The sequence below is a fragment of the Podarcis cretensis genome (genome assembly GCF_951804945.1).
Source record: "Podarcis cretensis genome assembly, chromosome: 3".
Taxonomy (NCBI): domain Eukaryota; kingdom Metazoa; phylum Chordata; class Lepidosauria; order Squamata; family Lacertidae; genus Podarcis; species Podarcis cretensis.
Window position 1 is genome coordinate 110380315 of NC_137172.1, and position 55118 is coordinate 110435432.

General features: G+C 43.9%; 1 protein-coding gene across 1 annotated transcript; it reads right to left on the minus strand.

Annotated features, from left to right (window-relative positions):
• Nucleotides 1–15416: 15416 nt before the first annotated feature.
• Nucleotides 15417–44500, minus strand: ISM1 (isthmin 1). The gene is made up of 6 exons (XM_079969931.1): nucleotides 44363–44500; nucleotides 26561–26800; nucleotides 23897–24170; nucleotides 22921–23064; nucleotides 20157–20246; nucleotides 15417–18366 (listed from the first exon to the last, which is right to left on the minus strand). Exons 1-6 carry the CDS (start codon nucleotides 44483–44485, stop codon nucleotides 17849–17851), a joined length of 1389 nt encoding a protein of 462 aa, XP_079826057.1. The 5' UTR covers nucleotides 44486–44500; the 3' UTR covers nucleotides 15417–17848.
• Between the last annotated feature and the right edge of the window lie 10618 nt (nucleotides 44501–55118).

Here is a 55118-nt window from a genome sequence, read left to right on the forward strand (position 1 = left end):
ACAGACTGATATGGGAGGAGGCAATCCTTCAAGTAATCTGGTGCTTTAAAGGTAAGTACCAGCACTTTGAATTGGACCCAGAAGCAAGTAGACGGCCAGTGAAGTTCTGTCAAAACAGGTGAGATACACAAGGAGAGAGAGCAGAGACTTTGGCTGCTGCATTGCGGGCTATCTAAAGCCTCTGAACCCCTTTTCAAAGGCGGCTCTATGTATAACACGTTGCATTAAGCCAGACAGGATGTTACCAGAGCATGGATAACTGTGGCCAGATGGAGAAAAGAAGACAGTGGAATTGTGGCAGAGCTTGGATTTGAGCACCATGTGTCTCTCCTCATTATGCCACATGGCCAATGGCTTGCAGGATCAAAGAACAGTTAATGAAATATATTTCTTGAGGTGATGGCAGTCATCTGCAGAGGGCAGATGACTGCCATCACCTAAAGTTCTTAATAATTTCTGACTGGGGAGGGACAGTGTACATACTTGGCAGATCCTTCTGGCTGGATTAAAGAATCCTGATCTGTGGCTCCATGTGCTTTTACTCATTAAATCACACTTTGATGCTCTTTATATACACAAGTAAGATGAATCAATGCAGGTGGCTTCTTCTGCTGCCGCCCTGAAACCTTTTGCAGCATTTTGAAGGTGGCATTTGGGTTTTGTACAAGGCATGCTTATCCATCCTGTGCCTTGAACAGGAGATCAGGGTGCACGTTTGCTCCACTGTAAAGTGGCAGCTGGGGGGGCGTCAGCTGATTGGACAAAAGAAGGCCATGCGAATTCTCCCATCTTCAATCTGTTCACCAAAACCATTTTGAAGTCTGATGCATCCCAGTCTGTGCCTGCTCTTTTATATAGCATGCTAATACCTCTGTTTACTGACTTTAAAGAAACAGTTTAGATCATTTGGCAACCGTTCATGATGGCCAGAAGCCAGCCTCTTAGTACAAGTTCAGTGCTGTAAAAATGTAAACAGTTCCAAATGGGTAACAGCTGGAAGACTGGGGATGTAAGAAGTAGATCTCTATTAGCTCACGGAAATGGGGTGAGGGTTGTATGGATGATGACTTTGTTCCACACAGGTTGGCCACATGTCCCGCTTTACATGCTTTTCATATGTCCTCCGCACTTGCCCAACTGAAGTTTGGTTTAAAGATAAGCAAACATAAGAGTGGGGAGGCCTAGGAGTTGCCCATCAACAATGAGCACCCAGAGAGCAGGCTGAGGAGACACACAGGTCTCTTGCTGATAGTCTTGCCCACTAGGTACCCTGTTTCTATTTAAACCCCACTCTCTATTTCTAAATATGCACGTATTAACTTTGTTGTTTAGTCATTTAGTCGTGTCCGACTCTTCGTGAATTAGCATGCCCAAAATTTATACAAATCCATGCCCTCTTTTTCATTGATGCTTTTCCTCTTTCTTGGCAATGCAAAAGCGGCCACCCTAGTTCCACATCTGGAGTTTTCAAATATTTGTCATCCCCCATTGCCATACTGGACAGAAGTGCTGTGTGTAATAAACCATATGCTAGATTTTGGTGGGCAATTATGGTAGTAGAAAATCGCTTATGCTTTACTTGTGTGATGGACTACATATGAGTCAAACCAACATGTCCTGCTTACAGAATGCCTTTCAGTTGTCCATAATAGGTATACTTCGGAAGTAGCTAGATATTGCCCAAAATGCCAAAAAACGGACTTCCAATACAGTGAAGGGAATGAAGCCCAAATTTTTATCACTTATGTATTACTTTGTAACCAGATCCTTGAATCCAGGTTTGATTGACCCATCACAACCATTCCACCACCTTCTGTTCCCAGAATCTAGCTGCCTTACTGGGCTCTTTCCTCCACACTGAGGAGTCCGCTGAGCCTGACTCCTCTCAGCATTCAGATGTCCCGTCTCATGCTGCTGATTTAACAGATGCCTGGCTGTTCCATGTCAGTTACCCTAGAGCAGAATCGGGGAGGCTGTAGTCTTCCAGATGTTGGACTACAACTCTCATACTATTGGGCCATTGGCTATGTTGGAGTCCAACATCATCTGGAAAGCCACTGGCTGCTCATCCATGCTCAGTCTACAGCATGACTGGGGAACCTTTGGGATGATGGGAGCTGCAGTTCAGCAACAAGCAGAGAGCCAAAGCTTCCCTACACCTGCTCTACACCCATAGATCTTACTCTCTTTGTTTATCCCTTATTGGTCTTACAAAGCAGGTGCTTTGAAGCACCATCTCCCTGTACATTCATTCTGTCATAGTGCTGTGCCTTCCCTCAACCAAGTGCTCTTATAAAGATGCTTGTCAATAAGATCTGTCCTCATCTTAAAGCAATTATTTCACCCTAAAGGTTTTGTATAGACATCAGACTTCCACTCTAAATACGCAGTGCATTTAGGAAAATAAGAATGGAAGCAGTCGTTCTCTCCATTTAACTTCTCTGGCACGGATTTTTTTTTGGGGGGGGGGCATTGCATTAAAAAAACACCCTGAATGAGGCTGTTCATTCATACGCAATAAGGAGAGCTGGAGACTGTATTTATTTTGTCCATTTAGATTTTAATCTTCGGCAAGCCACATGAGATGGCGCTCATCCAAGGCTCTAGTTCCCCTTGGAGCACATTTGTAGAAGCCGTTTGCAGAAGGATGGCTCATAAAACACAAAACAGCATCATATATCTGATAAAAGAAACCACCACCCCTGCCACTATTTCCTAGTGGGAAGAAATATTAAACCTCCCTCCTCCTGCCCTCAAGCACTTCCCATCCTACCTTCAGCCATTGCGGCGCTGGTCGTTTGCAATGGTTGCATTGCACTGAAGAGGAGACAGATAGGCTGGTGCTCGTGTGGACATTTCTAGAATGGGTACCACAGCATCGGAATGGTATTTATTGAGCAATGTCACATACCTGTGCCAAAATGTTGGACAAGGAGCGCAACAAGAATCTCTACCAAAGGATCCACTATGTGAGATCAAGTTGCTGGCGGGACCAACGTTTATAATAACAGTTTTGATCTTAGAGCCAAATGTGACTGGGGAAACCAGAGCAGGAGGAAACAAGCTTGCTCCATCTTCCATGTGACAGCCATTGAGATATTTGAAGGTGGCTATCATATCTCCTCTCAATCTCCTCTTTTCCGGGCTAATTTACCCAGTTCCTTCAACCATTCCTCATAAGGCTTGGTTTCCAGACCCTTAATCATCTTGGTTGCCTTCCTCTGTACACGTTCCAGCTTGTCAATATCTTTCTTGAATTGTGAAGTTGTAAGTTAAAGGAGATGTCCCTAACTGCTATGAAAAACTGTGCAAAAATGTTTTGAAGGTACCGTGTGGCTGAGAGATCATGATGCAGATATGTTGGTATTTCCAAATGGCAGGGATGGGGAATCTGGGTCTTGCCAGATGATGATGGACAGAAACTCCCATCAGTTCAACAACATCTGGAGGGCCACAGGCTCTCCATCCCTGCCATTGGACATGTGGATGTTATCGCAGGGCAACAGATGTGAAATAACTGTGTGACTGAAGGATGAGTTGTATGAATCTCTTCTCTTTTTGATAGAGACTTTTTTAAAAAAGACACCCTTGATGAAACATCCTAGTCTGGATCCAAAGGGCTGATGCCCTTGTAAAGGAATTAAGAAAGTCATTCTCCAATGGGATGTTCATTCTTGAATGTTTTTTTTTTTAGCTGATGTGTGATTTTCTTTGAAGACCGGGCAGCTGTAATGGAAATGCTAGGACCTTTAAAGAACATGGAGTTCTCTGCAGCACAAGCTGTGTCCTGGCTTTTTCTGATAGCTCAGAGAAAATCCAAAACTATTTATGCCTCTTTTTCTTTTTCTTGCACCAACTCAAATATAGCAACAAGAAAATGCCACATAACTCATGAAGTAAAGGCTGGCCTGTGCCAAGGGTAATATTTGCATTTGGGAAACATGACCCAGATTGTATGAAGCAGTAGCCTCCGCACGGCCTCCGAGGTTTCTTTTGGCTGGATGTTTATGCGGACAGTCTTTGCTGTTCATTCATTTAATGGCTGAGAGGCAGCTGAGTGTTTTTACATGAAGAAACTGGAATACCTCAGCTTTTACTATTTTGAACCACGCTGAATGCTGTCTTCACTGCGGCACTGGGGGAAATGTGGCAAAGTGAACACAGGGCTCCCAAGGTCCAGAAACAGTGAAACTGATGTGCTGGGCTCTGGGCAAACAAATGCCCCTTGTGTTCTGTGGTTCTCAGCTTGGTTTTCCAGTGGGCTGAGCTCCACTGACAACTCTGTTCTGAGGCCTTACTCTGATGCATTTGTTTCCCTTGAGGGCTGCCAGGACTCAGTTGAAGAAGAAGAAAAAAAAGTGGCATGATATGGCCTCTGACATTTAAATGATGCAATGCCCTTTAATAAGAAACTGATGTGTATCTTAAGAAGGCGGCCATGCATGAGGCAAAATCCTTGTTGGCACATGCATGTCTGGCGGGGGTGGGGTGGGGTGGAGGAGAGTGCCAGCAGGAAGAGACAAGAGGTGTCTATTCCCCAAATTGTAAAACAAAATGGAGAGTTTTGGTGGGTTTTGATTCTGGGTTCCCTAACTTCCAGACTCAGCTCAGCCATAGAAGCACACCTGGGACCTTTTGCATGGAAAGCATGTTCTCCACCAATAACTGTAACAATTGCAACTGTGCTTCTCCAGACCAAACCAAGCTAAGTTCTGTCTCTAAAACTGTTCACCTCTTGTGTAACAATTTGGCAACTTGCCTAAACGCCTTAGTATTGAGAATAGGGCTTTTATCTTCTTGATTTTAACTATCGTTATTGAGATCCCTACTTTTTGGGAGAAAAGCAATGTCAAACCTAAACAGCATCTTAAAAAGCAAAGACATCACCTTGCCAACAAAGGTCCGTATAGTTAAAGCTATGGTTTTCCCAGTAGTGGTGTATGGAAGTGAGAGCTGGACCATAAAGAAGGCTGATCGCCGAAGAATGGATGCTTTTGAATTATGGTGCTGGAGGAGACTCTTGAGAGTCCCATGGACTGCAAGAAGATCAAACCTATCCATTCTTAAGGAAATCAGCCCTGAGTGCTCACTGGAAGGACAGATCCTGAAGCTGAGGCTCCAATACTTTGGCCACCTCATGAGAAGAGAAGACTCCCTGGAAAAGACCCTGATGCTGGGAAAGATGGAGGGCACAAGGTGAAGGGGACGACAGAGGACAAGATGGTTGGACAGTGTTCTCGAAGCTACCAGCATGAGTTTGACCAAACTGTGGGAGGCAGGGGAAGACAGGAGTGCCTGGCATGCTCTGGTCCATGGAGTCACAAAGAGTCGGACACGACTAAATGACTAAACAACAACAAAATTGAGAACCCTTACTAGGAGTGGGGTGGGGGTGAGGCTGGTGAGGAAGGGAGCTGGACTTCCAGTTGTCACCCCATCAGCTGAGTGTTTGTTTCAGATTTGTACTGCTTTTTAGTGCCGGTCTTTCTGCATTGTACAGGAGTACAGAGAACTGCATTCTGAAGAAGACCCACAATAAGAGTGCACATGAATTCTGACATGAATATTACATTGTCTGAAGGTTTTTAGTGGTTTTTAGTAATGTTGCAATGTTCCTTGGGCTTTATTGTTTTTGCTGGTGCTCTCGCCAGGGCCATGAATGGAGAAGTTATTTTGCTTCCTTAAATGAAATTCCATGTGGCTTCTGTGCCAGCTTTGTTCTCCTCACGTTCGTGTATGTTTACTTGGCTCCTTTGTTCCAGATGGGTTTCTCCGCACTGGTGTAAACTTGCCAAAAAATCATCAGAGGACACTGATCCTCAAAATGCCCAAATTCTCAAGAATGCAGCCCCTGGGGCCAGGAATGATTTCATCAAAAGTGACTTTCCAGCCACTCTGAAACCTTTCATGTCTCTTGTGAAATCTGCCATCTTCAGGCAAACAAATCAAGAGCCAGATGATTGTCATAAATGCTCAGATACTTCAGCAACTTAAAGCCCCTCCGATTTTATCAAAGCAGACAGAGTGCTGTTACTACACTTATTAGGTATGAATCTGGTAGAAAGACACGCGTGAGTTTGACTGGCTGTCAGCAGCAACCACTTTTCATTGTCTCAAAGTTATAATCAAAATAAGTATTTGGGAGTTTTGGGGGACCAAATGCACTTTGTGACCCTTCTAAGCTTCGGACAAATTTTTACTGCAGTTTGTATTTGTGCCTAAAAGCACAGTAGGTGCCACGAGAATTTATTTTTGCCAAACTACAAGAGGGAAATTGGATTTTACTAGGGAGGCATTAATATTATTGGACTTTGCTTTCTGTGACTTAAGGTAGGAATTTGGCCTTGTAAGGAACAACTGGGCATAAAAAAAAAGAAGCAATGAATCTTCTCAGTTATGGATTTTCTCAATTTTTCACCCTCTTGGCTTGGCATCCTGTGAAGGGGAACTGCCTACTCTGCCCTAAATCCGGCGCTGGAAAAGGAAGCCACACAGCAGCACAGAAAACTGGCATATCAGGGAGAAGATTTGAGAACTGATCTACTTGACATCGACTAGCCTCTCTGGTATAAAGTAGGACAACCCAGACACAGGTTAACCACCTCTGAGAGAACTAGGTCAGTTTTCCCCAATGTGGCCCTCCAGATATTTCTGTACTATAGTTCCCATCATCCTTGACCATTGGCTGTACTGGCTGGGGCTGCTGGGAGTTCTAGATCAACTGATTCAAACAATTGTGGCGCAATGAGCACATCTGGGGTAAGAAGGGCCCACTGAACCTAGAAAAACCAAGGGCAATTTTGGGACAGCTAAACACACCACCGTCATGAGTATGGCATTTGCAGGCTGACACAGAGATACTACAGAATGTAGAACTGCAGCAATTTTGTGGCAGAATAAAACATCTGCTGCTAGAAGGTTGCACATGTTAAGAAAGCAAAGGTGTAAATCCCATTCTTCAGACAGTGGCAGATTTTGGTTTTGTGCTAGACTTAGTGGGATTTCAGTCAAGTCCTCTTGGAACTGTCAAGCCCAATTCCAAGGTTGCTGCTACTGCAAATTTCCCTATATTGCTGTTTTTCTTTATCTCTTCCATTTACAATTTCTCTTTGGACCAGCATTTTCCAATATTTTCCAGTTCAGACAAAGCAAAAAGCAGCAAGAAAATTGTTGCCTTGTCTTGTATAAGCTACATTATAATAGTTGGTACCTTCCACATATACTTAGGTGGAATCTACACACCCGAAAATGCTTTTTAAAAAAAGTTTTGAAAAAGACATTGGATTTGGCATAGCTCACTGTTGCCATCTAGTGTCACATTTCTATATTGCACTTTACAACACATTTAAATGTTTTGTTTGCAGCTGTATAGCTGAGTCCCTAGTTGCTTCTCAGTAATCTTTTCACCTCAGAGGTGGCCCACCAGAAGCTGTTGAACTGCGACTCCCACCATCCCTGATAATTGCCCATGCTGGCTGGGGCTGATGGGAGTGGGAGTCCAACAACATTTGGAGAACTGCAGGTCCTTTGGTGGCCCTGATGTTAAAGAAGGGCTTGAGCCACTTGTCTGCATTCCTAGAATGGTTGGAATGTGTGACAATAGAGTTTATAATTTAGAGTTATTCCTTTAGTATCAAGATTGTGAGGTAATGTGAGAGCTTGTCCTAAAGTCACATGTCCCAGGCAGGTTCAAAGGCAGAGAGCAGAATTTCCCAGACTTAGTCTTCAGCTGTTTTGGGACTACAATTCCCATAACCCCTGACCACTGGTCCTGCTAGCTAGGGATGATGGGAGTTGTAGTCCAAAAACAGCTGAAGACACAAGTTTGAGAAACACTGCTCTAGTCTGTCTGTGGACCCAGAATCACTCACTCAAGGTGCCCAGGGTGCCAGAAGTGCAGAAAAAGGAGTTGACTGAATCATTACAGCAGGTAACATAGCAGTTGAGCTTTTTCTTATCCAGACATGCATTTTCCTCTGCTTCAGAGGAGAGCTTGTACAGATGAAACGGGCTATCTAGCCATGCCAACTAATAAAGGCAAGGAGAGGAACTGAGCTGTTCTGACTTTCCAGATGTGACTTGTTGAGTGCTCAGGGGTTTCGCTATCACTGGCCCTGCTTCTATGTTTCAAGAGTAGAGCCAGGGCTTTGTTTTGGGCTTCTCCAGCAGGTAACAGGACATTCTCCAGTAGGTAGTTACAACAAGGGGGAGCCCACAGTGTAAGGCACAAACACAACCAACCAAACTCTTTGCTGTTCATCCTTTTTGATGATATTTCCCCCCCCCCCCTTTGCAAACATCTTCCACAAACAGAAACAAGGCGCACAATGCAGAACACACTTAAAATAATGCCACGTGGAAGAATTTAGTGCCCGGCAGTCTCCTTTTCATGACCCTCCTCATTCTCCCACCTCCATTCATGTCTCCCATGATTCTGGAGGGTAGGCCCAGCCCAATGTTTCAGGATATGGCACTTTCCAAAAAAGAAACGAGCAAACATTTTCCATTCTTTCCTTTTTCTTTTTGGCACCAGTAGTTGTAAATTATTTCCAGGGACAACAAATCTGCTTCAGGAAAACAAGGGAACAAAAACAAGTGTCACCATCCTCATGAAAATAGTCATGAGATCAACCACATAATGCAGATGGGAAGCAAGGGAAGGTGGAAACCAATTGCCTTTTCAGAGTTTTACGGTGTTCTGTTCTTTAAAAAAAACAAAAACAAACCATCCTATTGGAGTAAACCCATTAAAATCAATGGATCTCATGCGTTGTACTTTACCTGAGTATAATTAATGATGGATTATTGCCCGGTATCCTGCAGAAAAGTGTGCTCCTTTCCTGCTACTAATGTTTGCAATAGCCCTTTCCACCCAGACCAGTGGCCTAGCGTGGGGGGTGCAGGGGGGGCCGGCCGCACTGGCCGCAACATCTGGGGGTTAGGAAAATCCACAGGTTAGGGGGCGCAAATCCACGGGTTAGGGGGTGCAAATCCATGGGTTAGGGGGCGCAAATTACTAGCCTTGCCCCGGGTGCTGATAACCCACGCTATGCCACTGACCCAGACATATCCCTTTCAAGCATAGTGGAGCAAAGCAAAGACTTTTGGTAAACTTGGCAAAGAGTTCTGCCTTGTCACAGAGTCCTTTGCAGTGTAGCTTTCTTTGCTGTAAACATATTTCAACAAAGCAGAGTGTTTTGTTCTGTGCTAGCAAACAGCTCTAGGGCAATGTATCTCCAGACTGTCACTACTTTGCTTGAGGAATTCAAGAGTGTACTTCATTGGAAATTTAGGTTTGTGCCATTAAAGTTCTCTGTTGCCCTAGCACAACAAATTCACTTACAGAACAAAACAAAACAAAACTTTTTGTAGTCAGGAAAGTGACAGGGAAGTGCTCTGAAAAGTGCGAGGTGAAATAATGATGATTGGGAAGATCTATAAACACTCCACAAGCGAATCATGATGAATGCTCCTTGTTGTATAATCTCCCCACAAAACAAAGGCTCAGTAAAGACCACACATAGTCAAATTTCTGTATAAGTTTTGCCCCATCAAATCAGAATTAATGCTTAATACATAGGTTGGCAGGAGGTGCCCTATGAGAAATTCTCAGCAATCGTAGCTGGAATGAGCAGCCTTTATGGTGATGATTTTGCTTATCACTTTGAAAAATTCAAATGCAGCTTAACAGCCTCAGGGCTTGAAAGGCTGGTTGACTATAAAGCATTTCATAACTGACCCTATGAAATCAAACTCTAGGCTTTATCCCTGCCAGCTGCCACCTTCTCCTTTCTGCTCTGAAGCTCCCTTGTTGGTTTGAGTAAAGAACTCAGCTTGCTCTGCCGGTTAGAGCAGGGTTCAGTAAACTTTTTGAGCAGGGGGCCGGTCCACTGTCCCTCAGACCTTGTGGGGGGCCGGACTATATTTTGGAAGAAAAAAAATGAACAAATTCCTACGCCCAAATAACCCAGAGATGCATTTTAAATAAAAGCACACATTCTACTCATGTGAAAACATGCTGATTCCCGGACCATCCGTGGGCCGGATTTAGAAGGTGATTTGGCTGGATCCGGCCCCCGGGTCTTATTTTGCCTACCCACGGGTTAGAGTGTGGTGCTGATAATGCCAAGGTTTGCGGACAGAAAAATAGGCTTCCAGAAAGAGAGGTCAAAACTAGAAACAGAATTGTTAGAACCCAATACTAAGAATTTATCAAGAATGTACAACTTGCTGTTGAAATGGAATACACAGGATGAAACGGTGAAATCAGCTATGATTAAATGGGCACAAGATATCGGTCATGATATTATGTTTGCTGACTGGGAACAGTTATGGACTACCGGTATTAAATTTACTGCATGTAATGCTTTAAAAGAAAACATTATGAAGATGATCTATCGGTGGTACATGACCCCAGTCAAGCTTGCAAAAATTTATCATCGGCCTAACAATAAGTGTTGGAAATGCAATGAGACTGAAGGCACTTTTTACCACCTTTGGTGGACCTGCCCAAAGATTAAAGCCTTCTGGGAAATGATCTATAATGAAATTAAGAAGGTCCTTAAGTGGACTTTTCCTAAGAAACCAGAGGCTTTTCTCTTGGGCATGGTTGGCCAATTGGTGTTAAAGAAGGATAGGATTTTCTTTATGTATGCCACCACAGCAGCAAGAATTCTACTGGCGAAGTATTGGAAGATGCAAGAACTACCTACTCTGGAAGAATGGCAAACAAAGGTAATGGACTTTATGGGACTGGCTGAGATGACGGGCAGAATCCGCGACCAGGGGAAGGAGACAGTGGAGGAGGACTGGAAGAAATTTAAAATATACCTTAAAAACTATTGTAAAATTGAGGAATGCTAAGATGTCATGGGGTAAGAAGCAGAGAATTGCAGCTGTAACCAAAAAGCTAAAGGAAATTTAATGAAAGGGAATCAGGATAATTGACTAAAGGGTTGCTAAAGAATCACTAAACAAGGATGCAGGGATGGGGAGGTATGGGGAAGTCAAAAGAAAGAAGGGTATGAAAATATAATTTTGAAGTTATATTGGTTTAAATGTTTTGTATGTTTTTGTTTGTGTTTTGAATTTTTTGTTTTTCTGTTTTGTTCTGTTTTTACTATGTGTTTGAAAAACGAATAAAAATTATTCTAAAAAAAAAAAAAAAGATAATGCCAAGGTTTGCAAATTCAATTCCCAAATGGGACAGCTACATCTTCCTGCACTGCAGTGAGTTGGTCCTCATGGTCCCTTCCAACGCTACAATTCTATGAAGATGAGGTGCCCATTTATGCTGGTGTGCCAAAGTCTCTTTGCTTCTTCTAGGCAGGTTTCTCCTCCTTAGGGAAGGGCTGTAGTTCAATGGTGAAGCATCTGCATTTCCAGGCAGAGCCAGGAATGTCACATGGTACCTTAAGGAGCCCTTCATTGCAACTGGCTGGCTTGGTCTGGAATATGATGCTCTCACAAGGGCTCCAAAGTGTAAGGGATGGACAGTGTCCAATTTCCCCAAGAAAAGTGGCTTTTCCTTGCTGTCTCCTCCTCCTCCTAAATATCAAAAATGTTTAAATAGCTCCCAAAGGCCATCTTTTCTATGCATTTCCAAATGCAGGATGTATGAAGAAGCAGGTCTGGAAAATACGCTGCAATATTGGATACAAATTCACTACATACTGACTGCTGGAACACACACTTAGAAATGAGGCATAGGCTATTCAAGTAACTGATTTTTTTATTTTAAAAAAAGATTTAGGAGCCTTTGTCTTTTCTTAAAATAAAGGACACCTGGTATCTGAACCTGTCAAAGGTATATAATAAAGCATAAGCAATCACTATGGCCGGGGAGCTGTTGGTGTTTGTGTCAAGCTCTGCCCGATTTAGCTACCTGTACTTACAGCCTGCATAGAGAAGATGTCAAGGAAAGATGTCAATCCTTTTCAGCCCTGGCCATCTTGAAAGTTCAAAGCAGACCATAGTTCTGTCCCGCTCTTGCCTGGCAGAAGGTGGCAAAAAGGCAATGAGGAGCAATTGGTTAAGTCCTGCTCAGATTGGACCCATCACTCCATTGATCTCAGTGGGTTTGCTCAGAGGCATCCTATCCCGTTTTGCCACCTGAGGAGAAACAGGAAATGGCTGCCCTTCATGTCCATCTGGTACCCGACCCACCAAAACCTCATTTCCCAGGGTCACAGGACTTCAGAGAGATTTCGCAGCCCCATGAAGCTCTTGTGAGATCTCGCTGGAACCCACAAACCGCCGCTGCCACTTCTCCAGCAGAGGCAGCAGTGCCCCTTGGATTCAGCCGCCTGAGGTGGCTGCCTCAGTCCGCCTCATGGATGGGCCAGCCCTGGGCCTAACTCCAAGTAGGGCTTGGTTGGAGACACCGCATTGTGGCACATTGATTGTGTTCAGAGGAATCGCGTAAACCCTTTTAAGGGAGAAAATAGCATTCTGTGGGGCTGGCTAGAAAGCTACGAACCTGTTGTATGCGTGATGTTGTTGTTTTAAAAAGGCTGTTTAAGAGTCAAAGCTGGGTCTCTTCATCCCTGGCTTGTCATTTGAAGCGCTGCCGTGGAATCCGAGTTTTGTTGAAACTGTGACTAAATACCAGTCTTCTGTGAAGTACAAAGAACATCATCTCACCTACCCGGTGGATTTTCCATGTGTTCCTAACAATCGTACTGTCTGGGAGTGAGCTGAAGAGTGAAAGACTGGGGGATTTCCTGCCTTTATTTACAGATCTGTGGGCATGCACATGCACTAGTAATTACCTAGTCAGTCCCTTAATTTGCCTTGTGGGTGCAGTCTAACGGAAACTGCCTGAGCAACTTTCCACTGAAAAATTATAACCAGATATATGTTCGGAGGGAGAATGCCACACATTTTTATCATCTTCTGTACAATTAGAGGGAGGAGTAGGGGGAGGGGATTGTAATAGGTCCCCCCCCCCCCTTACATGCTGAGGAATGTCTTCCATGGCTATGTTTTTACAGCTACTGGCATTTTTCCCTTGTGCCCTACTTGCCCCCACCTTTATGTTATTCCAAATGCAGCTGAACAGGTCTGTGTCATCTGATGGCAGCATTAGGTTTGCAGTGATATATGTGCTTCCAAACTTCATCTCTTTTCTCTTTATGGCCACAGTCCCAGGGCCCACAGCCCAGGGGCCACTTAAAGTCATGGGTTTGAAGAGGTTTAAGTACGTCCAACTCAAGTGTTGGATTGTGGCCTGTGTGCAAGCAATCTCTACCCCCTGCACACACACAACTATCCATTTTTGGCTTGGTGCGATGTTATCCATCTTCATAATGGAACATTATAATTGCTGTACCCCTTTTGAGCAGACCCAAGGGCACAGACTTATGACAAGGGTCGAAAATGTACGTGCTGAGATGTAAGGAAATGGACATTTCAATGCTAATATTTTATAAAAATAAATTGGTGAGGCATGCCAGGAAATAGCCTGGAAGTAACTTGCTCATCTTCTGGGCTTTCCACCATACTATGAATCACTTGTTTACTTCACATAACAGAAATGCAGCTGTATTCCTCAGCTATAGGCTGTACACTGTAAGTGAGAGGGGAGAGTGACCAGGCCTGTACCTCAGTAGCAGGGCCTCTGCTTTCCATCCAGAATGTTCTGGGCTTAATCCCTTGGTGTCTCCAGATGGAGTTGAGACTCCTGCCTGAAAACCTGGAGAGCTGCTACTAGTCCGTGCACGTAATACTGAAATTTGGCAGGTTTCATCCCCTCAAAAGGGTCCAAGAAGCCTGCAAATTTCATCGACTTCTGCTTCAATTTTTTTTAAAAAAAGTTATAGATTTTTCCTTCTTTTTTGTTTGATGGTGCCCAGCACAAAACTCTATTTGTCTGTAAGTTGGTAAGCTCTGTCCACTCAGGAGGGGCTACTATGCCTGCAGATTCCACCCAATTTTACTAAGAAGAGGAAATATAGCCATTTTTAAAATTTCCCAGTAACAGTGAATGGGGGAGGCACGAAACTTTACTTCTCCAAATCAGGATTCAAATGTGCAACAAACTGGGCAGGCTTTGAAGCACTTCAGACCAAATTGGGCTGTTTTTCCAAGGGCTGAATTGGGGTGTGAACTGAATCTTGCAGACAGTGCACGACTCGGTCCCGCTCACCCAAGTTTGCACAACATTTTTGTGGCAAGTATTTCTGAGAGATTACTCACACCAGTTGGAAGGCAAGGTAATATTTGAATCCTACCTCCATTTTTCGGCATCAGCTTGAACTTTTGAATAATCTTCTGCAACACCCGCTTGCCCTTCCTTTGTTCCTGGCTAGCTGATGTGTTGCTTTCTATATGGTTTCAATTCAATAGTTGCTGGTCTAACCTAAATGCTGTAAGCACACAGGTGGCTGAACCTTGACTCAGTGCAGCTCACACATGTCCACAGTGTATGAATGTTCTTGGGCCATAGATACCCAAGCTCCCCCTGCCCTCTCCAGTGCTCTTTTTCTACCATTCTTTGACAACAGAGCAGTCATAAGGCAAACCTGCGCTGAAGAGGCAGACCTCTTTTAAGTTATGTACTGTGCAGTTCCCACACACACAGAGACCACATAACTGATGTCTCTGTGGGTTGCTCAATGCTCAGCGTTATGGTTTTCTGATTAGGGACACGCTATGTTATGTTAAGGAAGATCTAATTACATTATACACAAACGCACACTTCATTATTTACAAAATCAAGCCGTAGCCATCAATGGACTGCTCCAAGCTGGAGCCAGAAGTAAAACTGGACCCTGCTCTGTCACAGTTGTCAATGGGATACTAAAACTAGCAGGCTATAAAATTCATTTTCCCCCCCAAGCAAAAACAATAACATTATTATTATTATTATTTTAAAATGCTATTCCTGAAGACCACAGAGGGAGAAATATTTTTCCTTCTGATCTGTTCCAGGGCTGCTGCTGGGAAAAGCTGTAGTGAGCCTGAAAACATATTGTTGTGGTCTGCCAAAGTGTTTCTAGCCTTGGCAGGTCTGAAGCAATGGGATTTTAATGAATGAGGTGAGAGACAAATTCTAAAATAATTCCCTCCCATCACCTTGACAAGTCTTGTGGCAGTGGCCGATGTTAATGTTTTCTTAGACCTCGCTGTGGAAGCTACATTTAAATTTTCCTTATTTTTCATTCTTGGTCACAGAAACCCGTGAATTTGTTCCCAAACTCATGGTAAGGAACGTATTAGCCTTATGGAATGTATTAGCATATACAAAAAATGTTTTAAGATGCTTTTACTAGAAGACACTGTCGGTGGGTCGCCTGCTCACTCTTTCTGGCATCCCTCCCTCACCTGCTCAGGCTTTCTTCATGGAGCCATAAGCATTCCTTCACATTTCTTCCCTGTTGTATTTAACATCCACATAATGAGAATGCAAATTAACAGATGTTTCATCATGGCTTTATTGATAAACCTGGATTTGTGCACCAGCTCTCTATGGAACACGATTGTCCTTTTTAGAAAGTCCCTTTGCTTGCCACTTTTAACTCTGCCGAATTCATGTTAGCTGCAGTTTAATAAATACGCTACAAAAGAATGCAGTAAAGTTATAACACTCCATCCCTTCACTAATTTTTTTTAAACTTTGTTAAAGAATAGACTTTCTTTCGTAAAATACTATGCATTTATTTGGTATATGGCCAAATGACTTGGTATAGACTCAAGAATAAATAACAACAAGGGCATATTTTAAGAACAAATCTCTTTACAGTATGTTCCTTCAGAAGATGAGTTTGAACAAACAACAAGGGTATCACATGGAGTCTGCTTTAAATTGTTCTCCCATGGCTGATTCATTCATGTTAGCAAAGCATGATGCGTGTGCAAGGGCAGTAGAGTGGATTGGGCCATATTCCTTTTGCTGTTGTAGAGTTTGCCTGTGTAAACATAGACAAGTGCACTTAAATTCACTGTAGGATTCAGTAGGCTTGAGAGTTCTCAAGCTGGTTGGATTGGGACTTGCTCTGCAGTGGCATGGATAAAATGTTCCCTGCCCTCCTAACAAAGCCACTACTACAGTCATACCTCGGGTTAAATATGCTTCGGGTTAAGCGCTTCCGGGTTGCGCTCCACGGCGACCCGGAAGTAACGGAACGTGTTACTTCCGGGTTTCGCTGCCCGTGCATGTGCCGCTGGTCAAAATGACATCATGCGCAGAAGCGGTGAATCACGACCCACGCAGGTGTGGGTTACATTCGCTTCAGGATGCGAATGGGGATCCGGAATGGATCCTGTTCGTATCCAGAGGTACCACTGTACAGAGAAGAAATTAAAGTGGCTTCTACATGAAGACTGTATATCATGTATACAGACCCTCTAGGAGTGAAAGCTCATAGAATCAGCAACTGTGGTTGTTTTTGAATAAACTGAACACGGGAACACATCAGTCATAACATGAATCAGACCCTAATGCACATGCGCAAACTTGCCTTCAACCCAGAAATGCATTTCTGACATTTTTCCAATTATCTGATCCGGTTATGTGTGTGTTTTTAATTGCAACTCCCAGTTTTTAAGATACCACCCACATTTTTGCTTTATACACAGTGGGTAAGCCCTGCTCCAAGTTGCTTAAGGTTATTTTGCTTAGGGCTGCTTCACACACTGTGCAGGATAAATCAAAGTTAGTCAACAAAATGGGCATTCAAAAGGGAGATGCAGCCAGTTCTGGGTCCCAGAAAAATGTGGCTATACGATACGTGAGTTTACTGTGTTTACATCCTTGTAATAAGGCAGTATGTGAAGAAGACTTTGAGGAACTTTAACTATCCATGCAGCTCCTCCCTCCCCAGGCCTTATCTTTGAGTGGTGGCACAAAATAATAACTGTAATGAAAATGTGCTTTACTTCTGCTCACATCCCTGGAGCTATTAAGAGCTCTTAGTAACTGGACCTCTGCCAAGCTAAATTGCAAGGCAAGTATAACTCCAAAATGGGAATGAAGAGAGCTTTGCTTTGTCTATTATTGTATCTACCAGCTTCATTCCTCCTCTCCAATAGTTACTGCCCTTCCCCTTTTAAAAAAACTCTTTCTTTTTCTTAAATATGTCTAAATATTTTCATCAATATATCTCTAAGGAAATTATGCTGCATTTGTATTAAATAACTTATGTATGGAAACTGTTTAATAATGATCTGGTTATAGTCCTTGGCTTTGATTTAGTAAAAATATTTCAGAGGTACTTGTACACTTTGCAGAATAAGGGATATTTGATTGCGTCAGCCACACTTTAGGTATCACAGTCTTTTACTCACCAGAGTCAATCACACAGACGTAGTATTTGACACAAATCAAAGTCCCTGACATCTGCACAGGCACAACGGCAGTGGATGCTGATATTTCTCTCTGCTGTTCTGCACAAAAGTAGTACCATCAGATGCAGTTCTCAGATGCATTAGATGGATAACCCACCAGCAAAAGCCCCATAACTGGGGTTTGCAGTTGAGAAATGGACTCTTGAGTTCTGTTGCCGAGACCACTGAAAGCTGAGCTTTTCCCATACAGATTAAAAAATGATAGCCCAGTCCTTACTTGAGCATGATATTAAAAACACAAAACCTTACACTGGTGCAGAATGCATAACGTTATATAAATGTCTATTTGCACAGGGGTCCATATGCAATTTCTATATGCATATATAAATAACACACTTATGAAAAATGTGTATTCTATACAACTATATACAGTTAGTTGGGGTGGGTGGAGGAATGGGACATTAGATCTGTATGCTGAGAGTTTCTTTGATTTGTGGTCTTGCAGACCAACCGCCTCTGTTCCACAGACTGTGAAAGAAGTTGGCTTCTTTCCTCCGCCTTCTCAGTACTCTCTTGCTTCCTGAAATTGTCTGTAATAGTCCTCCTCTGAAGGGTTCTCTGTACATTTCTGACCATTATTAGGAGGCCTGGCTTCATTATAGCGGCTCCAGTCCCCTTTGCAAATGATCCAAGGCAAGATGTCCACTTTGTAATGAAGTTCGGCAGAGAATTCTATGCTGATCAGGTTTGGGGTGCCTGCTCCTTTGCCCCTCGTGATCAGCTGCATGATGTCGTCGTAGCAGCAGTGCTGCGCTGCCAGGGTGGTACTTTCCAAAGAGAGCATGGAACGGATGCAATAGCGAGCGGTCGGCTTATAGATCTCCAGTTTTTCCTTTGGCCCACTCGCATCTTTCCAGCGGAAGTTTTTCCGCTTAAGCCGGTCGTAGATATCAGCCGTGCTGTAGGCAACCTCTGTGGGATACGTGCAAGGGCAAGCAGGGAGGTCGTTGACCACTTTGTGCATGTACTTCTTTAAGAATTCACTCTTGCAGCTCATCCACCTTTCACAGCTGTCAGTATCTGGGCAGTAGAAAAGGGACACAAGGAGAACTTGACTGTGTTTCAGAGATGACAAAAATGCAGGATTTTGACAGCATTTAGCTAACATCACACTCCACTCTGGTAGTCAAGGGTTTGCTTTGTGTTCTATCACAAAATCAATTCCAATATTATTTTAAAAACATTTTAAGGCCCTGGAAAACATGCAACAACAACATTTTTTTTATTATTTATACCCTGCCCATCAAACATTAAAAACTTCCCTAAACAGGGCTGCCTTCAGATGTCTTCTAAAAGTCAGATAGTTGTTTATTTCCTTGACATCTGATGGGAGGGCGTTCCACAGGGTGGGTGCCACTACCGAGAAGGCCCTCTGCCTGGTTCCCTGTAACCTCACTTCTCGTAGTGAAGGAACAAGCAGAAGACCTTCGGAGGAGGACTTCAGTATCTGGGCCATTTAGGGCTTTAAAGGTCAGAACCAACACTTTGAATTGTACCAGTTTCACTGTCAATATGTGATATGTCAATATGTCAGCCTTTCCCTATGGAGTGTGCATCTTGTCAGAAGAAAAGATATTATTATTATTATTATTAAGATGATTATAGTGAGTAAAAGTAAATATGAAAAGAAAAGAACAGAAAAGGGAAAAAGAAAAATGATATTTTTTAAAAAAAGCAGAGGAAAACAGCAATAACAAAATAACCATAACATATAATTAATGTTACCAAACTATATAGGATATATGTTGAGAGATTAAACTTATTGTTTCTCTCAAGCATATGTTAACTCATGGGTCACTATGGTTTTCATAAATACGTTCTAAATATCATTTAAATTTGTCCATGTATAATCTTCGTCTGAAAGCAATCCATTCACGTATTGCAAGAGTTGTTGTATCATCTATCCATTGACCAAAGGGGGCTGTATTTTTGCCCTTCCATATATCAATATCAATCTTCTGAAAATATACTGTGCATTCTTTAGCTACACTAAAGCTGAAGTGAGTGCATTGTAGTGCACCTAGTTTTCATGAGGTTCCCTTATGATTAAAAAATAAAATGTGGGTTAAAATTTGGCAGAGCACCCCCCCTGCCTCTGTGAGGGCCTCTTGAATGCAGCTGCACAGAGACACTGGAACTATAATCTTAACGGATGATATTGAAACAGCGCCTTTATAACTGAAGCCATAAGTGGCTCACATTCCAGACTTGTAATATGTGGGGAGACAGCAAGATATCTGTGCAAATCAGGATATGACACTAGCAGAACACTCATGAATGATGAAGTGAGGGTCTGCATCTGGAATAAAGAACAGAGTCAAACCTTTGTGCAAGTTTTAAGAAAATCCTCAGCCTTGCTCCAAGCAATGCTTTCGCATCCCATAAACAATGCTCCGGATTAACCATGTCTTGGCCAGCATGGACAGATTTTGGAGTGCTACCTGTTGGTTGCAGAGTCACCCTGAACATAATCAGTCACCCCGAACATATTACGTGCAGCTGTAGTATTCAAGTTTTTGCCTTTTGTCCATGAATAACGAACTTGCAATGATTCAAGAAGGCTGTGGCACAGCTGGAGGCACAAACGTTTAGTCCAACATTTTTCCTTTAGAAAGCCCACTGGGAATGGCTGCTGAACAATGTGTAACTGGCTCAATCAAAACCCACACATTACAAAGATGGGAAATATTTGAGTGCTCCCTCACAGCACCTTCTCAGAAGTGTCCTAGGGGGAAACTGTCACACAGATTGAAGCTTGCCTGCATCATCTAGCTCTGAAGGAAGAGAACCCCCTGCTCTTATCTGCTTACCAACTTCGAAGAGCTTTGTGGCATTGAATTCTTCGCTTCCTGCGAGCAAACTCACTTCTGTTGCTGCTGTCCTGAAGGTGTCTTCAATCCCTGAAGAAAGCAGGGTATATAAATATATTTTTTCAGTAACGGCACATAATACAAGGCAGTAGAGAAACTAGGCTTGCATTAGTACCCCACTGATTTCTTATGTTCCTATAAACACTCATGCCGTCATTGTTACTTTTAGTTTATTGGATTTCTTAACCATCTGTCACCATGAGGTCCCAGGGGAAGGTTACAACAGCAATATAAAAATGCAATATTAAAATTGGTTAAAGCTCTTGCTTTCGATGCAGAGAGAATGAGAAAGAACCTAAGAGAATGAAAATTACTTCTGAGCCTCAGCAGTCTTGCACTTTAATACAAAGGTCAAAGCAAATGTCCTCCCACCCTTCTCTGACACCATCCCCTCTCTCAAATATTTTAATATTGACTTGAGATGAATACCTGATACTACTCACTGGTGCCATTAAGTACCTTCTGAATGGTTATGTTTCTCTGAACATCACAGCAATCACTTATAACTGCCAGCGACTGGAAACTTAAGTCGCAAGACAGTTTTTCATTATTTTCTGCTTGCAGTGCCAGCAAACGAGTGCTGAGCAGAGGAGTTTTCGACTGCTACGCAAGCAGATTTTTATTTTATTTTTACAAAAAACAGGATGTGCTACATACTGGTGTTGCAGGCTGATGAAGACAATGTGACTGACAGAAATGGCGGTGCAAATATTTGGGCTATTAATAAATCCAGACCTTAAGAAACCACCCCAACATGAGAGGAACGACCAACAAGAACAACAAATGCCTGCAGATGTTCTCTCAGCTATGCAGGAACATCTTATCTGGGGCCATGTTTAAATGACCTAACCACACGAGCAGAGAAAGAACCACCTGATTCCACACACCTCCTTCAGCTCCCGCTGGGTCAGGTGGAAGCGACTTGTAAACAAAGTTTACATTGTTTGGAAAATGTATTTGGACAACAAAGGCAATCCTCTGTCTGAAAGATGCTGCTCTGTTGAGCTAGGAGCCTCTATGCCAAGCCGATATTAGCAGCACCTTTGAGACCGAGCCTTGCCTTTCCTCCCCTCAAACATGCACCACACAGATGCAAAGTCTAGGGCTAGTCAATTTAAACTGCACTGAGGTGGTTGACTTAGGGTTGCCATTTTCATGCTTCTATCCCTGTTGACAACAGAAAGGGGAGATGCGGGGTGGTGGGCGGACCAAAAATATCAAGGTTGCTATCCCATAAAAGACAATTAAGTGGAAAAAAATTCCTTAAATAAAGCAAAGATGGCACTTTCTATGTAGCCTAAAACTATGCGCATTCCGCAATGCACATCCTCAAATTGTCATGTCAGCATTACACATGACGATTTTGGAGAAGTATCAGCAAATTATCTTTGTAAATTGAAGATGCAGTTATTTGTTTAGATGAACTTTCCCTTGCCGCTGTTCCAGACACGTACCCTCCCTACAAGTTATGGAAAGTTTGTTGAGCAAGATACCCAAGAACCCACCATGAAGACAAAATTCACAGCAGTTTAGTTTTTGCCCTTGACATTTCCAAATTCTCAGTGGAGTTCTAATGAGGGTGAGGGTTCATTCTCTTTGGCAAATCCTTGGGCAATTTCTACTGTGTCGTCATGCTCCTTCCAAGGAAACAAAAATGGCGCCGTCAGTGCCAGCTGTCAGGCACCAGGGTGAAACACTCCATGTTGCCCAGGCATTGGGTTATTAATCTGGAACATACTCTGGTATGAATTTGGCCTTTTTTGTGGTGCTCACCATTTAGGTCAGGGGAATGATTTCTTCTTTTCATAGCATTGTTTGAATTTGTGTTTATTGCATCTTGGGGGTTTTTTTTGCATCTGGTTTTTAACTGATAGTTTTAATGCTGTTTGTAGTTTTATGGATCTGTATGTTGCTCTGAGACATTTTATTTGAAATAATAAAGCAATGAAATAATAAGAGTAGCATGATTAATGAATATGCTTTTTAAAAAAATAGTGCTAATGCTCTCTCCACAAGTAAGAATTCCCTGAAGATCTCAATGTGTTTTCCAGTTGAACTTTTGCATCTAAATACAGGCCGTGATGGAGGGATGAATGAGAAATATCAGGGGAGGGCTCCATTGCCTAAGCTAAAGTATAGTTACCAGGATGTTCACATCTGAGTGAAGGGCCTCCCTGACCCCACTAGTGATGTGTGTGCAAGAGTCATAGTTTAGCCAAGGTACCACATCCACGGCATTAGACTTTGATCTGCTATGGCTGTCTTGATCATCTCATTTTGCAGATTGCTCTCTTTCTCTACACTTTGAAACCTGGTGTCACTGCAAAAACACCAAAGCATCTTATTCTCTTAGCACTTATCTTTTTAAGCAATACAATAATGGTGAATGCAATTAGAACTTCAGAAGGCAGGATACTCTTATTTCCTATAGTACCCCATCTAGTGCATCTCGCAAGAAATGCAGGTCTCTTTTGCCTACATCTCTGTAGGCTCTGTTGAAATCTGAGGCACACAGCATGAGCAGTGCTCCTGAAGGCCCTTTAGAAAGGAAAAGCATCTGGCTCTGCCTTAAAGGCACAACAAAGCTGATAATTTCAGATATGGGGTAGCATCTCCTCCTATTATTTTAATATGATACCTTTTACCAGCGAAGGGTTGCAAGCATTTGTGCCGTTCAGGTCAAAGCAATTAAGCGGAGCCTAACCTGGACAGTTGGGCCTGTCACATGTCCTTGATTCGGTGGCTGTGCAGGCATAGCCACAGGTTCTGGTGCGCTTCTGATTGCCGTTGCCACAGGTTATACTACAAATAGACCAGGGGCTCCAGTCTCCTTCCCCATCTATGTAATCTGCAAGGGAGGAACAAGGAAAAAAAGGAGAGAACTAGCTGGTAAACAAGTAAATGTTTGATTATAAAAGTAGAAATGGCAAAAAAACAATACGTGTTGCTATCTGAGGACTGGCTCAGATATTAAGTGGTGTCTCAAACAAAACATTTGCTGCTGTTCACAATGCGAGTCAGCATTGCCTTTTCTTGGGATACTCTATCCTATCGCTTCCCTCCCCAGTTTTCCATTCCATGCTCACAGAACATGCTCAGACCTTAGTGAGCTGATTTGGCTTCCCCTCCCCCACAAAGTTTATGTGTGCTTCTGCAAATTCTGGGGTTCCCTCGAGCTGGCTGATACTTCCCTCTCCTGTGTAAGTGGGTGTGCTTTGGCTACACAATAGTCAGAGAAGATCGGTATCAGTGCATAGTATATATTATCTAAACCTCAGGGAATCAGTTAATCTGAAATAACTGAAACACAATTCCTTTTCTCTCTCACCTGTGCCCCTGACCCTCCCTTCCCTCTTATTATCTTTGGTGCCCAGTCACTCTCCGTAGTGGTGGGTGCCCTCCCAACACCTGCTTCCCTGTTAGTGCAGCGCCGGGTGGTGGCAAAGTTGTGCAGATGCACAAGACTGGTCCCACCGGTGCCCCTGCATGTTCCCTACCTCATGCCACCCTCCCCCAACCAGGTCTAGGTAAGAAGCAAGAATGCTGGTGTTGAAAGTACCTACTCCTGCCCCCTGTGGCTCTGCCCCACCTCACATTTCCACTGCTGATGGTTCCTCACCTGCAGAGCACTGCTACCAACCTGAGGTGCTACAAACAAGGGATTCAGAAGGCTCACTCACCATACTCTGGCTGTGCCTTTGAGTCAAATGTCCGGTGACTAGGTGCGTGACTTTCCCACCCGCCACCGACAGGGTTCAGGAAGTTGCTGTCTTCGGTTGTGCTGTCATACTTGTAATCCTGGTCCCCGCTACTCATGCGGGTGACCGTGGGGGCTGATCTCTGCCACCAGTTCCTCCAGTCTGGTGATGGGACAGGCCAGCTGGGTTTGCTGCCTTCCTTTCGGAGATCCTTCTCTGATTCAGAGTCTGGCCCATCAACAACTTCTATAGTCACCTGGAGAATTCGAGACAGCAGGCAGATAAGTATTCAGGTCTCTGCAGCTATGTCCCAAACACCAATCCAAGAAAGAAAGAAAAATATGTTGACATGCCAGTGAAAGATTTTGTCAAGCCAAGACAAAAGGCAAGTGCCATCTGGAACTTGCAAGGGAGGGGAAAAGGAATCCATATACAGTCGTACCTTGGATCCAGAAGGCCTTGCGAGTCAAATGTTTTGGCTCCCGAACGCCACAAACCTGGAAGTGAGTGTTCCGATTTGCGAATGTTCTTTGGAACCTGAACGTCCGAGGTGACTTCCATGGCTTCCAATTGGCTGCAGAAGCTTCTTGCAGCCAATTGGAAGCTGCGCCTTGGTTTCTGGAACGGATTCTGTTCAACTTCCGAGGTACCACTGTGTGTGTGTGTGTGTGTGTGTGTGTGTGTGTGTGTGTGTGCAACAAACAGAAAGGATGTCTGCTGTCTTCTGTCAGACTGGTCCTCAGTTAGTGGAAGAAGACTCACAAGTAGATTAGGCCTAGGGAGGTTTGTACTACTAGCATCACCAATATTGACTTTTTTGTTTGGGTTTCCTTTTAAAGAGGAGAAGAGGCAGAGAGCAAAGGTTCAAAGAAGGACAGAGGTGCCACAGGACACTTTTTTCTTGTTTATGCCGCATAGAATGAACGTGCTCTGGAAATGTGAGAAACGGTGACTTAAAAAGTGGAGGAAGAGGAGAGTTCACAAAAACAGAAGCAGCGAGGTATCGGAATCCAAGCCCAGGAGCTCCTCACAGTTGGTACACATTTAAATAGGCTGGGAAACCGAGGGGGGGGGGGGAGAACATCACACAGAAAAAAAAATTGGCAGCCAAATTATTGGCTCGACACATGACTTCACTTTGTTTTGAAGGAAAAGAAAGTGAAGCTGTTGCACCCTGAATAGCCTTGCACTGCTGGCATGACCGCATGAGCTGGCATGTGTCAAATCAATGGGCGATCAACAAAAGAGCTTTTCACCAAGAACGAAGAAAATCTCTGATCCCCAAGGAAATATGTTACTGGCTTTTTTTAAAAAAGCACCTCATTTTCAAGGACTTCCTGTGAATTCGTTTACTTGAGTGCAGTGGTGCATTTGGCTGCTGATTTGGCAACGGAGTTTAAAAAAGCATCCGTAGCACAAAAGTAACAGCTGCTTGGGTTACCCTTTTCAAATGTCTCCTTGTCTTGCTAATACTGAAACAATTGCACAAATGGAATAGGGGCTGAATAAAAATATTTCATTTCTGGGAAAGATTGAGCCAAATAATGAGTAAACAGACAGGCACTGTATTCATTTCAACTGGCACTAGGTAGAACAAGTCTCGAAATTCTGTGCAAGGCTATTGTCAGTGACTGACTGCTGTCTTGTACTGCAAACATTTAAAAAACAACTTACCTACCTTTATTGTAAGAAAGCCCAAGGAAGTGTTTATTTTTAAGTGTACATGTGGGGGAACGGTAGAATAAGTTATACATGTCTACCTGAAAATCTTCTGTATATGGTTGTATCCCATGTTCATTATTGTTCTCCTCAGAGTATACCCACTGAAATTAATATATGCAAGTTACTCGTTTTTTATTTAATTTCAGTGGGTCCACTCAGTGGATAGAACTAACATTGGGTGCAACTGATAGCAGATTCTGACATTAAACCAGTGACATATACAAAGCAATGTGCTATTTTTAGGCAAACAATTCTGCTCTAAAATATTGCAAATGTTCTAGCTGATGATTTTGGAGGAACTTGCTTGAAGTCTAGTGTTTGTTTCAAGTTATGAGTTTTGTCCCTGTTCCACAGTTCAGTGGTTTATTTCCATTCAAGCTAATGTTTATCCATAAGGTTTTGTTTTCTGGGCTCATTTCAACATTTGAACCAGTCCTCTTATACAATATTCTAGCCAAAACAGGTCCAAACTATTTCAAAGAAGCTATGTGAGTGTTTCAGCACCACACGTTTACTGTTTAATTGCAGCAAACCATCTTCAGTCAGATGAATAAAGTTCCAAAGAACTTGTGCCACATTTCTCCACATTTACTTCAACTTTCAATGCATGACCTTTGTTGCAGGGTTTGCTAAGAAACTGGTGTGTAGGTATTTTGCTTTATGTTGATATATGTTTTATCATATTGACACCAAAAATATACCTTTTGAACAGAATAATCCATCTGTTTGAACAGATCAATCAATCCAATCACCAATCACCTTAGCTGTATGGCAAATGGAAACCTGGGGGAGGAAAAACTCCTTTCTTACATTTCTTGTTTTCCTTGTGGCTTGTAGGTTTCGTGAATGAAATTGTACCTTTGTTAGACACTGTTTATTCCATGATTCAAGTAAGAGCCTAAATAGGAAAGAAGAGTTTTTTACCTGGATGTTTGGGTTTTGTCCATTGATGTCTGCTTTTGAGAGGTCAGGAAAGTTTGGGAGATCCAGAAGGAATGGTCTGGGCCCATCTCTTTGCAAAGCTGTATGCCCATTCTCTTGCCTGAATCGCTGCTTGGTGAACGATTTGTGAGCTACATGGTGGTCAGGATAATCCCGTCTGTCCTCAGGGTTTAGTGTAAAGCTGGCTTCAGGTGATGGAAGACCATCTGTGTGGAGGGCATCCTGGGGGCAAGAAGCAAACACCAAGATTACACACAGCAAAGAAGAGAGACGAACAAGAGTTAGCAGAACACAGTGGGTTGGTTTACATGTCACAGTTACACTTAAGAACTATGCTTTAAAGGTGCGGTGGTACACTGGCAAAAATGGTGTTCACTTTGCTTCTCCCCCACTCTAACAATGGTTTGCTCCTGGATTACCACTTGCCATTTGCCTGGGGGAACCCTAAGCCAAACCATGGGTTAGCTCCCTGTAGGAGCAGGAGATGAGCAAAGCAGTCGTGAGTTTAGCCCCATGCACAAACGTTTTGCACTTTCACTTTTAAGCTACGCGATTCCCCCTCATTTTATCATCACAACAGCTTTGTCAGGTAGCTTGGGCTGCAAGACAGTAATTGATTACCCAATGAGCATCACAACTCAGGGGCTTGTCACACTGACCATTTATAGTGGAATAGTCACTGTTTGATTTGACATTTTAAAGACTTGACTTTGTAGCTGATACAAATGTTAAGAGAGTGAGTGCAGGGTTTTCCTTTCCACGGTAATAGTGAGCTTTGCCCAAACTGAGAAAGGTTCAGTGGTTACATTCACACTCCTAAAGTGTCCTTGTGTTCCTCTAGCCATTAAATATCAACATGCAGAGGGGGCCAGCCCTTTTTAATTTATTTTTAATGCCTAGTACCCCAGAATATTGACCTTGTGGAAGTACAGTGGTACCGAAGCACAATTTCTGTTCTCATCCTGAAGCAAAGTTCTTAACTTGAAGCACTATTTCTGGGTTAGCGAAGTCTATAACCTGAAGCATATGTAACCCGAGGTACCACTGTATAGGATATCGGAAGAGGAAGTACACTTCTGGCAAACCCGGTTTTTGTGGCAAAAATTTGTCTGCAGCTAATGATTGTTGTCATGGATCAGATGTTGACTCAGTGCCATCATCTCTATCTGCCACAACTCTCCTCCGAACTCAGCTCTCAAACCGACAGCTCGCAGTGGTCCAAGGGAAGCAGCATGAAACAAACGTCTTCCAAACTATTGCCTTTGACCCCCACCACCCTTCACACAAAGAACAGGGCAGTGCTTGTCCCCCATGCCACACCACTAAAAATATTGAGGATCCATTCTGGATCTTTCACCAAGTTGAATTCCTCACGGTATAAGAAGCAGCAGATTTCCAAGTACATTATTCTGGAATACTAGCTGGAATATGCATGCTGACGTCATGCAGCAATGTGTCAAAAAATTTGAAAAACCCAGCAACCATTATGCTATAAAAATGGAAAGCGTAGAAAGGCTCTAAATAAGATTTTCAACCTGTCACAGGTCCTAGTCTGAGACTCTAGCCACTACTCCACACTGAGGTCTGCAGGGAGTTGTTAACTGCTATATCTAGATAATCTCCTTTTCAGGTTGACTTCAAGTGGGTCTTCAATTCTTGCAACATGGTAGAAAAACCCTGCAGCTTTAAAAGCATGCAGCTTCTCAGAGCTGTCTGTAGTTTCCAGCAGGCAGCTGCTCTCTGCTCTTTGCCTCTCCTCCTGCCCACTCCCCAAGATCATTCACCATCTCCTTGCTAAATATATTTGTGTATCCATCGCCTGTCAAATGGTGTTTCCCTTAGTGTCTTGAAAGCATTTTGTCGACATGGCTCACAAGGAACAAGGATTTCACCAGAGATTCAGAGACCAAAAAACATCTTGTGCTTAAGCAGATTGCCTTTCCCAGGATGAACCTTGCCTTTTCAAATATAACGCTTGCCCACTGCGTCCTCCTGGGGCTTTAACTTCTGACTGTAACAGAAGGGTGTTATATTTGAAAAAGCAGGGTCATCTGGGGAGAGGCAATCTATTTAAACAAAAGAGGTTTGGGGATCTTGTTTATAGAAGCAAATGCCCTGGGTGTCAAGGGAATTGCACCTGTGGTCTCTTTCCTTCATCTGTGAAAGTGTCAATGGCATTTACCAGACTTCAACTCAGAAACAATCTTTGTGGGCTTGGTAATGCTCAAAAGGAGATGTGAGCATTGAAAGCCCCAAATTCCTCTCTGGTTGCTGTATGTCAATCGTATATTGTCAACTGCAAGTTGGTTTTCACTTTACGTGGCAAAGGTGCTGAAAGTACATTCGTTGCGCCTTCCTGGTATGTGTTCCCTCCATGTGTGCCCACAAAAAGCATGCTCCCATCTCAGTGTTTGATGCTCCAGACACCCAGTTTATGCTGCAAGCACCCTTGTTACGTAGAATGAGAATCAACGTTTAGCATTTTGAATGATACAGTCTGGAATACCCTAAGCCAAAAGGATAAATGGACATACATCTGACCTCAGGAATCACAAGGCAGAGAATCCAGTAGCAGAACACTTCAATCTCCCAGGACATTCTATACAAGATCTCAAAGCAGCTGTCTTATTACAAAAGAATTTCAGAAGTAGACTGGAAAGAGAAGCTGCTGTATTGCAACTTATTACCAAACTTAAAACCATGGAGAGATCTGGTCCGAATAGAGACACTGGATTCTTATCTCATTATACATGATAAAGCTATTTTTAGCCATCTCACCCCTTGCTTTTTCCTGTAAGACCAATTGCAGTCGATAACAGTCGTCAACAGGTTTACCACACCTATCAGCCAATCACCCATTCCCAACACCCTTCTGAGTAATACCCCTCCCCACCCTCTCACTACATATAAGGGTCTGGTGACTTTTGTTTCAGTGTATCTGAAGAAGTGTGCGCGCACACGAAAGCTCATACCAATAACAAACTCAGTTGATCTCTAAGGTGCTACTGGAAGGAATTTTTTAATTTTGTTTCGAGTCTGGAATATGTAAAGCGTGGGAACTACCAGGAATGCTAATGGTTATTCAGAATAATTTCTGAGAACAAAACAACATTGTCTTTAATAAGCATCTGTCTATTTAAGGCCTAGAATTAGCTGGACTGTGAAACTAATAACATGCCTAGTTCTCAAATGTTGCTGACACTAAACTATCTGAACCAGTTAGTGTTTTCTTCTGCGCTATGTAGCCTAAGCTGGTGGGTTTGAGAGGCCCGTGGGGTGAAAGAAATGTCTTGATGCCTTTATGTAACTAGTAAAGCACCTAGTGTACAATGCAAATTTCCACAGCACCTGGTTTATAATTAAAAATGATAATCGCAAGAGACTCCAGGCTGAAACTGTACAAAAACTATATGACAGACGCCGCACAATCTCTTCCTGCAAGAAGCAAGGAAGCATGCAGAAATAAAGTTCTGCTACACATTAGAAGCCTCTCTCTTTGAAACTAATGAATGCAGCTTCATTTCGACATTGTTCAAGCCCTAATACTCCTCTCGGCCTATGCGCTATTGTTACAACATCAAAGACCCACTGCTGGCTCAGATACAGTCAATATGAAAAGAGATGGCCCCCTAAATTTACTGCTTGACTGCGTTCTCTTTTAAACGGATAGCACCGTGGTCCTCTTTCAAAGAGGTATCGCAGACATAGATCTTCTTTATAGGACATCATGTACAATAAAGCAGAGCTATAACTTTGTAAAAAAGAGAAAGAAAGAAACTAACAACATGAAGCACCTTTAAAGAATCCCCATGAGGTGAACATTCCTTATAGAAATATCTCTGTGGTTACCAGTTTTTTAAATGCTTGGTACACTCTGGCCATAGTTCAAAGCTCCTTGATGATATATCATTGTTTAACTGACTAACTGAATTATATTTTAGCTAGGCTATAACTTCACATGTTTTACGCTCTGAAAATTATATATATTTAAACTTGATTGCCCCAAACATTAGGAATGTAGCAAAATGGCAATGCTTCTTGCTGGGTTCTTCGCCATAGATAGGTTCCCATAAATCTACCCACTGCAGAAAAAGATTTCTCCCTCCTCCCAAAACGAATGCTTCATTGCGACTTATCTAATTGAACTAAAAAAGAATAAATGTGGAGGGCAGGGGTGGGGGAAATCCACATCTCTATTAAAACTATTTTGTTTCCAGGCTTGAGTAGTGGATGTTTTGAAGGCTACTTGGTTCAAATAAAGCCTAAGATCAGTTACACATTATGCTGCCAGAACCTAAATCTCCATTCACTATGGGAAATTTAATCCATCCTTGTTACGGAGCTATTTTAGCATTTGCAGATGCTACAGCAATGTTAAAAATGGGGGCTATAACATGCTTCAAGGGCCATGGAAGAGGCACATGCAGGAACAGGAAAGCCAAGAAAAACAGGAAGAGGGTCCCACTCACCTCCTTTAGCACCATGGGGTGTAGGCAGCTGTGCTGGTTCACTTGGGAAAAATAATTATCTAAAAATCACGGTCGGGCAATGCCTCCATGAGGCCCAACTAAAATGGCACAAGTTAAGTGAGCAAGCTTTCATCTTCTCCAGAGCTCTTCCTTAAGCTGGGCGTTATGCAAAGCGGGATGTGGGGGAGATGGAAGAGCAATGGAGATATTAAATTGCCATGATGCAAGAGTGAAGACAGGTGTGGCATTTCCAGGTGAGGTGGACGTGGCTTTGCTGCCCTGTAGGCAAGTGCATTTGAGTGCAGTAAATGGTACGGAAGGCACCACACTTAAGAGTGCCCAAGACAAATGAGAAACACACAATAGTATGATGTCTCGTGCCACCCATGGGAAGAAAAGCTTGAGAAGAAAACCAACCAACCAAAAATCCCAACAGAGCACCACTGGCAGGCTAGGTGGGTGGGTGGGAGGTCAAAAAATTCAGGTGCTTAAAATGAGGGTTTTTTGTGGGTGTTTTTTTTAGGTTCCTTATGAAGAATAAGATACTAATCTTCTGTCCAGATGAACCAGATTTCATAGAATTCCTTCACATTTAGTTTGTAGTAGTTTGTGTCTCAACAGCAGGATCATCCAATGGATATTGGAACTGGCACATAGCCAGCCAATTAAGCCCTGGATCTCCTACGGCTAGACTGACTTGCTCAATAGAAATGGGAGCCCTGTTATTCTAAAAATCACATAATCTGAACAAGCTAATTTTCTCCCAGGATAAAGATGATTGTCCACAAGCTCATATCCCTAACTTATTAGGCTATTAGCATTTACATAAGCACTAGAACAATAGCCCTATACCAATTTATACAATAATGTATGGGAATATCGTATATTGCTCTCTCTTTTTTTGGTATATTTTCATTTTTATATGTATCTCTGTGTTTTCCCCCCTCTCCTCACTTTTCCTTCTTCCCCCCCCTTGTATCACTTTGTTTCTTTTAACTGAAATCACCTTAATAAAATATAAATATTTTTAAAAGTTAATGTCCCTAACCTGCAGGCGTGGCAGTCTAGTGGCAGGAGTGGTGAACAAGTGCGAGAAAGAGAGTGGGCTGCACAATTCACGATTCAGTTTTATAAGTGGGTTCCAATCTAAAAAGGACTTGTGATATTGTGATGCCCTTGAAACAATGTGCTGCTTGCACTAGTAAAAGTGCAATACTTTTCCAGTCAGAGCCAAATGTAGTCTTCAGAGAGGAGATCCGGATACATTGGCTCCAGAACAGAAGTGAATTGTAATTAATATGTGCAGCACATACTGCAGGAGCCCTCTCAAAACCTCTCTCGCTAAGACAGGAATATACAAATACAAGTGGGGTGGGGGTTGTTTCTTCGGTAGGAAGACAGAGCTCAAATGCAGATCACCTCCAAATCTTCATCTATCGTTACAGTATTCAAATGCCATCCTAAGAGTTAAGCATCGATACCAGTAGCAAATAATACATGTAATGTCTGAACAAAATTTGCACATGCCTTTCACATTCATGCAGCCCAAATAGCTTTAAAAGCATCTCCAAGTAAAACAATATGGGACGTCCATTTATCTAGCTGGTTCATATTTTGTTGGGAGGAAGAGAATTTTGTGAAGCAACATGCAATGATATCCGTAGACATGAGTTTGGGCAAGGCATGCCTGGCTTAGCTGACACATGAAAGAACTCCAGGAAAGGAAGAAATCTTCTAATTCTTCAGCACATGCAAAATAGCTGCAGGTTTACAGCAGGTGAAACCCACAAACAGGAAATACCCATAATACCCCCGGGTTTTGAGTCAGCTCCAGTATTTGCTTCCAGGCAACTCAATATGAAAAAGAGGAAATAGTTGGTTTATTTTAAAGAATATTTCTAAACCACCAGCTCATAAAATATATCAAGGCGGTATACAATAAAACCATTAAAACATGTGTTCTCTGCACACATACTCCACACTATTCCACCCATGGATTCCACTCTTGAGGTTCGTAAGAAGCTGTTTCTATTCAAATGTTGTTCTCAACAAAATCTACACAGGGGAACTTACATACTGGGTGGATGTGCCATTAATTTTCACATGCTACTACTCTAAAAATTAAACAGCTACATATATTAGCAATTTTGTTCAATGCTGTTAATACTAAAAACTGAAAGTAACCTATTGTGGCTTCATTCCAGGGAGGGCTAATTACTAAGGATGCAAATTGAGAACATGACTTGCTGTTCTCCAAGATACAACTTATCTACCTGCAGGGATGAAATACTTTCCTTAATCTCTTGCAAATTGTCCCTCCCTTGGAAGTGTATCATTGCAGCCTTAGCCTTTGTGAAATGAAAGCTGGGTATATACAGGGAAAGAAGAACAGGAAGAGGCCCTGGCAAACAGTCTTAAAAAACAAAAGTGCTCTTTGTTTTAAAATATAATGTGCTTAGACCCTATTTTACAAAATGCCAAAACCCACAAAACAACAACTTTAAATGTTACCAGAAGATAGTCTGCATGTAGTTATGCATAAATGAAAAATTACCCATCAGTATTGCACAAAACTGCCAGTAGGGTAGAATAAACTTCCCAAAGTGTTATTAGTCATCTGCTGTTTCTGAGATGTTTATACCTGAAATTGAAGTTGGGCTGTCATTTTCTGACTTCTTGGTCCAATACTTCTTCTTCTTCTTTTTAGCATCACTGGGCATGTTTGTGCTAGAGAGACGTTTTTAGGATTAATCATGACATTCCTGCATTGCTTGGCCCTTGGTTCAAGGAAGCAGTCTGCTTGTTCTTGTAAGAGAACGGCATCATGACACGACTTAGATCAGAAGTTTTAAGACATTGTACCTTCGTAGAACTCCTTTTGTGTCACCAAATAGTCTGCAGAACTCATCTATTGGAGAAGATCCTGGGAGCACCTGCCATTGCCCAAGTTAAGAGGGAGCTCACTGCCCTGTATTGGATGGATGGATGGGCAGTGGCAAGCAAGCTGACTTCAAGGATCCCTTGGCAAGCTTCCAAGGAACCTCCAGGTTCTCCTGCATGCAGCTCAAAAGCCACAGGTTTATATAATATGGCCATAACCAAGAGTAGCTTCAGAAGTTGCTAAAGAAAAGGTACCGGCAGGATGAATAGCCAATTCCCCATTCCGCTCACAGTGCTTCTTATAGCTGATTTTGTCTGTAGATATGGATACAGTGATTGTACATTCAGCTTGTGGATCTTCACCACAAATACCTACATCTGCTATAAGGCACTGAGAAAATGCACAGGAGTGCGCAACGGTTAGATTTTGGCATCAGAGGACGGGACCTCTTTTATAAAAAAGATCTTGTACATGCCTAGATGCTTCAGGCACGTAATAAATATTTTACATCATTAGAGCCTGCTCTAAATACCTCAAGGAACAGACCTCCAAAGCACGTCTCAGCTGATGAATTTCAAATGTTTGCAACCCATTGTCTTAATGGAAAACACAAGGAAGCGTGGGCAAGATCGTTCCTTTGTGTTTCATGGAAACTGGCATGCCTCTGACACTTCTGCCCTGGTGAGCCAGGTGGCCTTGGGTGAAGTACGTCTCAGTGGCCTGGCCTGAATGGTTTCCTACAGTAGAAAATAACCGAGATCTCAGAGACTAATGGGCTGATCGTCTTGGCTCAATACATCTGAGAAGGATAATGGTGAAGTTAAGAAGGAAGTAGACTAAGGCTAATCTGGTTGCAGCAACAGGAACAGAAGTTCTAGCATCCATTAGATTCACCAAAGAAGTCCCATTCCTTTGGTTGGAGAACTGCATTGCAAAATTCAGAGAAGTGCATATTTCCAAGGACGGGTGGGTTTTGGTTTGCATATTGTTTCACAAAGTGCAAATTAGATAGCTTCACCTAGAAATGAAAACTGAATCAAATTTCTCTCCAGACCTTCTAGAGATACACCAGTGGTGAAACCCCGCTGTGGTTCACAAGTCATATCATGCTGCAATGGTTTTCCCCTGAGCAAGTATTATGTTTAAACCATTCCTCCCCAGAACTCTTTTGCTCCTTGGAAATAAAGGGCAAATTCTTATTAGTACTAACCAAGCTTTAGGTAAGCAGATATTGCTCATTAGGAAGAAGTCAGGCATGCTGAACAACAGTTATAAACTGGGATTGCAAACCAGCAGCAAACCTCAGGAATGGCTCCTTCTGTTTCCTGCCCCACCGACAAATTCTCCTCTATTCCATCATCAGCCTTAAATGAGGTGGCGCAAACTAGGTCCCTCTTAACCAGGACATGCAGACACACTTCAGGCTCTTCCGACAAGCTCTAAGTCAGTGAAAACCATGGTTCCTTCTGATGAAGGTGCCATGATAAATCACAGTTGAGTGTTAGAAGGGAAGGGAGGCAGGGGGACGAATTCATGCTGGAAAGGTGAAGAACTGCTGAGGAACATGCGCCCATTCCAAAGGACTAGATAAAAATATGTACAGTTTTATTCTTTGTAGATGCAGAAAAACACTTGCATTCCTAAGAGACCTGAAAGTATCAGTCAAAACCTGCAATGTAATATAGTGGAACCTCAGTTGTCAAATGTAATCCATTCCAGAAGACCGTTCGACTTCCAAAACGTTCAACAACCAAGGCGCAACTGCTGGTCAGCAAAATCCATTGAAAAAATGGAGAAACACGCCTTGGAAGCCATTCGACTTCTGAGGTGTATGAAAACGGAAGCATTCACTTCCAGGTTGCTGGCGTTTGAAAGCTGAAATGTTCAACTTCCGAAGCATTCGACAACCAAGGTTCCACTGCACTTTCATTTGCTTCAAAGGCATAGTAGTGACAGTGTATACCTTAAAAAAAAAAAAATCAGCCTGCATTTTCTTAAAGAACAGGGCTTGAAAGAGGATGTGCTGTCATTGCCGCTTCTAAGCCGCTTCTGGCGAAACCAGAGCAGCGCACAGAAATGCCGTTTACCTTCCCGCCGGAGCGGCACCTATTTATCTACTTATCTACTTTGACGTGCTTTTGAACTGCTAGGTTGGCAGTAGCTGGGACTGAACAATGGGAGCTCACCCTGTCACGGGGATTCGAACCGCCAACCTTCCAATCAGCAAGTCCAAGGCTCAGTGGTTTACACCACAGCGCCACCCGTGTCCCATGTACAGGGATAGTGCCTGCCTAATGTCAACAGGTAGGGAATTCCAAAGCACACACTAAAGGAACGACTCCTTACAAACTTGGAACAAGCTCTGTGTGGTGTGCAACTTCCACAGTCTGAAGTGACTGAATCAGCACATATGTATATAAGGGCTCCATACTGTCCCAATTCCTGGGATTAAAATCGAGACTTGGAATTCCAGAACAGAACGCCCACTCACTCATCTGTCATTTATGTGTCAGAATGCATCACTGGAGAACGAGCGAGGACATTTTTGTCCCTGGAATTCCAAACAGGGTGTGAGAGAACAAAATGTAGTAACAATTTATGCCAGGGTAGACTGGGGTTGCCAGATATTCTTTTTTTTGTTGTTTTGTTTAAGGCAGGAATTCCTCAGTTATTGGTCATCGGGTGAGACTTTTGGGTGAGTCACCAAGACTGGCAGCAGTGGGTACTAAGGCAAAATAGCAAAGATGCTTTGCAGGAGTTTCAGACGGGCCCCCAAAGTAGGTCAGAATTTTGTTGGTATTCACTGCCTGAGCTGGTTTAAGAGTAAGACTGCCCACCACACAAACCAGAATCAAGGCAGCTTTTAAAAAACAGGTATATATAACTTGTACAAAAATACATCTTTTTGATATTTATGTCTGGTTCTTCTAGCAGTAAAGTGGCAAATAAGAACTGGGGAAATGCCCATTTAGTGTTGGCTAAGAAGTCTTTTTTAAAATGCCTCCCATGATTGCCCACGGGTGCACTTTGTGTGTTTTTCTACTTCATTGCTCTCTAGTCTGATTGCTTATTTACTGGGCTACCTGATGTTTGAATCTGGCCACAATGAGCAAGTGGTGAGGAAAGGGAGCAGGCTGCCACAGTGAGCACCCTCAAGCAGGGTGATAGGGTGCTGCCTAATAGACCCCTTTCCCCCAACCCTTTCAAAGGGGGGCATCCTTTGGGCCCCGTAGGTTTCACCCTTCCCAATGCTAGACAGTAGGGGTTGGTGATGGTGGCGAAGCTCCCTCAGCTCACAATTGGGAGGGCTGGCAAAGAGGGGCTTGGATGGTATCAGATAATAGTTCTGCTCGGAGGCTGAGGTCCAGCGCTGAGGGTTTTCTGGCGGTTCCCTCATTGCGAGAAGCAAAGCTACAGGGAACCAGGCAGAGAGCCTTCTCGGTAGTGGCGCTCGCCCTGTGGAACGCCCTTCCAGCAGATGTCAAAGCGATAAACAACTACCTGACATTCAGAAGACATCTTAAGGCAGCCCTATTCAGGGAAGTTTTTAATGTGTGATATTTTACTGTATTTTTGGTTTCTATGGGAGCCGCCCAGAGTGGCTGGGGAGGCCCAGCCAGATGGGTGGGGTATAAATAAATTATTATTATTATTACTATTATTATTATTATTATTATTTGTTGTGTTTGCCATAATTGGTTTGAATGTTTCCTATGGTGGTACCTCAGCTTTGGGATACTTTCCTGGCATCTTGCCTAATAATTTTTAGGTAAGACTATTTTAACTGCCCAGGCCTTAGAATTATTAGTTACCATGTTGCTGCTGGCTCAGAAATTTGTGGCCTGCTTGTTTCTTTGCTTTTTAAAACTGCTATTATTGTTTATGACTTTGATTTTTGTAGCGACTGTATTTTAATTGTTGTTGTTACTGCTGTTCTGCCTACTTTGTCAGCTGCATTGAAAATCTGTATGATAAAATACATACTTTTAAGTCGTCCCCGTCCCCCCGAAAAATAGATGCTCAGCTTTTCTGAACAGATGGAGGGAGTTTGTGCTAAAGAGGGAGATGTCTTCACATTTTGTCAGTTGTATTGGACTCTATCCAATGGTGTCGCTCAGCTGACAGTAAGGCATCCATCACTAGGAAAGCAATTTTCAATGATTCCCCTCCTAAATGGGAGCGAGCCTCCAGAGCAGATTTAGGGAAGCACAGGGGCAACAGAGGAGGAATCACTGAAAATTGCTTTCCTCCTTCTTCTGGTGACTGAAGCCTTCAGAGGAGAACAACTGCTGAATACAACCCATTGTTTTTAACTAATGATGTAAGCTACATAGAGAGGGCTCAGAGACAGAATAAAATAGTCCTATAAATATATATTTTTTCAAAAGTGTCTCATTAAGTGGTTGCATGTATTTTGTCTACACAGAGATCTTGCATTCTGTCCATTTGGTTAGGTCATCTTTACAGCCGTATTTTCTCCATAATTTGCATTTACATCATCATCACAATCTATTTCCTGCGTTAAATCATCACTATACAAATGAGAGTTCTGACACTTTTAACGTATCTTTATTTTTGTTCCAGTGCTCAGAAGAAGTCAGCCATGGGTGTGTTACATGCAAAGTCATAAACCATGTCAGAATTATATTCCTCAGGCGAAGAGAAAAGCACAAATATCTGCTCCTAGTATCCTCTTAATCTTTCTCTGTTGTGAAACTAGTAGCCTTAATAATAATAATAATAATAATAATAATAGTAATAATAATAATAATAATAATAATAATAATAATAATATATTTATACCCTACCCATCTGACTGGGTTTCCCCAGCCACTCTGGGCAGCTCCCAACAGAATATTAAAAACATGATAAAACATCAAACATTATAAACTTCCCTAAACAGGGTTGCCTTCAGATGTCTTCTAAAAGTCAGATAGTTGTTTATTTCCTTGACATCTGATGGGGGGCGGGGCGTTTCCTACTCCTACAACTGAGCAAGGCATCTACAGTTCTCACACTGGGATGGATTAGAATAAAAAGATTTACTAGGAGTCATATTCTAGGAGTAGCCTCCTGGGATTCAGTTATCAAAGTGCCCCCCCCAAGGTTCATTCCACTTTTTGCATTTTGATTGTGGAGGCCAGATTTAAAGGACAGCCCCTCTGTTTCTCCTGGAGTTTTCTCATCCAGCAGCAGTTGCCCAGCAGAGCTAATATGAAAGTTGCCAAACATGCCTTGAAACACCAGTTGGCTGGTGATTTGCTGATTGAGATTATAACTTCATTTACTATGCAGTTATTTGGGAGTGAGCTCCATTGAACACAGGGGAGCTTACATTTGAGCAATTATAACCCCATAAGCCATCATAACCTGAAAAGCAATGGGCTGCAAAAGTCAAGACATTCCTGAGGTTGCAAACAATGACACTGTGGGCACACCCTGAAAACAAGAAGCTCTGGAGTATTTCTGAGCACCTGCCACCCATTCGCACAACCCCTCAGAAATGCTGCAAGAGGTATGTAATCCCAAATACTATGAAAACCAAACTGTCTGCAATATTAGATGCAGATATATGCCAGCCAGCTAAAACCATCAGCCACCTGGTTTACTTTTGTCTGTTTACAGCACATCCAATAAATCTCCTTTTCCATGCAATTTTCCTTCCTTTTTTTAAAGGAATAAGAACATAGGATAGATTTAAGAGAATTCAGAATCCTCCCTGGAAATATTAGAAAACTGGGAGCTAGCAAACATTTCAGAGGCCCCAAAGCATCAGTTTACTTGTGCTTTGAAAGGTACAGCGGAGGCAGGTTACTATAATTTTGGCTAGAGAATAAGTAAATTTGCAACTTATGTTTCCATCTGTTTAAATGCTTAGCGCGACATCTGATATACTCTTTGCCTTTAATGTCTGCAGGATTCTGCTCTCCCAAATCCCAGAGCTGCAAAATCAATTGAGTTAGGAAGTATATAACTTTGTATTGCTACACATGGCAGAATCTATGAAAAAGATCTACTGAAGCTCTTGCTCTGCAGTGTTTCTCAAAAGCAGAAACTTAATTTAACAGATCGTTTCATGAGGAATGGTGAGATTTCATGAAATCAGCAGTCCATATACAAACACATAAGCTGCTGTTAAACAGAATCTGCCTTTTGCCTTTTTTTTTTTTAACCCAGATAAGTCACTCCCACCCCCTCAATTCAGTAGCATATAAATAACTCCGCTGGGAATTAGTTTCACCTAGATTTTCATTTGCCCAGCTGTTTCCCTCATTATGTTACTGGCCTGTAAAGAGAGGCAAATTCAGGGTTATTCCAGTGGTACCAAACGCCTCATAAAACAACAACAAAATCTTTCTCAGATTTACTGTACTACAGAAGGCACTTCAGGGTCCCACAAGGAAAGAAAGCATCATGCATATAAAGAAAGTTATAGCTAGGCATCTTGAAGATATTGTTGGCAAGAGTGAAAGTTGTTCTACAAGGACAGCCTACAAGAAATGGGTCAAATGATGGCTCTTGTCAGTCAGAACACAGTCCAGCGACCCTCCAGATGTTGCTGGACTACAGCTCCCATAATCCCTCACCACCGGCCATCCTGGCTGGGGCTTATGGGAGTTGGAGTCAGCAGGTTCCCCAGTTCTGGCTTTCTTCTTACATCATTCAAGCTCTCTCCTAACAAAACCTCTTTCTCCCTCTTCATTTTGGCCGTGGTGGTGGGGATTTTGTATCTGCTTGGCCTCCCTGGAGCAACTTTAGGCTGGACTAACAATAAGGAAGCAGCTTAAAATAGGAATTCAGCTGTTGGGCAGCCCAGTAGAACCCTCCCTAAGTGTCACCATTCCCCATATATTTCTTTCCCATGTCACTTCATGCAGAAGGGCATCCTAAATTTGGTTTCATGCTTTAAAGCTGCACTGAGGTTAAGTCCTCATGCCATCCAGCTATCTCAGCCTCCTATAAGCAGGCAGGGCTTTTATGTCCTTACAAACAAGGGGAAGCTCCCATTTTAATATCCTAATTTCAAGTTGCAGCCATGCACGTTTAGATTAATAAGCACCCTCGCAGAAACACCCGTTGTGGAAACTATGCAGCCTTCTATTAAGAAGAAGCTGGGGCGGGGGAGAGAGAAAGGTATTTTTCCCCAATACGCAGGACGCAGCTGTCATTGTCCCAGCACATTATACCGTTCTGAAGGCTGAAACTTTGCAACATAAATGTGGCCTTTTTATATATATCTCAAGGCTTTTATATGTTATTTCCCTTTTATGGTTTTACCTGCATAATGCCTAATAAAGGTTTGATAAGTACATAAATGTGGCCTTCCTGCATCCCATCTGCACAAACTCAGTCACACCTACCCGGAATTTGAAAAAAAGCAAAATGAGGACAGCATTTATTGGTTTCAAAGGAGGGGCGAGATAAACCTGGATGGGGAGAACTTAAAACTTGCTTGCTCCTAGATGAAGCACACATTATTAGTTTAGAAAACACTGAATCGTCCACATGGTTTTTGAGGCTGGTTTTTAAAATGTCATAAACTATCCCGAAACTTTAAGAACTGGCAAGAAATCAAAATAGTAAAGTATCTGGGCTGTTCAATTTCCAAAATTCCCTATCCACAGATGTATGGAGAGGCTATAATGAGAAGAGAGATTCTCACCACAGTATCTATGCAGCACTTGTCACTCTCACAGGTGACTCCTACTTCCTGCCCTGAGATCTTCGGATAAAGGGTGGTATACAAATCCGATAAATATAAATCAATTTTCCTTGGGCCATGCATGCTTCTCCAGACCACATTTCTCACCAGCCCTGCTCTGTGCTCCTACAAGTGCTTTCGCCTGGCTGGAACTGTGAAAATGCCTTTTGCTTACGTAGATGGAGCCTCTGAACAGATGGGATGTGGTCTGCTGTACTGCTTTGCCCACCTTTGCCCCTGGGCATGTCCACCAATGGCATATGGCCCCTGGAAAGTTCCCCAAGGGGGAATGTGGTCCTTAACATCATGGCTAAAAATCTAACTACAAACCAGTTAGTCCCCATCTTGAATCTTGCTACTGCCATGAATTTACTAGCTGGCCATAGGTTCTCATTCTCGTTCTCTCTCTCTGGCATCTGAAACATGGCAACACCGGCCAACCTCACAGGGGTTTTGTAAGGAGGACAAGATACTTTATTGGAAGCCCTCTGAACCCCCGTGCAGTAGAACTGTTAAACACTATCAGAAAATGCTAAGAAGCATTACTACAAATCCATGCAAATGATAATTATCTTATGGTCCACACACAGGTCCACTTTTCCACTCCATTCTTCCTTAGCATTTCCCACAATGTTTCCAGTTCAGTAGAGAGGAGCGGGGGTAGTTCTAGAATTTGGGATGGAGCACACCTGCTGTCACCCGGAGTATTTGCAAGAATATTACTATTATTGTTGTGGGCAGAGGGATATATTCTATTCTTCGGACTCCCAAGTCCACACTGGTTTAGAGATGCTCATAGGACATGTGAAAAATATACAGGCCTATCATACCCGGACTGGGAAAAGGACTTGGCAGGATGTGAGTTTAAATACAACACAGGGGAAAGACAGAGAGACCTTCACTGGAGGTGTGGGTGGGGAGCAGCAGCACAGAGCACACCTTGCTGGGCAGCGGGCTGAAACAACCTCTCATGCAACAGTGTAGTGGCAATTGGTGTTTGAATGATGCAGCAAGTATTTTAAACTGGTGGAGATGAATGGGTTGAGATCCGCTGCAAGATGCACAACATCTTGGGGCCAGCACGAAAAGATCAGGATCAAGACTCTCTGCTCCAGCAGGTAAGCTGTAAAAACTGGGGACCTTGCAAAGGAGGTAGGTCCCCAAAGCTTATGCATGTAGGTTCCTTCCAGACCTTTGGAAGAACATGTGGAAGTCTGGAGCACAAATAACCCAGAAATGCATTTTAAATAAAAGGACACATTCTACTCATGTAAAAACACGCTGATTCCCGGACCGTCCGCGGGCCAGATTGAGAAGGCGATTGGACCGCATCCGGTCCCCGGGCCTTAGTTTGCCTACCACTGCTCCAGATGATGAACCTCATCAGCACCAGCCAGCATGGCCAGTGGTCAGAGGTGCTGGGAGTTAAGAGTACAGCAAAATCTGGAGGACCAACCCCGTCTTCTAAAACGATGGTGGAAATAGTCTGAAATCACATACTGGATACACTGCAAGGCAAATTTTTTCCAGGACTCCTGTTTGCTGTGTGCACTCGCTGCATTTCTGTTGCGCTGAGTTTTTAATCCCTGCTCACACAGCGCTATCCAAACTGCCAAGTCCTTGAACCATTCCTAATTATCTCTAGTCAAAGTGCGAACACTTAGCTGCCGGGGGAGGGGGGGCAACTTCTTTGTGCTCTAAAGCGGCAATATGAACACACCCTTAGTTAAGCCAAAAGAACATAACTTATCGAAAATCACAAGCTTTGCATGTGGACATTCTTGAGTTCAGCCCCCAGGATCTCTAATTAAAAGGAGAAGCACAGGACACGTTTATATTTCTGTGGAGGTTTGTTCCACCTGGCTCAGTACTGTTTATGTGGAGTGGCAGAGCCTCTCCGGGGTTTCAGGCAAGAGAAGGTATTCCCAGTCCTACGTGGAGATGCTGAGGACCGAATTTGGGAACTTGGGCATCCAGAGTGTGTGCTCTTCCAAGAAGATGAGAAGGGATGGGAAGGGAAGACCTTTCTCCACCCAAGACGACGAAGAGCCCGTCCCTGTCCAGGGGAGCCTAATAAGCTGCCTTACTGAGTCACGACCACTGGATCCATCTAGCTTAGCACTGTCTACATGACTGGCAGCAGCTCTCCTGGGTTTCAGAAGGGGAGGGGGCATCCCAACCAATGCCAGGGGCTGGACCTGGGCCCTTCTGCATGCAAAGCAGATGCTTTGCCATTGAGCCACAGCCCTTCTACTCCCGGCAGTGTTTCTCAAACTTTGGTCCGCAGTTGTTGTTGGACTACAACTCCCATCATCCCTGACCACTGGTCCTACTTGCTAGGGATTATACTTGTAGTCCAATAACAACTTGGGAACCAGGTGAGAGAGACACTAACTGAACTAATAACCCGATAGCTCCGGTTGATAGAACATGAGACTTAATCTCAGGGTTGTGGGTTCGAGTTCTACACGGGGTGAAAGATTGCAGGGGGTTGGACTAGATGACCCTGGGGTGCCTTCTATGAGCAACTTCCACCATCGTTGCACCAACATATAAAGCGATCCCGGTGGGTGGAAGTAAAAGAAGAGACGGGGCTAGGAGAGCGAATCAAGAGGGTGGCTAGCAGAGGGACCCCTCGGCTCCTTGGTAAATCCTCTCCCTTCCCACCCCAGAATGTAAACCCGCAACTTTCGCCGGTAACCGCGGAGGCTCCTGCAAGGGTGCTCGCTCACCGGTTGGCGCTGGCTGTGGTTTCCCGGGGCGGCGTCGGGCTCGCTGCCCCGCAGCACCGTGATGTGCAAGGTGAGCAGGAGGAGTCCCAGCAGCAGGAGTAGCTCGGCCGCCAGGCGCACCATCCTCTTGTAGCGGGCGGCTTTAGGGCTCCGCGACGGCGACGGCACAGCAGCGGCAGCAGCGAGAGGAGGAGCCGCGGCGGCAGGAGCAGCAGCAGCAGGAACCCCGGCCGCGCCGGCGGCGTCTAGTGGGGCAGCAGCCGGATTCCCTGCGCCGCTCTCGGGATCAACCGGGCCGGCAGACGACGACGACGACGGGGAGCAGGAGGAGGAGGAGCTGCTGCTGCTGCTGCTGCTGCAGCCCGCGCCGCTGCCGCACCGCCACCACCCCGGCGGAGCCACTTCGGGGCGGGAGGCGGCTTCCGAGGCGGCGGCGCGAGGAGGCTGCGGGCGCCCGCCCGACGGCAGCGGGGCCGTGGCAGGGAGCGGGTCCGGCTGCAGGGGGCGCTGCTCTCGCTGCTCCTCCGGCAGCCCGGCGCCCGCATGGGGTCGCGCCCGCCGGCAGGAGCGCACCGGGAGGCAGCTGCCGCCGGCCTCTCGCCCGCCCACCGCCGCCTCGTCGGGCCCCGAGCGCGCTTCCGAAGCAGCCGGAGCAGCAGCGGCGGCGGCGGCGGCGAGGCAGCCCTCGTGGCGCAGCGCAGCCGAGAGCCGTCGGCGCTGCGCCTGCGGACGACGACGGCGAGGAGGAGGAGGTGGAGAGGGAGCGCGCCTTGCGCTGGAGGTGCCCGGCCTGCCTTCGAAGGCAGCATGCGAGGCGGGGGCGGCGTCCGCCCCTGCTGGCGGCCGGAGGGAGCGCCCCGCTCGGAGGGCTCTCCTCTCTCGTCTCTAACTCGGGCTACTGCTGCCCCCAAGGCCGGGAAAGGCGACTTCTCCTCCTCTCTCCAGCCCCCCAGCTGCTCCCCGCCCGTCCCCACCACCGGGCGCCTTCGCAGGGGCGCCCACGGGGGTCTCCAGCCCACCCGAGGGCTCCCGGGACGGTCGGCAGGCGCCTGTTTTCTTCAGCCCATGAGCCGGGCTGGGCTGGGTGCTGTCAGAGGGATGCGGGTGGGGGCTGCTCCGGCCGCCCCCTCGGGGCTTCTGCGCGTCTTGCAGGCTAAAGGTCTTCCCCGGGGTCTTCGGCGTGGCTTCCGAACCTCTTCCCTTCCTGGGGGTAAAATCCTCTCGGAGGGAAACCAGGAAACGTCCAAGTCTTTGAGGGGCCACTCGCTGGAGAACTTGTTCCCGGTCCTAAGACGGCAACGGCGGAGAGTTTGTGTGCGAATCCCCCCCGTCTGCTGGCCGGTGTGTCTCCGCTTGCAAGAGGCTGTCTCTCTTCCCCGTCCCGCCAGGCTTTCTCATTGCGTGGGTCTCATGCTTTTATACCGCGCTCTTTCCCTCCTCTGCATGGCTGCTGTCTCTCTCCCTCCCCAACCCCCCTTCCTCGTAAAGTTTTATTTCTTCTGATCTCGTCAGAGCAGCTTCTCTCTCTCTCTCCCCCCCCCCCTTCCTTGCTTAACTCCCTGTTGCTGTTTACTTGCCCCTAACTGCCAACTTGGATAATTACAGGCCAGTACAGCAGCGGACACCGATGCCCTAGTAGGTTTCCTGTATTTCATGAAGTAGGTTGTTGCCTGTGGACAGAAGACCCCGGACGAAGCAAACCATGTCATACGGAACTAGACACTCTAAGTCGGCTTTGGACATCAGAAAACACAGGCTTTTGTTGAGCATTCATTCTGATAGGTTTGGAGGGCGGTGGGGATGTTAGATAATGTTGCCTCAAAGCAACCTTAGCCCACACTTCGCCCTGCATTTTCTCTTCACTCCTTCTTGCAAAAGGCTCACATTTGGTGGAAGTGGGTTTGAATCCCACATGAAAACAGTGACAGCCTGGAAATGCCTTATGGGTGCTTGGAGACCGGAGTTTATTGTGGAATTGGCACTGCTTGTGTGTACAAGTTTTTCGCAGCATCCACACGACATCGGCTTCATCAAAATTGCTGCCCCATATCTCTCCCTTCATTTAATCCAGATGCCCTCTTTCTTTCTTTCTTTCTTTCTCCTTGTGCAAATTCAGTTTGCTGAAAGGTCTTGTGCAACACACTTACTTCCCCAAAAGATTAGGCTTTTTGCGATAAAGAACACGATGGGCAAATGCACTGGAAAATGTGGGAGGGCACTTGATTTTGACGCATCATCTAACCTCTCCATAAACAAACCAGAAACCAGTTTCCCCCCAAGACATTTCTCCTTAAACAGTAACAATTCAGAATGGTAATGTTTACATCCCCTTTGTCTGACACCATTAAATGTTAAGACCAAGCTCTTATTTCGCCTTTTGTTTTTTTTTTAATACATATTTATTAAAAATTTTTTGAATACAAATGCATAAATAAACGACATTACTTATATCATAACATAGTTTCATCATTTCTTTGGACTCCCTCACATCTCCCGCTCTTATTTCGCCTTTTGTTTCCTGAGAAAATATGATTTTCCCGAAATGACATGTCAACAGAAAGTTCAAGAGCTATTTACAGATGTACAAGTGAAAACCAAAGTCACTCAAATGACTTTGTACCCATTTTAAGCAGGTTCAGGGAAGGCTTCTTTGCACAAAGTGTGGCCTCTGGTGGTTTCCACAGAAAGTGTGAAGAGAAGGTAGGCACATAGGAATTTGCCTTGTTCATCTGCTCTGACTACCAGTAGTTCCACATGGTTGGTCTCGGCCATGGTGCAGCAGGGTAGCTTGATGCCTTAGCATTTTTGGTCTTACAGGAGCTCATCTTTAGCCAGCCATGTGTATTACTTTTGTTGTGAATCACACAATATATCTCCCTCCCCAACATCACCATCCCGTGCTTTACAGTTGCTTCTACATTCCTCATGTATGTTAGAACACACACAAAGAAACACTCAGAACTTTTGCAGTTTTGCATTTTAAAGACTCACTTGAATTGCAGCACTATCGTGACTACTGGAACAAAATGGAGTTTGCTTCTGTTGCCCTGATGCTAACGGTATTTACTTGGGAATGAGACCATTGTGGAGAGTGGGGTTTATTGTTGGCATTTGCCTGCTTCAAGAGACGGTGGATTGTGCCCTTGGGGATGAAACCAAACCGCTGGAGAATCACAGCGCCTGCTGTGGCTGCAGAGACCGGTAATTCGTAGCTGCTGCCTCTTGCGTTGTTTTTGCTGTGTTAGCAACACTGAAGTAGCTCCCCAGGGCGCAAGACTGGGCAGTGTCTGGTGTGGTCTAAAGGACAGGAGAGCAATATGCTTGGCAACAGCTTGGCTGCATGAGCTGCCAGAAGTACAAGGTGCTATCTAACTGCCTTTGGGACTCCACTCCGAATTTGCTGTCTTCTTTTCTCTCAAATCTGTCCCATAAGGCCGTGGGTGTGGGTTTTCCTCGGGTTTTCCTCCCGAAGCCTTTCTCATGACTGAGTATAGCCACAAGTCAGCGAAGATTTAAGACCAGAGTTTTCCTTCTTCTAGGTGGGCTACTTTCACAGGTCGGTGAGCCCCTTCCCCTCATTTCCCTCTATAGCATGTGCAGTTTCTGCCTTGCTGACCAATAATGGAAGAGTAGGGTAGAAAAGAATAATATATATTTCAAAGTGAAAAATAAAAGGAGCTCCCTACTCCTTTTAACTAGAGATGCCACTGCTGTGTGCGATATTGCACTTGTGCTCATTGATGACTATGGTCATCCCAGGATGTGTGTTCATCAGGCCAGATCTGGGGTCACAGAGAGCCGTGTGAGTTGCTTACATGTCTGCCTCACAGGTCAACCCTACAGATGCCCACTCAGAATGGAAATAAATACCGTTTAAGCCTGTGGGGTTTAATTCTGAGTAAATATGAACAGGATTAGGCTGCATGGGTGTGAATGGCGTTGACAATGCAGCTATCAAACGCAGGCCAGGCTTTTTGAATCCTCGTGGCACCAGCAGTAAATCTTTACTGCACTGTGGTACATAAGACCTGTAAGCCATTGAGATCACAGTGTATGTTACCGTTCCTTTGAAAGCTTTGATTTGGAGGAGTAAAAATAATCTACTTTGTGGTTAATATCTAACATGTTTAGATATTAATGTGAACCAGCAAATGCAGTTAGAGTTGAGTGACTGAATTAAGTTTTATAACAGAAATTACACATGGCTCCACTGGCAGCTTAAAAAGCATCTGTGTTGGTTCTGAAAAGGACACAGGCCTAGAAAAACTCAATTGTATGCAAGCCCAATTCAAAGCATTGTCTCTCTCTCTCTCTTTTTTTTAAATGAATTTGAGGTTTAGGGATGAAGCTTCTGTAGCTTCACTGATATAAATAAGATCCAGAAAAAAAGGCTAGTCAGTGGATTGATGTAGAATGAAACACAACGGACTGGCTACGAAACAGCATTTCCCACTATTAGTTATTGGAATCTGATTTGTTAAGCCACCGGCATCCAATCAATCACATACTTCCATGCCTTTTCAACCATTCTCAGACAGATCACCTTCAGAGGGCCAGCCACAGAGAGCCCAATTTAATCCACTGGTAACCAGCCTGTGTCTTCTGAGGAGGGAGAGAAGGAGGCAACAGGAGTTGAGCTGGCTGGCTGGGGAGAGAACCCCATGTATCTGTGCTTGTGTGAATCTCTGTGTGTGTGTGTCTGTGAGTGACACAAAGAATATGAATTATACAAATATGGGTGATGGATGAATAAAGGAGAGACATGTTGAGGGTCTCAGAGGGAGGCTAGCTAGCTAGTGTGTGAGAGAGACTTGAGCGAGAAGAATGGATATATGCAGTGCTTTTTTCTAAAAAAATGTTTAGGGGTACTCTCATTTTCCTACTCTTATTGAAATACTGCCACTCAATGAGGCCAAACTTAGATTCACAAAATGGTTAGGGGTATGCATATGTGTGTCCTCCAGAAAAAACACACTGGATATATGAGAGAGAGAGAGAGAGAGAGAGAGAGATACTCTGCCCACTTTTCACTTTAGCCTTGCCCATGTTTTGCTTTGGGTCCCATCCACCACCAATATGCAGCCCCAGATCACCTTTTCCCAATTGAATACAGCCCTCAAAAAGGCTTCCCACCTCTACTTTAGACTAGCAGCGGTTCTCAACCTGTGTGTTCTCAGATGTTGTTGGACTACAACTCCCATCATCCCTGAGCTCTGGCCTTTCTAGCTAGGGGTGATGGGAGTTGTAGTTCAACAACATCTGGGGACCCACAGGTTGAGAAAGGCTGGGTTAGAGCGTGGAACTTCTTAACGTTGTGCAATGGAGCAAAAGTGCCAACTCCTGAATTTAGTGCCAAAGGGCTCCGAGATCATAGAACCGTAGAATTCTAGAGTTGTCCCATACAGGGATTGAACCTTCAACCTTGGCATTATGAGCGCCACACTGTAGCCAACTGAGCTCTCCATAATTTTGTGGAGTGGCAAAATAGCTGTACTTTAGCCATGAAACAGACCATGCCAGAAAGGAACCCTTGAGGAAGGTCTTTTCTGAAAGTGTAAAAGGTAGGGTTTTTTTTGAGTTCTGGGGCGGGGAGGGGAAACAATTCGGTATGTGTTACGTTTTATTTTAAGGCTACAAATTGGTGGGTAGGGATGATGGAAAGAGCCTAATGCGCACCAGCTTAAGTGACAGCATGGTGAAATAAAAAGAAAGAAACCTCACACATATGAGCTGCAGCTGGGTTCTGGGTAATGTAAGTTCACCATGATGCCATGGTTGTTTTTTTTTTTTTAAATAAAATCTTTAATCCATCTGAGGCAGGCCTGTATTTGGCATGCACTTCCGTATGCAACATTAACTTTTATGTGTCAAGATGTTGTGCAACAGCAGTAAAGGAGCTGTAGAGCCCTACTGCTGGCAGCGACAAGCAGGCAGTTTGAAACGGGATTCTCTTATGATCGGAAAAAGAATGACTTCACATTGTTTCAAAAGCATTATTGTTATTATATGCATATATGGGTTTTTTTTTAAAAAAAGAGTTCTCTTGTAGATGCAGTGCCAGCGGCGTTGCAAGGTTGACTGGGGAGAAATGGAAAAGCACTTAGGCAACAAGACACAGCATAAACAGTCAAAGCCTGCTCTGTTGCCGATTGCGAAGCCCACACATGGTGGCTTTTGACTCAGAATCAAAAGCCACACACAAGATGAGTTCATTGACACAAATCGATGGACCAGAGACCGTTGTTTAAAGGAGTTGTGCCCCTTTGCTCCTGGCGTGTGGGGGTGGGGGGTGGGGACAACAACCACAAAACAAAACGAAAACCAAGAGACACTTCGCTTTAGTTTAGCTGATTCTTTGCAGCTGCAATCTGTGTGCCAGTAAAAGTGGAGTATTGGATTGAAGCGGTTTTGCATACCAGGTTCAGGGATGAGTAAACGTCCCCTGCTGTAGCAGCCCTGATCCTCAATGGCTCTCTGCGGCTCCTGTTACTTTACTTATTTGTTTGAGCAAAGGAATCCCAAGCACAGGATCCAAATACTTCCTTAACGTCACCTTTCGTTTGACTCTTAAACCAATGGGAGTAAAGGGATGAGGGGTCTGTTGCTCTCCAAATGCTGTGGGACTCCAACTCCCATCAGCTCCAGCAGGCATGTGCAATGGTCAGGGGTGATGGGACTTGTAGTCCAGCACCTTGGATTAAATTAAGATAAATCCACGTGTTCTAATGTCCCTGGTTACACTGCCTGTATTACTTTTGGACACACTAAGCTGTGAGCTTTCTAGATTAAAGAGGTTTGCAGATCTTTACACAGTTCATGCCGCTGCCATGATCAAAGCATGGTGTCAGATTATGGCTTCCTATGAAGCCACTGCTTAAACAAGGGACAACCAACCTGGTTCCTACCAACCCCCTGATGTTGTTGGACTCCAGCTCCCATCATTCCTCACTATTGACCATGCTGACTGAGGCTGATGGGAGGTGGAGTCCAGTGACATTTGGAGGGCATCATATAGGCTACCCCTGTTTTAAACAAACCACAGTTTCCCCATTTTGGATGTTATAGAGAACAGTCATTTGTTTAAAAGCAAATGCCAAAGCTTCCTTGCTCAAAGCTGCCAAAGAGGGAAGACTATGGTGGGGGGCAAGCCACGGCCAGCTCATTCACAGAGTGGGGAAGTATGGTTTTCCATGGCGTCTGAACTAGGCCATAGCCTGTAGCAACAAAATACCTGCAAATACAGCAGCTTGCTGCATCAGCAACCCACGCCATCATTTCAGTGAAAGATGCCTGTTGAATATTCTTTCTGTGCAAAAATGTGATCCTTAATTAAGAGAGAGGCTATGCTTATGTCACCACAAATATTTGCAGAGGATCTAGATCATGTTCATATATGTTATAACAACAACAACAACAACAACAACTACTACTACTACTTATTATTTAAAGGCTGCCCATCTGGCTGGGTTTCCCCAGCCACTCATATTTTGTGGTTTTATATTTTGAATTTGTTCTGTGTGGCCTGAGACCTCTGGGTATACAGCGGTATATAAATTCTAAGGAGAAGGAGAAGAAGAAGTTTTGGTTTGTGTTCATATATTACTTGGGGGTGGGTGAGCAGGAACTGGTTTAAGTTAAAAGGTGGGAAGACCTTCTCTTTGGATTAGAATAATTAAATTATACAAGCCAGCATGACCTTCATTTGCAATTGTTCTATAATATGGCCTAGGTTAAATCTGGAGCCAAATGAAGTGAGGATAGCATGAAGTAGTCAGGTGGACTGTACCAGTTGAGATTACAGATGGGACAGCACCATTTTTTGAAAAAAATGTTTTAACACATTAAAAACATATTGGGTACTGTGTGTGAGATGAGCGGCAGAGAGAAGGGGCAGAAAGTGCTTTGGTCATTTCCACCTCATTTTGGGGCTCCTCCACACTTTCTCTTTTTCCGTGCCTGGAAAGCACGAGTCTGGGCAGTTTTCCACTTGTGTGCTTCTAGGTATGGGTCTGAGTAGTTCTGCTTTTGCCCTGCTGTTTCCCCCCAGAAAACCCATTCTTTAGCGCTAAATCAGAGCAAACGTCAATCTGGAGAAAACCCGATTGATGTTTGACCCGATTCAGTGGTAAACAGCAGCTTTCCTCAGAGGAGCAAGCAGAAGTGTGGATGAGAGCCCCCGCTCTGAGTTTAGACCAGGCCTATGTTTGTGAATGCCACCTCCCCTTTTGTGCTAGTTTAATATGGGAGTGGGTGGCACTGTGGTCTAAACCACTGAGCCTCTTGTGCTTGCTGATCGGAAGGTTAGCAGTTCAAATCCATGTAATGGGGTGATCTCCCATTGCTCTGTCCCAGCTTCTGCCAACTTTGCAGTTCGAAAGCTCACCAGTGCAAGTAGATAAATAGGTACCACTGTGGCGGGAAGGTAAATGGCGTTTCCGTGTGCTCTGGTTTCCATCATGGTGTTCCTTTGTGCCAGAAGTGGTTTAGTCATGCTGGCCACATGACCTGGAAAGCTGTCTGTGGACAAACGCTGGCTCCCTTGACTTGAAAGCGAGATGAGCGCCACACCCCATAGTCACCTTTGACTAAACTTAACCGTCCAGGGGTCCTTTACCTTTTTTAAATATACGCAAGGAGTTTCTAACTAAATGCTGTTGAAATATGCGACATACTCTCCCACCTACAATCTGAAGCAGTACACTCTAAAGACATTGTTACCACAGTTTATCATTTTGTATAATGCATGAAGTGGCTCTAAGACTTCACAGAGAGCGGGGAAATCCCCACTCAGTTGAATATCTTTCTGCAATGGATTCATAAATGTATCTTACTAGGAAAGCTCGCATTTTGCTCCCCTCTCCTCGCTGAAAGAAGACAGAAGTAAATGTCTTTGGAACCTAGCCCCGAGAGAAGGAGGATGATGAAAGCAATATTATTGTTGACTATAAAACTCTTTGTTTATTTTCTCTCTCTATGATTACTTAAGTGTATGAGTCATTTAACTGAGTGGAACTGAGACATCCAAAACACATGGATAGCTAAGTGAATGCTTGGATAAACTCAGTACGTACACTTAAGTTACACTTGAACGGGGTGCTTTGAGCTGAACGTATCTGAAGTGCAAAGCAAGCTACAAAACGTAGACTAATGAAAAGCTACTCAAGGAGGTTGAAGATAAAGCTGGAACTCCAGAAAGGGGGGGGGGCAGCTCAGTTCACATTCTCCATGTGACTGAATCACTTTCTGATAACACCGCATGGGGAAGACCATTTTGAACATCTGGACCAGAAGGTCAGCACCAAAGGGGTAACTAATCTGTCTGCAGACGGATCTTCTTGGGTAAGTGCCCCTATAGGCATGCAGACTTCGAGAAGGAAGATGCAATTCAGATAAAGTTAAGCACGTTTTAATCCTGCTATAATAAAATAAACAGAGCTTGAAAATGTATTACAGGTTAACTGCGTTTTCCTTCTGAATGGTAGGCTCCAAGTAGCCATCAAGAATATTTCTTCCTCACCTCGTGACATCAGTCTTTCCTCTTACACTACAGATATCTCCTATAGACGACTATACAGGAAAAACATTTATTGATGGAATATAGATAAAATGGACTTCATAGAAAGAATAATGAGTGGGAACTGTTTCCCACTTGCAGATCTTTCTTGAAAGTACTATTGGTTAAGGAAGGAAAATCTCCTAGCACCAGTACCAGCTCTTAAGTTTTCAACCAACTTCATGCAATTTCTTTCTTTCTTTTTAAAAAATAAACCTACAACATTTCATAGCTCAAATACAGGTGATTTTGCAACAGAACTAAACGTGCACACCACTGACTAAATTAAATAAAATGCAAAACCAGCAAACAAAATTTTCCAAAAGCACAATTATACTAAAAGTATAGTAGGGGTGAGGTTTTAAGCAGGAATGATCTCAGGCAGCAAAGGTTAAGTAGTGAGGCGTTTCTGGTGAGCAACTGAAAGCTGTAGAATTATTACTTCTTGTTCATTATTCCTTTGTTCTGTTTTCCTAGTGTTCAAACTAGGAAGCTGGCTGCAATGAAAATGAGAACACCAGTACTCCATAATGTTCATGCTGCTCAGAGGTGCACATAGGACCTGGTGTATAAAATTGTGCAACATCCAAGCAAATGTGTCTGTCTCAATTTTAAATTAGTTTTAACTGTAATGCCTTCTTTGAAGAAACTAGGGAGCTGTGCATTTTGTTGGGCACTGAAAATCCCAAAAATGAATCCCCATGTTCTGAAGGGATGACAATTTTGTTTTTGTTTCTTTGCAGTTGTGTCTCAGATTTTGGTGGACAACACATATACAGTGAAACGGAAGGTTTAACCTCTCCTCCTCCTCTATTTCTTCCTTCTTTCTTATTCCTTACTTGTCCTTTATTCCTTCTCCTTTGTGTTCATCTTATTGTTTCGGACGCTTATCACCACAAAATACTATCTGTCTGAATCCCATGTGTGGAACTTAATGCCTGCTGTCTCCTCATCTCCCTCTAGCAGATAGGAAACAGAAGGACAGATTAACGTCAAGCTGTATAGCTGTTGACATACAAAAGTGTACACAAACATAACAGGCAGACACACAGGGACTTGAAAGTAATCTGACTCTGAAGGCAACAAAGCTCACTTTATGCTTCCTCATTTCATTATTACCAGTCTGAGGTATCTTTTTGACTCCTCTCTTCTGTGCTCTGGCTGCCTCTGTGAACTATGGCCTCAAATAGTATGGACAATACT

Coding starts and splice junctions, on each gene's coding strand:
- ISM1 (XM_079969931.1), bottom strand. CDS start 44,485: ATGGTGCGCCTGGCGGCCGAGCTACTCCTGCTGCTGGGACTCCTCCTG. Junction 26,801..44,362: donor ACCACAGCCAGCGCCAACCG/GTGAGCGAGCAC, acceptor TCTTGCCCCCAG/GATGCCCTCCACACAGATGG. Junction 23,065..23,896: donor AAAGGCACAGCCAGAGTATG/GTGAGTGAGCCT, acceptor CCTCCCTTGCAG/ATTACATAGATGGGGAAGGA.